This window comes from Hetaerina americana, unplaced genomic scaffold (genome assembly GCF_022747635.1).
Source record: "Hetaerina americana unplaced genomic scaffold, ioHetAmer1.1.p SCAF_6, whole genome shotgun sequence".
In the NCBI taxonomy this organism is placed as follows: Eukaryota; Metazoa; Arthropoda; class Insecta; order Odonata; family Calopterygidae; genus Hetaerina; species Hetaerina americana.
This window is the reverse complement of record NW_027287205.1, coordinates 92,759,008-92,831,096: the sequence shown is the minus strand read 5'-3', so window position 1 is coordinate 92,831,096 and position 72,089 is coordinate 92,759,008. Positions and strand designations below refer to the sequence as shown.

Here is a 72,089-nt window from a genome sequence, read left to right as displayed (position 1 = left end):
TAAAACAGAAGATTAGTGTTTTTCGCAATATTTTTAGAAATTTGGGCTCTTTTAGTAACATTAACACTTGGGCTGAAGCATCTTTTATTATCTTTTATTGTCTTTCAGGATTTATTCTAGGTTTTATTTTGTTTATTTGATGAAAATGAACAACAATACACACCTTGGATACATTTTTGTTTGATTTGTGTTGAGTAAGATTTTCACCTAGAACCCAAAAGGGGGGTATTGGCACTTTTCATGGAAAAATGACAAAATTAAAATTTCTAAACATGAAATAAATGCCTTCTATACACCTCAAACATTCACTCAAAAACAGAAGATTGTTGTTTTTCGCAATATTTTTAGAAATTTGGGCTCTTTTAGTAACATTAACACTTGCGCTGAAGAATCTTTTATGCTCATATGTTGTCTTTCAGGATTAATTCTGGGTTTTATTTTGTTAATTTGATGAAAATGAACAACAATACACACCTTGGATACATTTTTGTTTGATTTGTGTTGAGTAAGATTTTCACCTAGAACCCAAAGGGGGGGTATTGGCACTTTTCATGGAAAAATGACAAAATTAAAATTTCTAAACATGAAATAAATGCCTTCTATACACCTCAAACATTCACTCAAAAACAGAAGATTGTTGTTTTTTGCAATATTTTTAGAAATTTGGGCTCTTTTAGTAACATTAACACCTGGGCTGAAGCATCTTTTATGATCATTTATTGTCTTTCAGGATTCATTCTGGGTTTTATTTTGTTTATTTGATGAAAATGAACAACAGTACACACCATGGAAACATTTTTGTTTGATTTGTGTCGAGTGAGATTATCACCTAGAACCCTAAGGGGGGGGTATTGGCACTTTTCATGGAAAAATGTGAAAAATTAAATTTTCTAAAAATGAAATAAATGCCTTCTAAACACCTCAAACATTCACTCTAAAACAGAAGATTGTTGTTTTTCGCAGTATTTTTAGAAATTTGGGCTCTTTTAATGACATTAACACTGGCGCTGAAGCATCTTTTATGCTCATTTCTTGTCTTTCAGGATTATCTCTGGGTTTTATTTTGTTTATTTGATGAAAATGAACAACAGTACACACCATGGAAACATTTTTGTTTGATTTGTGTTGAGTGAGAATTTCACCTAGAACCCAAATGGAGGGGTATTGGCACTTTTCATGGAGAAATGTGAAAAATTAAATTTTCTAAACATGAAATAAATGCCTTCTATACACCTCAAACATTCACTCTAAAACAGAAGATTATTGTTTTTCGCAATATTTTTAGAAATTTGGGCTCTTTTAGTAACATTAACACCTGCGCTGAAGCATCTTTTATGCTTATTTCTTGTCTTTCAGGATTCATTCTGGGTTTTATTTTGTTTATTTGATGAAAATGAACAACAATACACACCATGGAAACATTTTTGTTTGATTTGTGTTGAGTGAGATTTTCACATAGAACCCAAAGGGCACTTTTCATGGAAAAATATGAAAAATTAAATTTTCTAAAAATGGAATAAATGCCTTCTATACACCTCAAACATTTACTCTAAAACAGAAGATTGTTGTTTTTCGCAATATTTTTAGAAATTTGGGCTCTTTTAGTAACATTAACACTTTCGCTGAAGCATCTTTTATGCTCATATGTTGTCTTTCAGGATTAATTCTGGGTTTTATTTTGTTAATTTGATGAAAATGAACAACAATACACACCTTGGATACATTTTTGTTTGATTTGTGTTGAGTAAGATTTTCACCTAGAACCCAAAGGGGGGGTATTGGCACTTTTCATGGAAAAATGACAAAATTAAAATTTCTAAACATGAAATAAATGCCTTCTATACACCTCAAACATTCACTCAAAAACAGAAGATTGTTGTTTTTCGCAATATTTTTAGAAATTTGGGCTCTTTTAGTAACATTAACACCTGGGCTGAAGCATCTTTTATGATCATTTATTGTCTTTCAGGATTCATTCTGGGTTTTATTTTGTTTATTTGATGAAAATGAACAACAATACACACCTTGGATACATTTTTGTTTGATTTGTGTTGAGTGAGAATTTCACCTAGAACCCAAATGGAGGGGTATTGGCACTTTTCATGGAGAAATGTGAAAAATTAAATTTTCTAAACATGAAATAAATGCCTTCTATACACCTCAAACATTCACTCTAAAACAGAAGATTAGTGTTTTTCGCAATATTTTTAGAAATTTGGGCTCTTTTAGTAACATTAACACTTGGGCTGAAGCATCTTTTATTATCTTTTATTGTCTTTCAGGATTTATTCTAGGTTTTATTTTGTTTATTTGATGAAAATGAACAACAATACACACCTTGGATACATTTTTGTTTGATTTGTGTTGAGTAAGATTTTCACCTAGAACCCGGAGGGGGGGTATTGCCACTTTTCATGGAAAAATGACAAAATTAAAATTTCTAAACATGAAATAAATGCCTTCTATACACCTCAAACATTCACTCTAAAACAGAAGATTGTTGTTTTTCGCAATATTTTTAGAAATTTGGGCTCTTTTAGTAACATTAACACCTGGGCTAAAGCATCTTTTCTGATCATTTTTTGTCTTTCAGGATACATTCTGGGTTTTATTTTGTTTATTTGATGAAAATGAACAACAATACACACCTTGGATACATTTTTGTTTGATTTGTGTCGAGTGAGATTTTCACCTAGAACCCAAAGGGGGGGGTATTGGCACTTTTCATGGAAAAATGTGAAAAATTAAATTTTCTAAAAATGAAATAAATGCCTTCTAAACACCTCAAACATTCACTCTAAAACAGAAGATTGTTGTTTTTCACAATATTTTTAGAAATTTGGGCTCTTTTAGTAACATTAACACCTGGGCTGAAGCATCTTTTCTGATCATTTATTGTCTTTCAGGATACATTCTGGGTTTTATTTTGTTTATTTGATGAAAATGAACAACAATACACACCTTGGATACATTTTTGTTTGATTAATGTTGAGTAAGATTTTCACCTAGAACCCGAAAGGGGGGTATTGGCACTTTTCATGGAAAAATGACAATATTAAAATTTCTAAACATGAAATAAATGCCTTCTATACACCTCAAACATTCACTCTAAAACAGAAGATTATTGTTTTTCGCAATATTTTTAGAAATTTGGGCTCTTTTAGTAACATTAACACTTGCGCTGAAGCATCTTTTATGCTCATTTCTTGTCTTTCAGGATTAATTCTGGGTTTTATTTTGTTTATTTGATGAAAATGAACAATAGTACACACCATGGAAACATTTTTGTTTGATTTGTGTTGAGTGAGAATTTCACCTAGAACCCAAATGGAGGGGTATTGGCACTTTTCATGGAGAAATGTGAAAAATTAAATTTTCTAAACATGAAAAAAATGCCTTCTATACACCTCAAACATTCACTCTAAAACAGAAGATTATTTTTTTTCGCAATATTTTTAGAAATTTGGGCTCTTTTAGTAACATTAACACCTGCGCTGAAGCATCTTTTATGCTTATTTCTTGTCTTTCAGGATTCATTCTGGGTTTTATTTTGTTTATTTGATAAAAATGAACAACAATACACACCATGGAAACATTTTTGTTTGATTTGTGTTGAGTGAGATTTTCACATAGAACCGAAAGGGCACTTTTCATGGAAAAATATGAAAAATTAAATTTTCTAAAAATGGAATAAATGCCTTCTATACACCTCAAACATTTACTCTAAAACAGAAGATTGGTGTTTTTCGCAATATTTTTAGAAATTTTGGCTCTTTTAGTAACATTAACACTTGCGCTGAAGCATCTTTTATGCTCATATGTTGTCTTTCAGGATTAATTCTGGGTTTTATTTTGTTAATTTGATGAAAATGAACAACAATACACACCATGGAAACATTTTTGTTTCATGTGTCGAGTGAGATTTTCACCTAGAACCCAAAGGGCTCTTTTCATGGAAAAATATGATAGTTAAAATTTCTAAACATGAAATATATGCCTTCTATACACGTCAAACATTCACTCTCAAAGAGAAGATTGTTGTTTTTCGCAATATTTTTAGAAATTTGGGCTCTTTTAGTAACATTAACACTTGCGCTGAAGCATCTTTTATGCTCATTTCTTGTCTTTCAGGATTAATTCTGGGTTTTATTTTGTTTATTTGATGAAAATGAACAACAGTACACACCATGGAAACATTTTTGTTTGATTTGTGTTGAGTGAGAATTTCACCTAGAACCCAAATGGAGGGGTATTGGCACTTTTCATGGAAAAATGTGAAAAATTAAATTTTCTAAAAATGAAATAAATGCCTTCTAAACACCTCAAACATTCACTCTAAAACAGAAGATTGTTGTTTTTCGCAATATTTTTAGAAATTTGGGCTCTTTTAGTAACATTAACACCTGGGCTGAAGCATCTTTTATGCTCATTTCTTGTCTTTCAGGATTTATTCTGGGTTTTATTTTGTTTATTTGATGAAAATGAACAACAGTACACACCATGGAAACATTTTTGTTTGATTTGTGTCGAGTGAGATTTTCACCTTTAACCCTAAGGGGGGGGTATTGGCACTTTTCATGGAAAAATGTGAAAAATTAAATTTTCTAAAAATGAAATAAATGCCTTCTAAACACCTCAAACATTCACTCTTAAACAGAAGATTGTTGTTTTTCGCAGTATTTTTAGAAATTTGGGCTCTTTTAATGACATTAACACTGGCGCTGAAGCATCTTTTATGCTCATTTCTTGTCTTTCAGGATTAATTCTGGGTTTTATTTTGTTTATTTGATGAAAATGAACAACAATAAACACCTTGGATACATTTTTGTTTGATTTGTGTTGAGTAAGATTTTCACCTAGAACCCAAAGGGGGGGTATTGGCACTTTTCATGGAAAAATTACAAAATTAAAATTTCTAAACATGAAATAAATGCCTTCTATACACCTCAAACATTCACTCTAAAACAGAAGATTATTGTTTTTAGCAATATTATTAGAAATTTGGGCTCTTTTAGTAACATTAACACTTGCGCTGAAGCATCTTTTATGCTCATTTCTTGTCTTTCAGGATTAATTCTGGGTTTTATTTTGTTTATTTGATGAAAATGAACAACAGTACACACCATGGAAACATTTTTGTTTGATGTGTTGAGTGAGAATTTCACCTAGAACCCAAATGGAGGGGTATTGGCACTTTTCATGGAGAAAGGTGAAAAATTAAATTTTCTAAACATGAAATAAATGCCTTCTATACACCTCAAACATTCACTCTAAAACAGAAGATTATTGTTTTTCGCAATATTTTTAGAAATTTGGGCTCTTTTAGTAACATTAACACCTGCGCTGAAGCATCTTTTATGCTTTATTCTTGTCTTTCAGGATTCATTCTGGGTTTTATTTTGTTTATTTGATGAAAATGAACAACAATACACACCATGGAAACATTTTTGTTTGATTTGTGTTGAGTGAGATTTTCACATTGAACCCAAAGGGCACTTTTCATGGAAAAATATGAAAAATTAAATTTTCTAAAAATGGAATAAATGCCTTCTATACACCTCAAACATTCACTCTAAAACAGAAGATTATTGTTTTTCGCAATATTATTAGAAATTTGGGCTCTTTTAGTAACATTAACACTTGCGCTGAAGCATCTTTTATGCTCATATGTTGTCTTTCAGGATTAATTCTGGGTTTTATTTTGTTAATTTGATGAAAATGAACAACAATACACACCTTGGATACATTTTTGTTTGATTTGTGTTGAGTAAGATTTTCACCTAGAACCCAAAGGGGGGGTATTGGCACTTTTCATGGTAAAATGACAAAATTAAAATTTCTAAACATGAAATAAATGCCTTCTATACACTTCAAACATTCACTTTAAAACAGAAGATTGTTGTTTTTCGCAATATTTTTAGAAATTTGGGCTCTTTTAGTAACATTTACACCTGGGCTGAAGCATCTTTTATGATCTTTTATTGTCTTTCAGGATTAATTCTGGGTTTTATTTTGTTTATTTGATGAAAATGAACAACAATACACACCTTGGATACATTTTTGTTTGATTTGTGTCGAGTGAGATTTTCACCTAGAACCCAAAGGGGGGGGTATTGGCACTTTTCATGGAAAAATATGAAATTTAAATTTTCTAAAAATGAAATAAATGCCTTCTAAACACCTCAAACATTCACTCTAAAACAGAAGATTGTTGTTTTTCGCAGTATTTTTAGAAATTTGGGCTCTTTTAATGACATTAACACTTGCGCTGAAGCATCTTTTATGCTCATTTCTTGCCTTTCAGGATTAATTCAGGGTTTTATTTTGTTTATTTGATGAAAATGAACAACAATACACACCTTGGATACATTTTTGTTTGATTTGTGTCGAGTGAGATTTTCACCTAGAACCCAAAGGGGGAAGTATTGGCACTTTTCATGGAAAAATGTAAAAAATTAAATTTTCTAAACATGAAATAAATGCCTTCTATACACCTCAAACATTCACTCTAAAACAGAAGATTGTTGTTTTTCGCAATATTTTTAGAAATTTGGGCTCTTTAGTAACATTAACACCTGGGCTGAAGAATCTTTTATGATCTTTTATTGTCTTTCAGGATTCATTCTGGGTTTTATTTTGTTTATTTGAGGAAAATGAACAACAATACACACCTTGGATACATTTTTGTTTGATTTGTGTCGAGTGAGATTTTCACCTAGAACCCAAAGGGGGGGTATTGGCACTTTTCATGGAAAAATGACAAAATTAAAATTTCTAAACATGAAATAAATGCCTTCTATACACCTCAAACATTCACTCTAAAACAGAAGATTATTGTTTTTTGCAATATTTTTAGAAATTTGGGCTCTTTTAGTAACATTAACACCTGCGCTGAAGCATTTTTTATGCTTATTTCTTGTCTTTCAGGATTCATTCTGGGTTTTATTTTGTTTATTTGATGAAAATGAACAACAATACACACCATGGAAACATTTTTGTTTGATTTGTGTTGAGTGAGAATTTCACCTAGAACCCAAATGGAGGGGTATTGGCACTTTTCATGGAAAAATATGAAATATTAAATTTTCTAAAAATGGAATAAATGCCTTCTATACACCTCAAACATTTACTCTAAAACAGAAGATTGTTGTTTTTCGCAATATTTTTAGAAATTTGGGCTCTTTTAGTAACATTAACACCTGGGCTGAAGCATCTTTTATGATCTTTTATTGTCTTTCAGGATTCATTCTGGGTTTTATTTTGTTTATTTGATGAAAATGAACAACAATACACACCTTGGATACATTTTTGTTTGATTTGTGTCTAGTGAGATTTTCACCTAGAACCCAAAGGGGGGGGTATTGGCACTTTTCATGGAAAAATGTGAAAAATTAAATTTTCTAAAAATGAAATAAATGCCTTCTAAACACCTCAAACATTCACTCTAAAACAGAAGATTGTTGTTTTTCGCAATATTTTTAGAAATTTAGGCTCTTTTAGTAACATTAACACCTGGGCTGAAGCATCTTTTATGATCATTTATTGTCTTTCAGGATTCATTCTGGGTTTTATTTTGTTTATTTGATGAAAATGAACAACAATACACACCTTGGATACATTTTTGTTTGATTTCTGTCGAGTGAGATTTTCACCTAGAACCCAAAGGGGGGGGTATTGGCACTTTTCATGGAAAAATGTGAAAAATTAAATTTTCTAAAAATGAAATAAATGCCTTCTAAACACCTCAAACATTCACTCTAAAACAGAAGATTGTTGTTTTTCACAATATTTTTAGAAATTTGGGCTCTTTTAGTAACATTAACACCTGAGCTGAAGCATCTTTTCTGATCATTTATTGTCTTTCAGGATACATTCTGGGTTTTATTTTGTTTATTTGATGAAAATGAACAACAATACACACCTTGGATACATTTTTGTTTGATTTGTGTCGAGTGAGATTTTCACCTAGAACCCAAAGGGGGGGGTATTGGCACTTTTCATGGAAAAATGTAAAAAATTAAATTTTTTTTTAAAATGAAATAAAAGCCTTCTAAACACCTCAAACATTCACTCTAAAACAGAAGATTGTTGTTTTTCGCAATATTTTTAGAAATTTGGGCTCTTTTAGTAACATTAACACTTGGGCTGAAGCATCTTTTATGATCTTTTATTGTCTTTCAGGATTTATTCTGGGTTTTATTTTGTTTATTTGATGAAAATGAACAACAATACACACCTTGGATACATTTTTGTTTGATTTGTGTCGAGTGAGATTTTCACCTAGAACCCAAATGGAGGGGTATTGGCACTTTTCATGGAGAAATGTGAAAAATTAAATTTTCTAAAAATGAAATAAATGCCTTCTAAACACCTCAAACATTCACTCTAAAACAGAAGATTGTTGTTTTTCGCAATATTTTTAGAAATTTGGGCTCTTTTAGTAACATTAACACCTGGGCTGAAGCATCTTTTATGATCTTTTATTGTCTTTCAAGATTCATTCTGGGTTTTATTTTGTTTATTTGATGAAAATGAACAACAATACACACCTTGGATACATTTTTGTTTGATTTGTGTCGAGTGAGATTTTAACCTAGAACCAAAAGGGGGAAGTATTGGCACTTTTCATGGAAAAAGGTAAAAAATTACATTTTCTAAAAATGAAATAAAAGCCTTCTAAACACCTCAAACATTCACTCTAAAACAGAAGATTGTTGTTTTTCGCAATATTTTTAGAAATTTGGGCTCTTTTAGTAACATTAACACTTGGGCTGAAGCATCTTTTATGATCTTTTATTGTCTTTCAGGATTCATTCTGGGTTTTATTTTGTTTATTTGATGAAAATGAACAACAATACACACCTTGGATACATTTTTGTTTGATTTGTGTCAAGTGAGATTTTCACCTAGAACCCAAAGGGGGGGGTATTGGCACTTTTCATGGAAAAATATGAAATTTAAATTTTCTAAAAATGAAATAAATGCCTTCTAAACACCTCAAACATTCACTCTAAAACAGAAGATTGTTGTTTTTCGCAGTATTTTTAGAAATTTGGGCTCTTTTAATGACATTAACACTTGCGCTGAAGCATCTTTTATGCTCATTTCTTGTCTTTCAGGATTAATTCTGGGTTTTATTTTGTTAATTTGATGAAAATGAACAACAATACACACCTTGGATACATTTTTGTTTGATTTGTGTTGAGTAAGATTTTCACCTAGAACCCAAATGGAGGGGTATTGGCACTTTTCATGGAAAAATGTAAAAAATTAAATTTTCTAAAAATGAAATAAAAGCCTTCTAAACACCTCAAACATTCACTCTAAAACAGAAGATTATTGTTTTTTGCAATATTTTTAGAAATTTGGGCTCTTTTAGTAACATTAACACTTGCGCTGAAGCATCTTTTATGCTCATTTCTTGTCTTTCAGGATTAATTCTGGGTTTCATTTTGTTTATTTGATAAAAATGAACAACAGTACACACCATGGAAACATTTTTGTTTGATTTGTGTTGAGTGAGAATTTCACCTAGAACCCAAATGGAGGGGTATTGGCACTTTTCATGGAGAAATGTGAAAAATTAAATTTTCTAAACATGAAATAAATGCCTTCTATACACCTCAAACATTCACTCTAAAACAGAAGATTATTGTTTTTCGCAATATTTTTAGGAATTTGGGCTCTTTTAGTAACATTAACACCTGCGCTGAAGCATCTTTTATGCTTATTTCTTGTCTTTCAGGATTCATTCTGGGTTTTATTTTGTTTATTTGATAAAAATGAACAACAATACACACCATGGAAACATTTTTGTTTGATTTGTGTTGAGTGAGATTTTCACATAGAACCCAAAGGGCACTTTTCATGGAAAAATATGAAAAATTTAATTTTCTAAAAATGGAATAAATGCCTTCTATACACCTCAAACATTCACTCTAAAACAGAAGATTATTGTTTTTCGCTATATTTTTAGAAATTTGGGCTCTTTTAGTAACATTAACACTTGCGCTGAAGCATCTTTTATGCTCATTTCTTGTCTTTCAGGATTAATTCTGGGTTTTATTTTGTTTATATGATGAAAATGAACAACAGTACACACCATGGAAACATTTTTGTTTGATTTGTGTTGAGTGAGAATTTCACCTAGAACCCAAATGGAGGGGTATTGGCACTTTTCATGGAGAAATGTGAAAAATTAAATTTTCTAAACATGAAATAAATGCCTTCTATACACCTGAAACATTTACTCTAAAACAGAAGATTATTGTTTTTAGCAATATTTTTAGAAATTTGGGCTCTTTTAGTAACATTAACACCTGCGCTGAAGCATCTTTTATGATTATTTCTTGTCTTTCAGGATTCATTCTGGGTTTTATTTTATTTATTTGATAAAAATGAACAACAATACACACCATGGAAACATTTTTGTTTGATTTGTGTTGAGTGAGATTTTCACATAGAACCCAAAGGGCACTTTTCATGGAAAAATATGAAAAATTAAATTTTCTAAAAATGGAATAAATGCCTTCTATACACCTCAAACATTTACTCTAAAACAGAAGATTATTGTTTTTCGCAATATTTTTAGAAATTTGGGCTCTTTTAGTAACATTAACACTTGGGCTGAAGCATCTTTTATGATCTTTTATTGTCTTTCAGGATTTATTCTGGGTTTTATTTTGTTTATTTGATGAAAATGAACAACAATACACACCTTGGATACATTTTTGTTTGATTAATGTTGAGTAAGATTTTCACCTAGAACCCGAAAGGGGGGTATTGGCACTTTTCATGGAAAAATGACAAAATTAAAATTTCTAAACATGAAATAAATGCCTTCTATACACCTCAAACATTCACTCTAAAACAGAAGATTATTGTTTTTCGCAATATTTTTAGAAATTTGGGCTCTTTTGGTAACATTAACACTTGCGCTGAAGCATCTTTTATGCTCATTTCTTGTTTTTCAGGATTAATTCTGGGTTTTATTTTGTTTATTTGATGAAAATGAACAACAGTACACACCATGGAAACATTTTTGTTTGATTTGTGTTGAGTGAGAATTTCACCTAGAACCCAAATGGAGGGGTATTGGCACTTTTCATGGAGAAATGTGAAAAATTAAATTTTCTAAACATGAAATAAATGCCTTCTATACACCTCAAACATTCACTCTAAAACAGAAGATTATTGTTTTTCGCAATATTTTTAGAAATTTGGGCTCTTTTAGTAACATTAACACCTGCGCTGAAGCATCTTTTATGCTTATTTCTTGTCTTTCAGGATTCATTCTGGGTTTTATTTTATTTATTTGATAAAAATGAACAACAATACACACCATGGAAACATTTTTGTTTGATTTTTGTTGAGTGAGATTTTCACATAGAACCCAAAGGGCACTTTTCATGGAAAAATATGAAAAATTAAATTTTCTAAAAATGGAATAAATGCCTTCTATACACCTCAAACATTTACTCTAAAACAGAAGATTATTGTTTTTCGCAATATTTTTAGAAATTTGGGCTCTTTTAGTAACATTAACACTTGCGCTGAAGCATCTTTTATGCTCATATGTTATCTTTCAGGATTAATTCTGGGTTTTATTTTGTTTATTTGATGAAAATGAACAGCAATACACACCTTGGATACATTTTTGTTTGATTTGTGTTGAGTAAGATTTTCACCTAGAACCCAAAGGGGGGGTATTGGCACTTTTCATGGAAAAATGACAAAATTAAAATTTCTAAACATGAAATAAATGCCTTCTAAACACCTCAAACATTCACTCTAAAACAGAAGATTGTTGTTTTTCGCAGTATTTTTAGAAATTTGGGCTCTTTTAATGACATTAACACTTGCGCTGAAGCATCTTTTATGCTCATTTCTTGTCTTTCAGGATTAATTCTGGGTTTTATTTTGTTTATTTGATGAAAATGAACAACAATACACACCTTGGATACATTTTTGTTTGATTTGTGTTGAGTGAGAATTTCACCTAGAACCCAAATGGAGGGGTATTGGCACTTTTCATGGAAAAAGGTAAAAAATTAAATTTTCAAAAAATGAAATAAAAGCCTTCTAAACACCTCAAACATTTACTCTAAAACAGAAGATTGTTGTTTTTCGCAATATTTTTAGAAATTTGGGCTTTTTTAGTAACATTAACACTTAGGCTGAAGCATCTTTTATTATCTTTTATTGTCTTTCAGGATTTATTCTGGGTTTTATTTTTTTTATTTGATGAAAATGAACAACAATACACACCTTGGATACATTTTTGTTTGATTTGTGTTGAGTAAGATTTTCACCTAGAACCCAAAGGGCACTTTTCATGGAAAAATATGAAAAATTAAATTTTCTAAAAATGGAATAAATGCCTTCTATACACCTCAAACATTTACTCTAAAACAGAAGATTGGTGTTTTTTCGCAATATTTTTAGAAATTTGGGCTCTTTTAGTAACATTAACACTTGCGCTGAAGCATCTTTTATGCTCATATGTTGCCTTTCAGGATAAATTCTGGGTTTTATTTTGTTAATTTGATGAAAATGAACAACAATACACACCTTGGATACATTTTTGTTTGATTTGTGTTGAGTAAGATTTTCACCTAGAACCCGGAGGGGGGGTATTGCTACTTTTCATGGAAAAATGACAAAATTAAAATTTCTAAACATGAAATAAATGCCTTCTATACACCTTAAACATTCACTCTAAAACAGAAGATTGTTGTTTTTCGCAATATTTTTAGAAATTTGGGCTCTTTAGTAACATAAACACCTGGGCTGAAGAATCTTTTATGATCTTTTATTGTCTTTCAGGATTAATTCTGGGTTTTATTTTGTTTATTTGAGGAAAATGAACAACAATACACACTTTGGATACATTTTTGTTTGATTTGTGTCGAGTGAGATTTTCACCTAGAACCCAAAACGGGGGTATTGGCACTTTTCATGGAAAAATGACAAAATTAAAATTTCTAAACATGAAATAAATGCCTTCTATACACCTCAAACATTCACTCTAAAACAGAAGATTATTGTTTTTCGCAATATTTTTAGAAATTTGGGCTCTTTTAGTAACATTAACACTTGCGCTGAAGCATCTTTTATGCTCATTTCTTGTCTTTCAGGATTAATTCTGGGTTTTATTTTGTTTATTTGATGAAAATGAACAACAGTACACACCATGGAAACATTTTTGTTTGATTTGTGTTGAGTGAGAATTTCACCTAGAACCCAAATGGAGGGGTATTGGCACTTTTCATGGAGAAATGTGAAAAATTAAATTTTCTAAACATGAAATAAATGCCTTCTATACACCTCAAACATTTACTCTAAAACAGAAGATTAGTGTTTTTCGCAATATTTTTAGAAATTTGGGCTCTTTTAGTAACATTAACACCTGCGCTGAAGCATTTTTTATGCTTATTTCTTGTCTTTCAGGATTCATTCTGGGTTTTATTTTGTTTATTTGATGAAAATGAACAACAATACACACCATGGAAACATTTTTGTTCGATTTGTGTTGAGTGAGATTTTCACATAGAACCCAAAGGGCACTTTTCATGGAAAAATATGAAAAATTAAATTTTCTAAAAATGGAATAAATGCCTTCTATACACCTCAAACATTTACTCTAAAACAGAAGATTGTTGTTTTTCGCAATATTTTTAGAAATTTGGGCTCTTTTAGTAACATTAACACCTGGGCTGAAGCATCTTTTATGATCTTTTATTGTCTTTCAGGATTCATTCTGGGTTTTATTTTTTTTATTTGATGAAAATGAATAACAATACACACCTTGGATACATTTTTGTTTGATTTGTGTCGAGTGAGATTTTCACCTAGAACCCAAAGGGGGGGGGTATTGGCACTTTTCATGGAAAAATGTGAAAAATTAAATTTTCTAAAAATGAAATAAATGCCTTCTAAACACCTCAAACATTCACTCTAAAACAGAAGATTGTTGTTTTTCGCAATATTTTTAGAAATTTGGGCTCTTTTAGTAACATTAACACCTGGGCTGAAGCATCTTTTATGATCATTTATTGTCTTTCAGGATTCATTCTGGGTTTTATTTTGTTTATTTGATGAAAATGAACAACAATACACACCTTGGATACATTTTTGTTTGATTTGTGTCGAGTGAGATTTTCACCTAGAACCCAAAGGGGGGGGTATTGGCACTTTTCATGGAAAAATGTAAAAAATTAAATTTTTTTTAAAATGAAATAAAAGCCTTCTAAACACCTCAAACATTCACTCTAAAACAGAAGATTGTTGTTTTCGCAATATTTTTAGAAATTTGGGCTCTTTTAGTAACATTAACACTTAGGCTGAAGCATCTTTTATGATCTTTTATTGTCTTTCAGGATTTATTCTGGGTTTTATTTTGTTTATTTGATGAAAATGAACAACAATACACACCTTGGATACATTTTTGTTTGATTTGTGTTGAGTAAGATTTTCACCTAGAACCCAAAGGGGGAAGTATTGGCACTTTTCATGGAAAAAGGTAAAAAATTACATTTTCTAAAAATGAAATAAAAGCCTTCTAAACACCTCAAACATTCACTCTAAAACAGAAGATTGTTGTTTTTCGCAATATTTTTAGAAATTTGGGCTCTTTTAGTAACATTAACACTTGGGCTGAAGCATCTTTTATGATCTTTTATTGTCTTTCAGGATTTATTCTGGGTTTTATTTTGTATATTTGATGAAAATGAACAACAATACACACCTTGGATACATTTTTGTTTGATTTGTGTTGAGTAAGATTTTCACCTAGAACCCAAAAGGGGGGTATTGGCACTTTTCATGGAAAAATGACAAAATTAAAATTTCTAAACATGAAATAAATGCCTTCTATACACCTCAAACATTCACTCTAAAACAGAAGATTATTGTTTTTCGCAATATTTTTAGAAATTTGGGCTCTTTTAGTAACATTAACACTTGCGCTGAAGCATCTTTTATGCTCATTTCTTGTCTTTCAGGATTAATTCTGGGTTTTATTTTGTTTATTTGATGAAAATGAACAACAGTACACACCATGGAAACATTTTTGTTTGATTTGTGTTGAGTGAGAATTTCACCTAGAAACCAAATGGAGGGGTATTGGCACTTTTCATGGAGAAATGTGAAAAATTAAATTTTCTAAACATGAAATAAATGCCTTCTATACACCTGAAACATTCACTCTAAAACAGAAGATTATTGTTTTTCGCAATATTTTTAGAAATTTGGGCTCTTTTAGTAACATTAACACCTGCGCTGAAGCATCTTTTATGCTTATTTCTTGTCTTTCAGGATTCATTCTGGGTTTTATTTTATTTATTTGATAAAAATGAACAACAATACACACCATGGAAACATTTTTGTTTGATTTTTGTTGAGTGAGATTTTCACATAGAACCCAAAGGGCACTTTTCATGGAAAAATATGAAAAATTAAATTTTCTAAAAATGGAATAAATGCCTTCTATACACCTCAAACATTCACTTTAAAACAGAAGATTGTTGTTTTTCGCAATATTTTTAGAAATTTGGGCTCTTTTAGTAACATTAACACCTGGGCTGAAGCATTTTTTATGCTCATTTCTTGCCTTTCAGGATTTATTCTGGGTTTTATTTTGTTTATTTGATGAAAATGAACAACAGTACACACCATGGAAACATTTTTGTTTGATTTGTGTCGAGTGAGATTTTCACCTAGAACCCTAAGGGGGGGGTATTGGCACTTTTCATGGAAAAATGTGAAAAATTAAATTTTCTAAAAATGAAATAAATGCCTTCTAAACACCTCAAACATTCACTCTAAAACAGAAGATTGTTGTTTTTCGCAATATTTTTAGAAATTTGGGCTCTTTTAGTAACATTAACACCAGGGCTGAAGCATCTTTTATGATCATTTATTGTCTTTCAGGATACATTCTGGGTTTTATTTTGTTTATTTGATGAAAATGAACAACAATACACACCTTGGATACATTTTTGTTTGATTTGTGTTGAGTAAGATTTTCACCTAGAACCCAAAGGGGGGGTATTGGCACTTTTCATGGAAAAATGACAAAATTAAAATTTCTAAACATGAAATAAATGCCTTCTATACACCTCAAACATTCACTCTAAAACAGAAGATTATTGTTTTTCGCAATATTATTAGAAATTTGGGCTCTTTTAGTAACATTAACACTTGTGCTGAAGCATCTTTTATGCTCATTTCTTGTCTTTCAGGATTAATTCTGGGTTTTATTTTGTTTATTTGATGAAAATGAACAACAGTACACACCATGGAAACATTTTTGTTTGATTTGTGTTGAGTGAGAATTTCACCTAGAACCCAAATGGAGGGGTATTGGCACTTTTCATGGAAAAATGTGAAAAATTAAATTTTCTAAAAATGAAATAAATGCCTTCTAAACACCTCAAACATTCACTCTAAAACAGAAGATTGTTGTTTTTCGCAATATTTTTAGAAATTTGGGCTCTTTTAGTAACATTAACACCTGGGCTGAAGCATCTTTTATGCTCATTTCTTGTCTTTCAGGAATTATTCTGGGTTTTATTTTGTTTATTTGATGAAAATGAACAACAGTACACACCATGGAAACATTTTTGTTTGATTTGTGTCGAGTGAGATTTTCACCTTTAACCCTAAGGGGGGGGTATTGGCACTTTTCATGGAAAAATGTGAAAAATTAAATTTTCTAAAAATGAAATAAATGCCTTCTAAACACCTCAAACATTCACTCTTAAACAGAAGATTGTTGTTTTTCGCAGTATTTTTAGAAATTTGGGCTCTTTTAATGACATTAACACTGGCGCTGAAGCATCTTTTATGCTCATTTCTTGTCTTTCAGGATTAATTCTGGGTTTTATTTTGTTTATTTGATGAAAATGAACAACAATAAACACCTTGGATACATTTTTGTTTGATTTGTGTTGAGTAAGATTTTCACCTAGAACCCAAAGGGGGGGTATTGGCACTTTTCATGGAAAAATGACAAAATTAAATTTTCTAAACATGAAATAAATGCCTTCTATACACCTCAAACATTCACTCTAAAACAGAAGATTATTGTTTTTCGCAATATTTTTAGAAATTTGGGCTCTTTTAGTACCATTAACACCTGCGCTGAAGCATCTTTTATGCTTTATTCTTGTCTTTCAGGATTCATTCTGGGTTTTATTTTGTTTATTTGATGAAAATGAACAACAATACACACCATGGAAACATTTTTGTTTGATTTGTGTTGAGTGAGATTTTCACATTGAACCCAAAGGGCACTTTTCATGGAAAAATATGAAAAATTAAATTTTCTAAAAATGGAATAAATGCCTTCTATACACCTCAAACATTCACTCTAAAACAGAAGATTATTGTTTTTCGCAATATTATTAGAAATTTGGGCTCTTTTAGTAACATTAACACTTGCGCTGAAGCATCTTTTATGCTCATATGTTGTCTTTCAGGATTAATTCTGGGTTTTATTTTGTTAATTTGATGAAAATGAACAACAATACACACCTTGGATACATTTTTGTTTGATTTGTGTTGAGTAAGATTTTCACCTAGAACCCAAAGGGGGGGTATTGGCACTTTTCATGGTAAAATGACAAAATTAAAATTTCTAAACATGAAATAAATGCCTTCTATACACTTCAAACATTCACTTTAAAACAGAAGATTGTTGTTTTTCGCAATATTTTTAGAAATTTGGGCTCTTTTAGTAACATTTACACCTGGGCTGAAGCATCTTTTATGATCTTTTATTGTCTTTCAGGATTAATTCTGGGTTTTATTTTGTTTATTTGATGAAAATGAACAACAATACACACCTTGGATACATTTTTGTTTGATTTGTGTCGAGTGAGATTTTCACCTAGAACCCAAAGGGGGGGGTATTGGCACTTTTCATGGAAAAATATGAAATTTAAATTTTCTAAAAATGAAATAAATGCCTTCTAAACACCTCAAACATTCACTCTAAAACAGAAGATTGTTGTTTTTCGCAGTATTTTTAGAAATTTGGGCTCTTTTAATGACATTAACACTTGCGCTGAAGCATCTTTTATGCTCATTTCTTGCCTTTCAGGATTAATTCAGGGTTTTATTTTGTTTATTTGATGAAAATGAACAACAATACACACCTTGGATACATTTTTGTTTGATTTGTGTCGAGTGAGATTTTCACCTAGAACCCAAAGGGGGAAGTATTGGCACTTTTCATGGAAAAATGTAAAAAATTAAATTTTCTAAAAATGAAATAAAAGCCTTCTAAACACCTCAAACATTCACTCTAAAACAGAAGATTGTTGTTTTTCGCAATATTTTTAGAAATTTGGGCTTTTTTAGTAACATTAACACCTGTGCTGAAGCATCTTTTATGCTTTATTCTTGTCTTTCAGGATTCATTCTGGGTTTTATTTTGTTTATTTGATGAAAATGAACAACAATACACACCTGGGATACATTTTTGTTTGATTTGAGTTGAGTAAGATTTTCACCTAGAACCCAAAGGGCACTTTTCATGGAAAAATATGAAAAATTAAATTTTCTAAAAATGGAATAAATGCCTTCTATACACCTCAAACATTTACTCTAAAACAGAAGATTGGTGTTTTTTCGCAATATTTTTAGAAATTTCGGCTCTTTTAGTAACATTAACACTTGCGCTGAAGCATCTTTTATGCTGATATGTTGCCTTTCAGGATTAATTCTGGGTTTTATTTTGTTAATTTGATGAAAATGAACAACAATACACACCTTGGATACATTTTTGTTTGATTTGTGTTGAGTAAGATTTTCACCTAGAACCCGGAGGGGGGGTATTGCCACTTTTCATGGAAAAATGACAAAATTAAAATTTCTAAACATGAAATAAATGCCTTCTATACACCTCAAACATTCACTCTAAAACAGAAGATTGTTGTTTTTCGCAATATTCTTAGAAATTTGGGCTCTTTAGTAACATTAACACCTGGGCTGAAGAATCTTTTATGATCTTTTATTGTCTTTCAGGATTAATTCTGGGTTTTATTTTGTTTATTTGAGGAAAATGAACAACAATACACACCTTGGATACATTTTTGTTTGATTTGTGTCGAGTGAGATTTTCACCTAGAACCCAAAGGGGGGGTATTGGCACTTTTCATGGAAAAATGACAAAATTAAAATTTCTAAACATGAAATAAATGCCTTCTATACACCTCAAACATTCACTCTAAAACAGAAGATTATTGTTTTTTGAAATATTTTTAGAAATTTGGGCTCTTTTAGTAACATTAACACCTGCGCTGAAGCATTTTTTATGCTTATTTCTTGTCTTTCAGGATTCATTCTGGGTTTTATTTTGTTTATTTGATGAAAATGAACAACAATACACACCATGGAAACATTTTTGTTCGATTTGTGTTGAGTGAGATTTTCACATAGAACCCAAAGGGCACTTTTCATGGAAAAATATGAAAAATTAAATTTTCTAAAAATGGAATAAATGCCTTCTATACACCTCAAACATTTACTCTAAAACAGAAGATTGTTGTTTTTCGCAATATTTTTAGAAATTTGGGCTCTTTTAGTAACATTAACACCTGGGCTGAAGCATCTTTTATGATCTTTTATTGTCTTTCAGGATTCATTCTGGGTTTTATTTTGTTTATTTGATGAAAATGAACAACAGTACACACCATGGAAACATTTTTGTTTGATTTGTGTCGAGTGAGATTTTCACCTAGAACCCTAAGGGGGGGGTATTGGCACTTTTCATGGAAAAATGTGAAAAATTAAATTTTCTAAAAATGAAATAAATGCCTTCTAAACACCTCAAACATTCACTCTAAAACAGAAGATTGTTGTTTTTCGCAATATTTTTAGAAATTTGGGCTCTTTTAGTAACATTAACACCAGGGCTGAAGCATCTTTTATGATCATTTATTGTCTTTCAGGATACATTCTGGGTTTTATTTTGTTTATTTGATGAAAATGAACAACAATACACACCTTGGATACATTTTTGTTTGATTTGTGTTGAGTAAGATTTTCACCTAGAACCCAAAGGGGGGGTATTGGCACTTTTCATGGAAAAATGACAAAATTAAAATTTCTAAACATGAAATAAATGCCTTCTATACACCTCAAACATTCACTCTAAAACAGAAGATTATTGTTTTTCGCAATATTATTAGAAATTTGGGCTCTTTTAGTAACATTAACACTTGTGCTGAAGCATCTTTTATGCTCATTTCTTGTCTTTCAGGATTAATTCTGGGTTTTATTTTGTTTATTTGATGAAAATGAACAACAGTACACACCATGGAAACATTTTTGTTTGATTTGTGTTGAGTGAGAATTTCACCTAGAACCCAAATGGAGGGGTATTGGCACTTTTCATGGAAAAATGTGAAAAATTAAATTTTCTAAAAATGAAATAAATGCCTTCTAAACACCTCAAACATTCACTCTAAAACAGAAGATTGTTGTTTTTCGCAATATTTTTAGAAATTTGGGCTCTTTTAGTAACATTAACACCTGGGCTGAAGCATCTTTTATGCTCATTTCTTGTCTTTCAGGAATTATTCTGGGTTTTATTTTGTTTATTTGATGAAAATGAACAACAGTACACACCATGGAAACATTTTTGTTTGATTTGTGTCGAGTGAGATTTTCACCTTTAACCCTAAGGGGGGGGTATTGGCACTTTTCATGGAAAAATGTGAAAAATTAAATTTTCTAAAAATGAAATAAATGCCTTCTAAACACCTCAAACATTCACTCTTAAACAGAAGATTGTTGTTTTTCGCAGTATTTTTAGAAATTTGGGCTCTTTTAATGACATTAACACTGGCGCTGAAGCATCTTTTATGCTCATTTCTTGTCTTTCAGGATTAATTCTGGGTTTTATTTTGTTTATTTGATGAAAATGAACAACAATAAACACCTTGGATACATTTTTGTTTGATTTGTGTTGAGTAAGATTTTCACCTAGAACCCAAAGGGGGGGTATTGGCACTTTTCATGGAAAAATGACAAAATTAAATTTTCTAAACATGAAATAAATGCCTTCTATACACCTCAAACATTCACTCTAAAACAGAAGATTATTGTTTTTCGCAATATTTTTAGAAATTTGGGCTCTTTTAGTACCATTAACACCTGCGCTGAAGCATCTTTTATGCTTTATTCTTGTCTTTCAGGATTCATTCTGGGTTTTATTTTGTTTATTTGATGAAAATGAACAACAATACACACCATGGAAACATTTTTGTTTGATTTGTGTTGAGTGAGATTTTCACATTGAACCCAAAGGGCACTTTTCATGGAAAAATATGAAAAATTAAATTTTCTAAAAATGGAATAAATGCCTTCTATACACCTCAAACATTCACTCTAAAACAGAAGATTATTGTTTTTCGCAATATTATTAGAAATTTGGGCTCTTTTAGTAACATTAACACTTGCGCTGAAGCATCTTTTATGCTCATATGTTGTCTTTCAGGATTAATTCTGGGTTTTATTTTGTTAATTTGATGAAAATGAACAACAATACACACCTTGGATACATTTTTGTTTGATTTGTGTTGAGTAAGATTTTCACCTAGAACCCAAAGGGGGGGTATTGGCACTTTTCATGGTAAAATGACAAAATTAAAATTTCTAAACATGAAATAAATGCCTTCTATACACTTCAAACATTCACTTTAAAACAGAAGATTGTTGTTTTTCGCAATATTTTTAGAAATTTGGGCTCTTTTAGTAACATTTACACCTGGGCTGAAGCATCTTTTATGATCTTTTATTGTCTTTCAGGATTAATTCTGGGTTTTATTTTGTTTATTTGATGAAAATGAACAACAATACACACCTTGGATACATTTTTGTTTGATTTGTGTCGAGTGAGATTTTCACCTAGAACCCAAAGGGGGGGGTATTGGCACTTTTCATGGAAAAATATGAAATTTAAATTTTCTAAAAATGAAATAAATGCCTTCTAAACACCTCAAACATTCACTCTAAAACAGAAGATTGTTGTTTTTCGCAGTATTTTTAGAAATTTGGGCTCTTTTAATGACATTAACACTTGCGCTGAAGCATCTTTTATGCTCATTTCTTGCCTTTCAGGATTAATTCAGGGTTTTATTTTGTTTATTTGATGAAAATGAACAACAATACACACCTTGGATACATTTTTGTTTGATTTGTGTCGAGTGAGATTTTCACCTAGAACCCAAAGGGGGAAGTATTGGCACTTTTCATGGAAAAATGTAAAAAATTAAATTTTCTAAAAATGAAATAAAAGCCTTCTAAACACCTCAAACATTCACTCTAAAACAGAAGATTGTTGTTTTTCGCAATATTTTTAGAAATTTGGGCTTTTTTAGTAACATTAACACCTGCGCTGAAGCATCTTTTATGCTTTATTCTTGTCTTTCAGGATTCATTCTGGGTTTTATTTTGTTTATTTGATGAAAATGAACAACAATACACACCTGGGATACATTTTTGTTTGATTTGAGTTGAGTAAGATTTTCACCTAGAACCCAAAGGGCACTTTTCATGGAAAAATATGAAAAATTAAATTTTCTAAAAATGGAATAAATGCCTTCTATACACCTCAAACATTTACTCTAAAACAGAAGATTGGTGTTTTTTCGCAATATTTTTAGAAATTTCGGCTCTTTTAGTAACATTAACACTTGCGCTGAAGCATCTTTTATGCTGATATGTTGCCTTTCAGGATTAATTCTGGGTTTTATTTTGTTAATTTGATGAAAATGAACAACAATACACACCTTGGATACATTTTTGTTTGATTTGTGTTGAGTAAGATTTTCACCTAGAACCCGGAGGGGGGGTATTGCCACTTTTCATGGAAAAATGACAAAATTAAAATTTCTAAACATGAAATAAATGCCTTCTATACACCTCAAACATTCACTCTAAAACAGAAGATTGTTGTTTTTCGCAATATTCTTAGAAATTTGGGCTCTTTAGTAACATTAACACCTGGGCTGAAGAATCTTTTATGATCTTTTATTGTCTTTCAGGATTAATTCTGGGTTTTATTTTGTTTATTTGAGGAAAATGAACAACAATACACACCTTGGATACATTTTTGTTTGATTTGTGTCGAGTGAGATTTTCACCTAGAACCCAAAGGGGGGGTATTGGCACTTTTCATGGAAAAATGACAAAATTAAAATTTCTAAACATGAAATAAATGCCTTCTATACACCTCAAACATTCACTCTAAAACAGAAGATTATTGTTTTTTGAAATATTTTTAGAAATTTGGGCTCTTTTAGTAACATTAACACCTGCGCTGAAGCATTTTTTATGCTTATTTCTTGTCTTTCAGGATTCATTCTGGGTTTTATTTTGTTTATTTGATGAAAATGAACAACAATACACACCATGGAAACATTTTTGTTCGATTTGTGTTGAGTGAGATTTTCACATAGAACCCAAAGGGCACTTTTCATGGAAAAATATGAAAAATTAAATTTTCTAAAAATGGAATAAATGCCTTCTATACACCTCAAACATTTACTCTAAAACAGAAGATTGTTGTTTTTCGCAATATTTTTAGAAATTTGGGCTCTTTTAGTAACATTAACACCTGGGCTGAAGCATCTTTTATGATCTTTTATTGTCTTTCAGGATTCATTCTGGGTTTTATTTTGTTTATTTGATGAAAATGAACAACAATACACACCTTGGATACATTTTTGTTTGATTTGTGTCTAGTGAGATTTTCACCTAGAACCCAAAGGGGGGGGTATTGGCACTTTTCATGGAAAAATGTGAAAAATTAAATTTTCTAAAAATGAAATAAATGCCTTCTAAACACCTCAAACATTCACTCTAAAACAGAAGATTGTTGTTTTTCGCAATATTTTTAGAAATTTGGGCTCTTTTAGTAACATTAACACCTGGGCTGAAGCATCTTTTCTGATCATTTATTGTCTTTCAGGATACATTCTGGGTTTTATTTTGTTTATTTGATGAAAATGAACAACAATACACACCTTGGATACATTTTTGTTTGATTTGTGTCGAGTGAGATTTTCACCTAGAACCCAAAGGGGGGGGTATTGGCACTTTTCATGGAAAAATGTAAAAAATTAAATTTTTTTTTAAAATGAAATAAAAGCCTTCTAAACACCTCAAACATTCACTCTAAAACAGAAGATTGTTGTTTTTCGCAATATTTTTAGAAATTTGGGCTCTTTTAGTAGCATTAACACCTGGGCTGAAGCATCTTTTATGATCATTTATTGTCTTTCAGGATTCATTCTGGGTTTTATTTTGTTTATTTGATGAAAATGAACAACAATACACACCTTGGATACATTTTTGTTTGATTTGTGTTCGAGTGAGATTTTCACCTAGAACCCAAAGGGAGGGGTTTTGGCACTTTTCATGGAAAAATGTGAAAAATTAAATTTTCTAAAAATGAAATAAATGCCTTCTAAACACCTCAAACATTCACTCTAAAACAGAAGATTGTTGTTTTTCGCAATATTTTTAGAAATTTGGGCTCTTTTAGTAACATTAACACCTGGGCTGAAGCATCTTTTATGATCTTTTATTGTCTTTCAAGATTCATTCTGGGTTTTATTTTGTTAATTTGATGAAAATGAACAACAATACACACCTTGGATACATTTTTGTTTGATTTGTGTCGAGTGAGATTTTAACCTAGAACCCAAAGGGGGAAGTATTGGCACTTTTCATGGAAAAAGGTAAAAAATTACATTTTTTAAAAATGAAATAAAAGCCTTCTAAACACCTCAAACATTCACTCTAAAACAGAAGATTGTTGTTTTTCGCAATATTTTTAGAAATTTGGGCTCTTTAAGTAACATTAACACTTGGGCTGAAGCATCTTTTATGATCTTTTATTGTCTTTCAGGATTCATTCTGGGTTTTATTTTGTTTATTTGATGAAAATGAACAACAATACACACCTTGGATACATTTTTGTTTGATTTGTGTCGAGTGAGATTTTCACCTAGAACCCAAAGGGGGGGGTATTGGCACTTTTCATGGAAAAATATGAAATTTAAATTTTCTAAAAATGAAATAAATGCCTTCTAAACACCTCAAACATTCACCCTAAAACAGAAGATTGTTGTTTTTCGCAGTATTTTTAGAAATTTGGGCTCTTTTAATGACATTAACACCTGGGCTGAAGCATCTTTTATGATCTTTTATTGTCTTTCAGGATTCATTCTGGGTTTTATTTTGTTTATTTGATGAAAATGAACAACAATACACACCTTGGATACATTTTTGTTTGATTTGTGTCTAGTGAGATTTTCACCTAGAACCCAAAGGGGGGGGTATTGGCACTTTTCATGGAAAAATGTGAAAAATTAAATTTTCTAAAAATGAAATAAATGCCTTCTAAACACCTCAAACATTCACTCTAAAACAGAAGATTGTTGTTTTTCGCAATATTTTTAGAAATTTGGGCTCTTTTAGTAACATTAACACCTGGGCTGAAGCATCTTTTATGATCATTTATTGTCTTTCAGGATTCATTCTGGGTTTTATTTTGTTTATTTGATGAAAATGAACAACAATACACACCTTGGATACATTTTTGTTTGATTTGTGTCGAGTGAGATTTTCACCTAGAACCCAAAGGGGGGGGTATTGGCACTTTTCATGGAAAAATGTGAAAAATTAAATTTTCTAAAAATGGAATAAATGCCTTCTAAACACCTCAAACATTCACTCTAAAACAGAAGATTGTTGTTTTTCACAATATTTTTAGAAATTTGGGCTCTTTTAGTAACATTAACACCTGGGCTGAAGCATCTTTTCTGATCATTTATTGTCTTTCAGGATACATTCTGGGTTTTATTTTGTTTATTTGATGAAAATGAACAACAATACACACCTTGGATACATTTTTGTTTGATTTGTGTCGAGTGAGATTTTCACCTAGAACCCAAAGGGGGGGGTATTGGCACTTTTCATGGAAAAATGTAAAAAATTAAATTTTTTTTTAAAATGAAATAAAAGCCTTCTAAACACCTCAAACATTCACTCTAAAACAGAAGATTGTTGTTTTTCGCAATATTTTTAGAAATTTGGGCTCTTTTAGTAGCATTAACACCTGGGCTGAAGCATCTTTTATGATCATTTATTGTCTTTCAGGATTCATTCTGGGTTTTATTTTGTTTATTTGATGAAAATGAACAACAATACACACCTTGGATACATTTTTGTTTGATTTGTGTTCGAGTGAGATTTTCACCTAGAACCCAAAGGGGGGGGTTTTGGCACTTTTCATGGAAAAATGTGAAAAATTAAATTTTCTAAAAATGAAATAAATGCCTTCTAAACACCTCAAACATTCACTCTAAAACAGAAGATTGTTGTTTTTCGCAATATTTTTAGAAATTTGGGCTCTTTTAGTAACATTAACACCTGGGCTGAAGCATCTTTTATGATCTTTTATTGTCTTTCAAGATTCATTCTGGGTTTTATTTTGTTAATTTGATGAAAATGAACAACAATACACACCTTGGATACATTTTTGTTTGATTTGTGTCGAGTGAGATTTTAACCTAGAACCCAAAGGGGGAAGTATTGGCACTTTTCATGGAAAAAGGTAAAAAATTACATTTTTTAAAAATGAAATAAAAGCCTTCTAAACACCTCAAACATTCACTCTAAAACAGAAGATTGTTGTTTTTCGCAATATTTTTAGAAATTTGGGCTCTTTAAGTAACATTAACACTTGGGCTGAAGCATCTTTTATGATCTTTTATTGTCTTTCAGGATTCATTCTGGGTTTTATTTTGTTTATTTGATGAAAATGAACAACAATACACACCTTGGATACATTTTTGTTTGATTTGTGTCGAGTGAGATTTTCACCTAGAACCCAAAGGGGGGGGTATTGGCACTTTTCATGGAAAAATATGAAATTTAAATTTTCTAAAAATGAAATAAATGCCTTCTAAACACCTCAAACATTCACCCTAAAACAGAAGATTGTTGTTTTTCGCAGTATTTTTAGAAATTTGGGCTCTTTTAATGACATTAACACTTGCGCTGAAGCATCTTTTATGCTCATTTCTTGTCTTTCAGGATTAATTCTGGGTTTTATTTTGTTAATTTGATGAAAATGAACAACAATACACACCTTGGATACATTTTTGTTTGATTTGTGTTGAGTAAGATTTTCACCTAGAACCCAAATGGAGGGGTATTGGCACTTTTCATGGAAAAATGTAAAAAATTAAATTTTCTAAACATGAAATAAAAGCCTTCTAAACACCTCAAACATTCACTCTAAAACAGAAGATTATTGTTTTTTGCAATATTTTTAGAAATTTGGGCTCTTTTAGTAACATTAACACTTGCGCTGAAGCATCTTTTATGCTCATTTCTTGTCTTTCAGGATTAATTCTGGGTTTCATTTTGTTTATTTGATGAAAATGAACAACAGTACACACCATGGAAACATTTTTGTTTGATTTGTGTTGAGTGAGAATTTCACCTAGAACCCAAATGGAGGGGTATTGGCACTTTTCATGGAGAAATGTGAAAAATTAAATTTTCTAAACATGAAATAAATGCCTTCTATACACCTCAAACATTCACTCTAAAACAGAAGATTATTGTTTTTCGCAATATTTTTAGGAATTTGGGCTCTTTTAGTAACATTAACACCTGCGCTGAAGCATCTTTTATGCTTATTTCTTGTCTTTCAGGATTCATTCTGGGTTTTATTTTGTTTATTTGATAAAAATGAACAACAATACACACCATGGAAACATTTTTGTTTGATTTGTGTTGAGTGAGATTTTCACATAGAACCCAAAGGGCACTTTTCATGGAAAAAAATGAAAAATTTAATTTTCTAAAAATGGAATAAATGCCTTCTATACACCTCAAACATTCACTCTAAAACAGAAGATTATTGTTTTTCGCAATATTTTTAGAAATTTGGGCTCTTTTAGTAACATTAACACTTGCGCTGAAGCATCTTTTATGCTCATTTCTTGTTTTTCAGGATTAATTCTGGGTTTTATTTTGTTTATTTGATGAAAATGAACAACAGTACACACCATGGAAACATTTTTGTTTGATTTGTGTTGAGTGAGAATTTCACCTAGAACCCAAATGGAGGGGTATTGGCACTTTTCATGGAGAAATGTGAAAAATTAAATTTTCTAAACATGAAATAAATGCCTTCTATACACCTGAAACATTCACTCTAAAACAGAAGATTATTGTTTTTCGCAATATTTTTAGAAATTTGGGCTCTTTTAGTAACATTAACACCTGCGCTGAAGCATCTTTTATGCTTATTTCTTGTCTTTCAGGATTCATTCTGGGTTTTATTTTATTTATTTGATAAAAATGAACAACAATACACACCATGGAAACATTTTTGTTTGATTTTTGTTGAGTGAGATTTTCACATAGAACCCAAGGGGCACTTTTCATGGAAAAATATGAAAAATTAAATTTTCTAAAAATGGAATAAATGCCTTCTATACACCTCAAACATTCACTCTAAAACAGAAGATTATTGTTTTTCGCAATATTTTTAGAAATTTGGGCTCTTTTAGTAACATTAACACTTGCGCTGAAGCATCTTTTATGCTCATATGTTGTCTTTCAGGATTAATTCTGGGTTTTATTTTGTTAATTGGATGAAAATGAACAGCAATACACACCTTGGATACATTTTTGTTTGATTTGTGTTGAGTAAGATTTTCACCTAGAACCCAAAGGGGGGGTATTGGCACTTTTCATGGAAAAATGACAAAATTAAAATTTCTAAACATGAAATAAATGCCTTCTAAACACCTCAAACATTCACTCTAAAACAGAAGATTGTTGTTTTTCGCTGTATTTTTAGAAATTTGGGCTCTTTTAATGACATTAACACTTGCGCTGAAGCATCTTTTATGCTCATTTCTTGTCTTTCAGGATTAATTCTGGGTTTTATTTTTTTTATTTGATGAAAATGAACAACAGTACACACCTTGGATACATTTTTGTTTGATTTGTGTTGAGTGAGAATTTCACCTAGAACCCAAATGGAGGGGTATTGGCACTTTTCATGGAAAAAGGTAAAAAATTAAATTTTCAAAAAATGAAATAAAAGCCTTCTAAACACCTCAAACATTCACTCTAAAACAGAAGATTGTTGTTTTTCGCAATATTTTTAGAAATTTGGGCTTTTTTAGTAACATTAACACTTAGGCTGAAGCATCTTTTATTATCTTTTATTGTCTTTCAGGATTTATTCTGGGTTTTATTTTGTTTATTTGATGAAAATGAACAACAATACACACCTTGGATACATTTTTGTTTGATTTGTGTTGAGTAAGATTTTCACCTAGAACCCGGAGGGGGGGTATTGCTACTTTTCATGGAAAAATGACAAAATTAAAATTTCTAAACATGAAATAAATGCCTTCTATACACCTCAAACATTCACTCTAAAACAGAAGATTATTGTTTTTCGCAATATTTTTAGAAATTTGGGCTCTTTAGTAACATTAACACCTGGGCTGGAGAATCTTTTATGATCTTTTATTGTCTTTCAGGATTAATTCTGGGTTTTATTTTGTTTATTTGAGGAAAATGAACAACAATACACACTTTGGATACATTTTTGTTTGATTTGTGTCGAGTGAGATTTTCACCTAGAACCCAAAACGGGGGTATTGGCACTTTTCATGGAAAAATGACAAAATTAAAATTTCTAAACATGAAATAAATGCCTTCTATACACCTCAAACATTCACTCTAAAACAGAAGATTATTGTTTTTCGCAATATTTTTAGAAATTTGGGCTCTTTTAGTAACATTAACACTTGCGCTGAAGCATCTTTTATATTCATTTCTTGTCTTTCAGGATTAATTCTGGGTTTTATTTTGTTTATTTGATGAAAATGAACAACAGTACACACCATGGAAACATTTTTGTTTGATTTGTGTTGAGTGAGAATTTCACCTAGAACCCAAATGGAGGGGTATTGGCACTTTTCATGGAGAAATGTGAAAAATTAAATTTTCTAAACATGAAATAAATGCCTTCTATACACCTCAAATATTTACTCTAAAACAGAAGATTTGTGTTTTTCGCAATATTTTTAGAAATTTGGGCTCTTTTAGTAACATTAACACCTGCGCTGAAGCATTTTTTATGCTTATTTCTTGTCTTTCAGGATTCATTCTGGGTTTTATTTTGTTTATAAAATGAAAATGAACAACAATACACACCATGGAAACATTTTTGTTCGATTTGTGTTGAGTGAGATTTTCACATAGAACCCAAAGGGCACTTTTCATGGAAAAATATGAAAAATTAAATTTTCTAAAAATGGAATAAATGCCTTCTAAACACCTCAAACATTCACTCTAAAACAGAAGATTGTTGTTTTCGCAATATTTTTAGAAATTTGGGCTCTTTTAGTAACATTAACACTTGGGCTGAAGCATCTTTTATGATCTTTTATTGTCTTTCAGGATTTATTCTGGGTTTTATTTTGTTTATTTGATGAAAATGAACAACAATACACACCTTGGATACATTTTTGTTTGATTTGTGTTGAGGAAGATTTTCACCTAGAACCCAAAAGGGGGGTATTGGCACTTTTCATGGAAAAATGTGAAAAATTAAATTTTCTAAAAATGAAATAAATGCCTTCTAAACACCTCAAACATTCACTCTAAAACAGAAGATTGTTGTTTTTCGCTATATTTTTAGAAATTTGGGCTCTTTTAGTAACATTAACACCTGGGCTGAAGCATCTTTTATGATCATTTATTGTCTTTCAGGATTCATTCTGGGTTTTATTTTGTTTATTTGATGAAAATGAACAACAATACACACCTTGGATACATTTTTGTTTGATTTGTGTTGAGTGAGATTTTCACCTAGAACCCAAAGGGGGGGGTATTGGCACTTTTCATGGAAAAATGTGAAAAATTAAATTTTCTAAAAATGAAATAAATGCCTTCTAAACACCTCAAACATTCACTCTAAAACAGAAGATTGTTGTTTTTCGCAATATTTTTAGAAATTTGGGCTCTTTTAGTAACATTAACACCTGGGCTGAAGCATCTTTTATGATCTTTTATTGTCTTTCAAGATTCATTCTGGGTTTTATTTTGTTAATTTGATGAAAATGAACAACAATACACACCTTGGATACATTTTTGTTTGATTTGTGTCGAGTGAGATTTTCACCTAGAACCCAAAGGGGGAAGTATTGGCACTTTTCATGGAAAAAGGTAAAAAATTACATTTTCTAAAAATGAAATAAAAGCCTTCTAAACACCTCAAACATTCACTCTAAAACAGAAGATTGTTGTTTTTCGCAATATTTTTAGAAATTTGGGCTCTTTTAGTAACATTAACACTTGGGCTGAAGCATCTTTTATGATCTTTTATTGTCTTTCAGGATTTATTCTGGGTTTTATTTTGTATATTTGATGAAAATGAACAACAATACACACCTTGGATACATTTTTGTTTGATTTGTGTTGAGTAAGATTTTCACCTAGAACCCAAAGGGGGGGTTTTGGCACTTTTCATGGAAAAATGACAAAATTAAAATTTCTAAACATGAAATAAATGCCTTCTATACACCTCAAACATTCACTCAAAAACAGAAGATTGTTGTTTTTCGCAATATTTTTAGAAATTTGGGCTCTTTTAGTAACATTAACACCTGGGCTGAAGCATCTTTTATGATCTTTTATTGTCTTTCAGGATTAATTCTGGGTTTTATTTTGTTTATTTGATGAAAATGAACAACAATACACACCTTGGATACATTTTTGTTTGATTTGTGTTGAGTGAGAATTTCACCTAGAACCCAAATGGAGGGGTATTGGCACTTTTTATGGAGAAATGTGAAAAATTAAATTTTCTAAACATGAAATAAATGCCTTCTATACACCTGAAACATTCACTCTAAAACAGAAGATTATTGTTTTTCGCAATATTTTTAGAAATTTGGGCTCTTTTAGTAACATTAACACCTGCGCTGAAGCATCTTTTATGCTTATTTCTTGTCTTTCAGGATTCATTCTGGGTTTTATTTTATTTATTTGATAAAAATGAACAACAATACACACCATGGAAACATTTTTGTTTGATTTTTGTTGAGTGAGATTTTCACATAGAACCCAAAGGGCACTTTTCATGGAAAAATATGAAAAATTAAATTTTCTAAAAATGGAAAAAATGCCTTCTATACACCTCAAACATTTACTCTAAAACAGAAGATTATTGTTTTTCGCAATATTTTTAGAAATTTGGGCTCTTTTAGTAACATTAACACTTGGGCTGAAGCATCTTTTATGATCTTTTATTGTCTTTCAGGATTTATTCTGGGTTTTATTTTGTTTATTTGATGAAAATGAACAACAATACACACCTTGGATACATTTTTGTTTGATTAATGTTGAGTAAGATTTTCACCTAGAACCCGAAAGGGGGGTATTGGCACTTTTCATGGAAAAATGACAAAATTAAAATTTCTAAACATGAAATAAATGCCTTCTATACACCTCAAACATTCACTCTAAAACAGAAGATTATTGTTTTTCGCAATATTTTTAGAAATTTGGGCTCTTTTAGTAACATTAACACTTGCGCTGAAGCATCTTTTATGCTCATTTCTTGTCTTTCAGGATTAATTCTGGGTTTTATTTTGTTTATTTGATGAAAATGAACAATAGTACACACCATGGAAACATTTTTGTTTGATTTGTGTTGAGTGAGAATTTCACCTAGAACCCAAATGGAGGGGTATTGGCACTTTTCATGGAGAAATGTGAAAAATTAAATTTTCTAAACATGAAATAAATGCCTTCTATACACCTCAAACATTCACTCTAAAACAGAAGATTATTGTTTTTCGCAATATTTTTAGAAATTTGGGCTCTTTTAGTAACATTAACACCTGCGCTGAAGCATCTTTTATGCTTATTTCTTGTCTTTCAGGATTCATTCTGGGTTTTATTTTGTTTATTTGATAAAAATGAACAACAATACACACCATGGAAACATTTTTGTTTGATTTGTGTTGAGTGAGATTTTCACATAGAACCGAAAGGGCACTTTTCATGGAAAAATATGAAAAATTAAATTTTCTAAAAATGGAATAAATGCCTTCTATACACCTCAAACATTTACTCTAAAACAGAAGATTGTTGTTTTTCGCAATATTTTTAGAAATTTGGGCTCTTTTAGTAACATTAACACTTGCGCTGAAGCATCTTTTATGCTCATATGTTGTCTTTCAGGATTAATTCTGGGTTTTATTTTGTTAATTTGATGAAAATGAACAACAATACACACCATGGAAACATTTTTGTTTGATGTGTCGAGTGAGATTTTCACCTAGAACCCAAAGGGCTCTTTTCATGGAAAAATATGATAATTAAAATTTCTAAACATGAAATATATGCCTTCTATACACGTCAAACATTCACTCTCAAAGAGAAGATTGTTGTTTTTCGCAATATTTTTAGAAATTTGGGCTCTTTTAGTAACATTAACACCTGGGCTGAAGCATCTTTTATGCTCATTTCTTGTCTTTCAGGATTTATTCTGGGTTTTATTTTGTTTATTTGATGAAAATGAACAACAATACACACCTTGGATACATTTTTGTTTGATTTGTGTTGAGTAAGATTTTCACCTAGAACCCAAAGGGGGGGTATTGGCACTTTTCATGGAAAAATGTGAAAAATTAAATTTTCTAAAAATGAAATAAATGCCTTCTAAACACCTCAAACATTCACTCTAAAACAGAAGATTGTTGTTTTTCGCAATATTTTTAGAAATTTGGGCTCTTTTAGTAACATTAACACCTGGGCTGAAGCATCTTTTATGATCATTTATTGTCTTTCAGGATACATTCTGGGTTTTATTTTGTTTATTTGATGAAAATGAACAACAATACACACCTTGGATACATTTTTGTTTGATTTGTGTCGAGTGAGATTTTCACCTAGAACCCAAAGGGGGAAGTATTGGCACTTTTCATGGAAAAAGGTAAAAAATTAAATTTTTTTTTTAAATGAAATAAAAGCCTTCTAAACACCTCAAACATTCACTCTAAAACAGAAGATTGTTGTTTTTCGCAATATTTTTAGAAATTTGGGCTCTTTTAGTAACATTAACACTTGGGCTGAAGCATCTTTTATGATCTTTTATTGTCTTTCAAGATTCATTCTGGGTTTTATTTTGTTAATTTGATGAAAATGAACAACAATACACACCTTGGATACATTTTTGTTTGATTTGTGTCGAGTGAGATTTTCACCTAGAACCCAAAGGGGGAAGTATTGGCACTTTTCATGGAAAAAGGTAAAAAATTACATTTTCTAAAAATGAAATAAAAGCCTTCTAAACACCTCAAACATTCACTCTAAAACAGAAGATTGTTGTTTTTCGCAATATTTTTAGAAATTTGGGCTCTTTTAGTAACATTAACACTTGGGCTGAAGCATCTTTTATGATCTTTTATTGTCTTTCAGGATTTATTCTGGGTTTTATTTTGTATATTTGATGAAAATGAACAACAATACACACCTTGGATACATTTTTGTTTGATTTGTGTTGAGTAAGATTTTCACCTAGAACCCAAAAGGGGGGTATTGGCACTTTTCATGGAAAAATGACAAAATTAAAATTTCTAAACATGAAATAAATGCCTTCTATACACCTCAAACATTCACTCTAAAACAGAAGATTATTGTTTTTCGCAATATTTTTAGAAATTTGGGCTCTTTTAGTAACATTAACACTTGCGCTGAAGCATCTTTTATGCTCATTTCTTGTCTTTCAGGATTAATTCTGGGTTTTATTTTGTTTATTTGATGAAAATGAACAACAGTACACACCATGGAAACATTTTTGTTTGATTTGTGTTGAGTGAGAATTTCACCTAGAACCCAAATGGAGGGGTATTGGCACTTTTCATGGAGAAATGTGAAAAATTAAATTTTCTAAACATGAAATAAATGCCTTCTATACACCTGAAACATTCACTCTAAAACAGAAGATTATTGTTTTTCGCAATATTTTTAGAAATTTGGGCTCTTTTAGTAACATTAACACCTGCGCTGAAGCATCTTTTATGCTTATTTCTTGTCTTTCAGGATTCATTCTGGGTTTTATTTTGTTTATTTGATGAAAATGAACAACAATACACACCATGGAAACATTTTTGTTTGATGTGTCGAGTGAGATTTTCACCTAGAACCCAAAGGGCTCTTTTCATGGAAAAATATGATAATTAAAATTTCTAAACATGAAATATATGCCTTCTATACACGTCAAACATTCACTCTCAAAGAGAAGATTGTTGTTTTTCGCAATATTTTTAGAAATTTGGGCTCTTTTAGTAACATTAACACCTGGGCTGAAGCATCTTTTATGCTCATTTCTTGTCTTTCAGGATTTATTCTGGGTTTTATTTTGTTTATTTGATGAAAATGAACAACAATACACACCTTGGATACATTTTTGTTTGATTTGTGTTGAGTAAGATTTTCACCTAGAACCCAAAGGGGGGGTATTGGCACTTTTCATGGAAAAATGTGAAAAATTAAATTTTCTAAAAATGAAATAAATGCCTTCTAAACACCTCAAACATTCACTCTAAAACAGAAGATTGTTGTTTTTCGCAATATTTTTAGAAATTTGGGCTCTTTTAGTAACATTAACACCTGGGCTGAAGCATCTTTTATGATCATTTATTGTCTTTCAGGATACATTCTGGGTTTTATTTTGTTTATTTGATGAAAATGAACAACAATACACACCTTGGATACATTTTTGTTTGATTTGTGTCGAGTGAGATTTTCACCTAGAACCCAAAGGGGGAAGTATTGGCACTTTTCATGGAAAAAGGTAAAAAATTAAATTTTTTTTTAAAATGAAATAAAAGCCTTCTAAACACCTCAAACATTCACTCTAAAACAGAAGATTGTTGTTTTTCGCAATATTTTTAGAAATTTGGGCTCTTTTAGTAACATTAACACTTGGGCTGAAGCATCTTTTATGATCTTTTATTGTCTTTCAAGATTCATTCTGGGTTTTATTTTGTTAATTTGATGAAAATGAACAACAATACACACCTTGGATACATTTTTGTTTGATTTGTGTCGAGTGAGATTTTCACCTAGAACCCAAAGGGGGAAGTATTGGCACTTTTCATGGAAAAAGGTAAAAAATTACATTTTCTAAAAATGAAATAAAAGCCTTCTAAACACCTCAAACATTCACTCTAAAACAGAAGATTGTTGTTTTTCGCAATATTTTTAGAAATTTGGGCTCTTTTAGTAACATTAACACTTGGGCTGAAGCATCTTTTATGATCTTTTATTGTCTTTCAGGATTTATTCTGGGTTTTATTTTGTATATTTGATGAAAATGAACAACAATACACACCTTGGATACATTTTTGTTTGATTTGTGTTGAGTAAGATTTTCACCTAGAACCCAAAAGGGGGGTATTGGCACTTTTCATGGAAAAATGACAAAATTAAAATTTCTAAACATGAAATAAATGCCTTCTATACACCTCAAACATTCACTCTAAAACAGAAGATTATTGTTTTTCGCAATATTTTTAGAAATTTGGGCTCTTTTAGTAACATTAACACTTGCGCTGAAGCATCTTTTATACTCATTTCTTGTCTTTCAGGATTAATTCTGGGTTTTATTTTGTTTATTTGATGAAAATGAACAACAGTACACACCATGGAAACATTTTTGTTTGATTTGTGTTGAGTGAGAATTTCACCTAGAACCCAAATGGAGGGGTATTGGCACTTTTCATGGAGAAATGTGAAAAATTAAATTTTCTAAACATGAAATAAATGCCTTCTATACACCTGAAACATTCACTCTAAAACAGAAGATTATTGTTTTTCGCAATATTTTTAGAAATTTGGGCTCTTTTAGTAACATTAACACCTGCGCTGAAGCATCTTTTATGCTTATTTCTTGTCTTTCAGGATTCATTCTGGGTTTTATTTTATTTATTTGATAAAAATGAACAACAATACACACCATGGAAACATTTTTGTTTGATTTTTGTTGAGTGAGATTTTCACATAGAACCCAAAGGGCACTTTTCATGGAAAAATATGAAAAATTAAATTTTCTAAAAATGGAAAAAATGCCTTCTATACACCTCAAACATTTACTCTAAAACAGAAGATTATTGTTTTTCGCAATATTTTTAGAAATTTGGGCTCTTTTAGTAACATTAACACTTGGGCTGAAGCATCTTTTATGATCTTTTATTGTCTTTCAGGATTTATTCTGGGTTTTATTTTGTTTATTTGATGAAAATGAACAACAATACACACCTTGGATACATTTTTGTTTGATTAATGTTGAGTAAGATTTTCACCTAGAACCCGAAAGGGGGGTATTGGCACTTTTCATGGAAAAATGACAAAATTAAAATTTCTAAACATGAAATAAATGCCTTCTATACACCTCAAACATTCACTCTAAAACAGAAGATTATTGTTTTTCGCAATATTTTTAGAAATTTGGGCTCTTTTAGTAACATTAACACTTGCGCTGAAGCATCTTTTATGCTCATTTCTTGTCTTTCAGGATTAATTCTGGGTTTTATTTTGTTTATTTGATGAAAATGAACAATAGTACACACCATGGAAACATTTTTGTTTGATTTGTGTTGAGTGAGAATTTCACATAGAACCGAAAGGGCACTTTTCATGGAAAAATATGAAAAATTAAATTTTCTAAAAATGGAATAAATGCCTTCTATACACCTCAAACATTTACTCTAAAACAGAAGATTGTTGTTTTTCGCAATATTTTTAGAAATTTGGGCTCTTTTAGTAACATTAACACTTGCGCTGAAGCATCTTTTATGCTCATATGTTGTCTTTCAGGATTAATTCTGGGTTTTATTTTGTTAATTTGATGAAAATGAACAACAATACACACCATGGAAACATTTTTGTTTGATGTGTCGAGTGAGATTTTCACCAAGAACCCAAAGGGCTCTTTTCATGGAAAAATATGATAATTAAAATTTCTAAACATGAAATATATGCCTTCTATACACGTCAAACATTCACTCTCAAAGAGAAGATTGTTGTTTTTCGCAATATTTTTAGAAATTTGGGCTCTTTTAGTAACATTAACACCTGGGCTGAAGCATCTTTTATGCTCATTTCTTGTCTTTCAGGATTTATTCTGGGTTTTATTTTGTTTATTTGATGAAAATGAACAACAGTACACACCATGGAAACATTTTTGTTTGATTTGTGTCGAGTGAGATTTTCACCTAGAACCCAAAGGGGGGGTATTGGCACTTTTCATGGAAAAATGACAAAATTAAAATTTCTAAACATGAAATAAATGCCTTCTATACACATCAAACATTCACTCTAAAACAGAAGATTATTGTTTTTCGCAATATTATTAGAAATTTGGGCTCTTTTAGTAACATTAACACTTGCGCTGAAGCATCTTTTATGCTCATTTCTTGTCTTTCAGGATTAATTCTGGGTTTTATTTTGTTTATTTGATGAAAATGAACAACAGTACACACCATGGAAACATTTTTGTTTGATTTGTGTTGAGTGAGAATTTCACCTAGAACCCAAATGGGTTTTATTTTGTTTATTTGATGAAAATGAACAACAGTACACACCATGGAAACATTTTTGTTTGATTTGTGTTGAGTGAGAATTTCACCTAGAACCCAAATGGAGGGGTATTGGCACTTTTCATGGAAAAATGTGAAAAATTACATTTTCTAAAAATGAAATAAATGCCTTCTAAACACCTCAAACATTCACTCTAAAACAGAAGATTGTTGTTTTTCGCAATATTTTTAGAAATTTGGGCTCTTTTAGTAACATTAACACCTGGGCTGAAGCATCTTTTATGATCATTTATTGTCTTTCAGGATTAATTCTGGGTTTTATTTTGTTTATTTGATGAAAATGAACAACAATAAACACCTTGGATACATTTTTGTTTGATTTGTGTCGAGTGAGATTTTCACCTAGAACCCAAAGGGGGAAGTATTGGCACTTTTCATGGAAAAAGGTAAAAAATTAAATTTTCTAAAAATGAAATAAATGCCTTCTAAACACCTCAAACATTCACTCTAAAACAGAAGATTATTGTTTTTCGCAATATTTTTAGAAATTTGGGCTCTTTTAGTAACATTAACACTTGCGCTGAAGCATCTTTTATGCTCATTTCTTGTCTTTCAGGATTATTTCTGGGTTTTATTTTGTTTATTTGATGAAAATGAACAACAGTACACACCATGGAAACATTTTTGTTTGATTTGTGTTGAGTGAGAATTTCACCTAGAACCCAAATGGAGGGGTATTGGCACTTTTCATGGAGAAATGTGAAAAATTAAATTTTCTAAACATGAAATAAATGCCTTCTATACACCTCAAACATTCACTCTAAAACAGAAGATTATTGTTTTTCGCAATATTTTTAGAAATTTGGGCTCTTTAGTAACATTAACACCTGGGCTGAAGAATCTTTTATGCTCATTTCTTGTCTTTCAGGATTAATTCTGGGTTTTATTTTGTTTATTTGATGAAAATGAACAACAATACACACTTAGGATACATTTTTGTTTGATTTGTGTCGAGTGAGATTTTCACCTAGAACCCAAAACGGGGGTATTGGCACTTTTCATGGAAAAATGACAAAATTAAAATTTCTAAACATGAAATAAATGCCTTCTATACACCTCAAACATTCACTTTAAAACAGAAGATTGTTGTTTTTCGCAATATTTTTAGAAATTTGGGCTCTTTTAGTAACATTAACACTTGCGCTGAAGCATCTTTTATGCTCATTTCTTGTCTTTCAGGATTAATTCTGGGTTTTATTTTGTTTATTTGATGAAAATGAACAACAGTACACACCATGGAAACATTTTTGTTTGATGTGTCGAGTGAGATTTTCACCTAGAACCCAAAGGGCTCTTTTCATGGAAAAATATGATAATTAAAATTTCTAAACATGAAATATATGCCTTCTATACACGTCAAACATTCACTCTCAAAGAGAAGATTGTTGTTTTTCGCAGTATTTTTAGAAATTTGGGCTCTTTTAGTAACATTAACACCTGCGCTGAAGCATCTTTTATGCTTATTTCTTGTCTTTCAGGATTCATTCTTGGTTTTATTTTGTTTATTTGATGAAAATGAACAACAATACACACCATGGAAACATTTTTGTTTGATTTGTGTTGAGTGAGATTTTCACATAGAACCCAAAGGGCACTTTTCATGGAAAAATATGAAAAATTAAATTTTCTAAAAATGGAATAAATGCCTTCTATACACCTCAAACATTTACTCTAAAACAGAAGATTGTTGTTTTTCGCAATATTTTTAGAAATTTGGGCTCTTTTAGTAACATTAACACTTGCGCTGAAGCATCTTTTATGCTCATATGTTGTCTTTCAGGATTAATTCTGGGTTTTATTTTGTTAATTTGATGAAAATGAACAACAATACACACCTTGGATACATTTTTGTTTGATTTGTGTTGAGTAAGATTTTCACCTAGAACCCAAAGGGGGGGTATTGGCACTTTTCATGGAAAAATGACAAAATTAAAATTTCTAAACATGAAATAAATGCCTTCTATACACCTCAAACATTCACTCAAAAACAGAAGATTGTTGTTTTTCGCAATATTTTTAGAAATTTGGGCTCTTTTAGTAACATTAACACCTGGGCTGAAGCATCTTTTATGATCTTTTATTGTCTTTCAGGATTAATTCTGGGTTTTATTTTGTTTATTTGATGAAAATGAACAACAATACACACCTTGGATACATTTTTGTTTGATTTGTGTCGAGTGAGATTTTCACCTAGAACCCAAAGGGGGGGGTATTGGCACTTTTCATGGAAAAATGTGAAAAATTAAATTTTCTAAAAATGAAATAAATGCCTTCTAAACACCTCAAACATTCACTCTAAAACAGAAGATTGTTGTTTTTAGCAATATTTTTAGAAATTTGGGCTCTTTTAGTAACATTAAAACCTGGGCTGAAGCATCTTTTATGATCATTTATTGTCTTTCAGGATACATTCTGGGTTTTATTTTGTTTATTTGATGAAAATGAACAACAATACACACCTTGGATACATTTTTGTTTGATTTGTGTCGAGTGAGATTTTCACCTAGAACCCAAAGGGGGAAGTATTGGCACTTTTCATGGAAAAAGGTAAAAAATTAAATTTTTTTTTAAAATGAAATAAAAGCCTTCTAAACACCTCAAACATTCACTCTAAAACAGAAGATTGTTGTTTTTCGCAATATTTTTAGAAATTTGGGCTCTTTTAGTAACATTAACACTTGGGCTGAAGCATCTTTTATGATCTTTTATTGTCTTTCAGGATTTATTCTGGGTTTTATTTTGTTTATTTGATGAAAATGAACAACAATACACACCTTGGATACATTTTTGTTTGATTAATGTTGAGTAAGATTTTCACCTAGAACCCGAAAGGGGGGTATTGGCACTTTTCATGGAAAAATGACCAAATTAAAATTTCTAAACATGAAATAAATGCCTTCTATACACCTCAAACATTCACTCTAAAACAGAAGATTATTGTTTTTCGCAATATTTTTAGAAATTTGGGCTCTTTTAGTAACATTAACACTTGCGCTGAAGCATCTTTTATGCTCATTTCTTGTCTTTCAGGATTAATTCTGGGTTTTATTTTGTTTATTTGATGAAAATGAACAACAGTACACACCATGGAAACATTTTTGTTTGATTTGTGTTGAGTGAGAATTTCACCTAGAACCCAAATGGAGGGGTATTGGCACTTTTCATGGAGAAATGTGAAAAATTAAATTTTCTAAACATGAAATAAATGCCTTCTATACACCTCAAACATTCACTCTAAAACAGAAGATTATTGTTTTTCGCAATATTTTTAGAAATTTGGGCTCTTTTAGTAACATTAACACCTGCGCTGAAGCATCTTTTATGCTTATTTCTTGTCTTTCAGGATTAATTCTGGGTTTTATTTTGTTTATTTGATAAAAATGAACAACAATACACACCATGGAAACATTTTTGTTTGATTTGTGTTGAGTGAGATTTTCACATAGAACCCAAAGGGCACTTTTCATGGAAAAATGTGAAAAATTAAATTTTCTAAAAATGGAATAAATGCCTTCTATACACCTTAAACATTCACTCTAAAACAGAAGATTATTGTTTTTCGCAATATTTTTAGAAATTTGGGCTCTTTTAGTAACATTAACACTTGCGCTGAAGCATCTTTTATGCTCATTTCTTGTCTTTCAGGATTAATTCTGGGTTTTATTTTGTTTATTTGATGAAAATGAACAACAGTACACACCATGGAAACATTTTTGTTTGATTTGTGTTGAGTGAGAATTTCACCTAGAACCCAAATGGAGGGGTATTGGCACTTTTCATGGAGAAATGTGAACAATTAAATTTTCTAAAAATGAAATAAATGCCTTCTAAACACCTCAAACATTCACTCTAAAACAGAAGATTGTTGTTTTTCACAATATTTTTAGAAATTTGGGCTCTTTTAGTAACATTAACACCTGCGCTGAAGCATCTTTTATGCTTATTTCTTGTCTTTCAGGATTCATTCTGGGTTTTATTTTGTTTATTTGATGAAAATGAACAACAATACACACCATGGAAACATTTTTGTTTGATTTGTGTTGAGTGAGAATTTCACCTAGAACCCAAATGGAGGGGTATTGGCACTTTTCATGGAGAAATGTGAAAAATTAAATTTTCTAAACATGAAATAAATGCCTTCTATACACCTCAAACATTCACTCTAAAACAGAAGATTATTGTTTTTCGCAATATTTTTAGAAATTTGGGCTCTTTTAGTAACATTAACACCTGCGCTGAAGCATCTTTTATGCTTATTTCTTGTCTTTCAGGATTCATTCTGGGTTTTATTTTGTTTATTTGATAAAAATGAACAACAATACACACCATGGAAACATTTTTGTTTGATTTGTGTTGAGTGAGATTTTCACATAGAACCGAAAGGGCACTTTTCATGGAAAAATGTGAAAAATTAAATTTTCTAAAAATGAAATAAATGCCTTCTATACACCTCAAACAATCACTCTAAAACATAAGATTTTTGTTTTTCGCCATATTTTTGAAAATTTTGGCTCTTTTAGTAACATTAATACTTGCGCTGAAGCATTTTTTATGCTCATTTCTTGCCTTTCAGGATTTATTCTGGGTTTTATTTTGTTTATTTGATGAAAATGAACAACAATACACACCATGGAAACATTTTTGTTTGATTTGTGTCAAGTGAGATTTTCACCTAGAACCCAAAGGGGGGGGTATTGGCACTTTTCATGGAAAAATGTGAAAAATTAAATTTTCTAAAAATGAAATAAATGCCTTCTAAACACCTTAAACATTCACTCTAAAACAGAAGATTGTTGTTTTTCGCAATATTTTTAGAAATTTGGGCTCTTTTAGTAACATTAACACTTGGGCTGAAGCATCTTTTACGATCTTTTATTGTCTTTCAGGATTTATTCTGGGTTTTATTTTGTTTATTTGATGAAAATGAACAACAGTACACACCATGGAAACATTTTTGTTTGATTTGTGTTGAGTGAGAATTTCACCTAGAACCCAAATGGAGGGGTATTGGCACTTTTCATGGAGAAATGTGAAAAATTAAATTTTCTAAAAATGAAATAAATGCCTTCTAAACACCTCAAACATTCACTCTAAAACAGAAGATTGTTGTTTTTCACAATATTTTTAGAAATTTGGGCTCTTTTAGTAACATTAACACCTGCGCTGAAGCATCTTTTATGCTTATTTCTTGTCTTTCAGGATTCATTCTGGGTTTTATTTTGTTTATTTGATGAAAATGAACAACAATACACACCATGGAAACATTTTTGTTTGATTTGTGTTGAGTGAGATTTTCACATAGAACCCAAAGGGCACTTTTCATGGAAAAAAATGAAAAATTAAATTTTCTAAAAATGGAATAAATGCCTTCTATACACCTCAAACATTTACTCTAAAACAGAAGATTGTTGTTTTTCGCAATATTTTTAGAAATTTGGGCTCTTTTAGTAACATTAACACTTGCGCTGAAGCATCTTTTATGCTCATATGTTGTCTTTCAGGATTAATTCTGGGTTTTATTTTGTTAATTTGATGAAAATGAACAACAATACACACCATGGAAACATTTTTGTTTGATGTGTAGAGTGAGATTTTCACCTAGAACCCAAAGGGGGGGGTATAGGCACTTTTCATGGAAAAATGTGAAAAATTAAATTTTCTAAAAATGAAATAAATGCCTTCTATACACCTCAAACATTCACTCAAAAACAGAAGATTGTTGTTTTTCGCAATATTTTTAGAAATTTGGGCTCTTTTAGTAACATTTACACTTGCACTGAAGCATCTTTTATGCTCATTTCTTGTCTTTCAGGGTTAATTCTGGGTTTTATTTTGTTTATTTGATGAAAATGAACAACAGTACACACCATGGAAACTATTTTGTTTGATTTTTGTCGAGTGAGATTTTCACCTAGAACCCAAAGGGGGGGGTATAGGCACTTTTCATGGAAAAATGTGAAAAATTAAATTTTCTAAAAATGAAATAAATGCCTTCTATACACCTCAAACAATCACTCTAAAACAGAAGATTTTTGTTTTTCGCCATATTTTTGAAAATTTTGGCTCTTTTAGTAACATTAATACTTGCGCTGAAGCATTTTTTATGCTCATTTCTTGCCTTTCAGGATTTATTCTGGGTTTTATTTTGTTTATTTGATGAAAATGAACAACAATACACACCATGGAAACATTTTTGTTCGATTTGTGTCGAGTGAGATTTTCACCTAGAACCCAAAAGGGGGGGTATTGGCACTTTTGATGGAAAAATGTGAAAAATTAAATTTTCTAAAAATGAAATAAATGCCTTCTATACACCTCAAACATTCACTCTAAAACAGAAGATTGTTGTTTTTCGCAATATTTTTAGAAATTTGGGCTCTCTTAGTAACATTAACACTTGCGCTGAAGCATCTTTTATGCTCATTTCTTGTCTTTCGGGATTAAAACTGGCTTTTATTTTGTTTATTTGATGAAAATGAACAACAATACACACCATGGAAACATTTTTGTTCGATTTGTGTTGAGTGAGATTTTCACCTAGAACCCAAAGGGACCGTCCTTTGACTTTATTGCGAAATATACGATCATAAAAATAGAACCAAAATCATTCGAAGCTGTTTATTGTTGTCCCAATAAACATACAAACCCAGAAATAATACGAAACAGGAAAATAAAGCCGTAAGGTGTCCATTGGTGGACATTGTCCATTATTACCAAATAAAACAAGAAATAATTCAAAACGAGAAAATAAAGGCTTTGAAAGTCATTGAATATTTACAAGGATTGTAATTGTACCATTTTACCCAAAAATAAGCATTAAACGACTTTCTTTTCTTTAGAGTGAATGTTTGAGACGATTTAAAGGCATTTGATCCATTTTTAGAACTTTAAATTATTCTCATTTCACCATGAAAACTGGCAAAACCTCTCTTTGGCTTCATTGCGAAATATTCCATCCTGAAAAATAGAACCAAAATCATTCAAGGCCGTTTATAACTGTCCAGTGTTACCATATAAACCCAATAAACCCAGAAATATTACAAAACCATAAAATAAAACCGTAATGGAAGTTCCATGAAATTTTCAATAATTAAAATGCAGAGTTATTTTCAAATATTAAGCAAAAACGACTTTCTTTTGTTTTTGAGGGAATGTTTAGACGATCTTAGGCATTTAATCAATTGTTAGAATTTTTTATTTTTCTCATTTCACCATGAAAACTTCCAATACCTTTGGCTTCATTGGAGATATACGATCGTGAAAAATAGAACCAAAATCAATCAAAGCTGTTTATTATTGAACAGTTACCAGATAAACCCAATTTACCAAGAAATAATACAAAACGACGAAATAAAGCCGTAAAATAAGGTCAATGAAAAATGTCAATAATTGTAAATTCATAGTTATTTCTAAAAATTAAGCATAAAAAGACACTTTTGTTTTAGAATGAATGTTTGAGAAGATTAAAAGGCATTTAATCGATTTTTAGAATTTTTAATTTTTCTCATTTCACCATGAAAACTGCCACTTCTCACCACCTCTGGCTTCATTGCGATATATATTTGATCCTGAAAAATTGAAATAAAATCATTCCAAAGGTGTTAATTATGATTGATTGTTACTAAATAAACCAATGAAACCCTCAAATAATTGAAAACGCTAAAATAAAGCGGTAAAATAGGTTCAATGAAAATTTGCAAGGATTGAAAGGGTACCATTATTTCCTAAAATTAAGCATAAAACGACTTTCTTTGGTTTTAGATTGAATGTTTGAGACGATTAAAAGGCATTTAATCGATTTTTAGAATTTTTAATTTTTCTCATTTCACCATGTCACCGTCCGTTTGCTTCATTGCGAAATATTCGATCATGAAAAATAGATCCGAAATCATTCAATGCTTTTTAATATTGTCCACTGTTGGCAGATAAACCCATTCAAACCAGAAATAATGCAAAACGAGACAATAAAGCCGTAGAAGGTCAATGTAAATTTTCAAAGATTGTTATTGTAATATTATTTCCAAAAATTAAGTATTAAAGGACTTTCCTTTGTGTTTGAGTGAATGTTTGAACGATTATAAGGCGTTTAATCAATTTTTAGAATTTTTAATTTTTTCTAATTTCACCATAAAAACTTCGATACACCGTCCTTTGGCTTCATTGCAAAATATTCGACAATGAAAAATAGAACCTAAATCATTCAATGTTGTTTATCATTGTCCCGATAAACCCAAAAACCAAGAAAAATACAAAACGAGAAAATAAAGCCGTAACGTGTTTATTATTTTCCATCTTAACCAAATAAACCCATGAAACCCAGGAATATTTCAAAACGAGGAAATAGAGCCGTAATAGAAGGTCAATGAAAATTTTCAAGGATTTTAATTGTACCATTATACCCAAAAATTAAGTATAAAACGTTTCTCTTTTTTTTAAAGTGAAGGTTTCTGACGATTAAAAGGCATTTAATACCATTTTTGAATTTTTAATTTTTCTCATTTCACCATGTAAATTGGCAAAACCCTCCCTTCTGCTTCATTGCGAAATTATCGATCCTGAAAATAGAACCAAAATCATTCATAGCTGTTTAGTATTGAACACTGTTACCAGATAAACCCAATTTACCCAGAAATAAGACAAAACGAGAAAATAAATCCGTAATAGAAGGTCAATGAAAAATGTCAATAAATGTAAAATCAAAGTTATTTCCAAAAATTAAGCAAAAAACGACTTTCTTTGGTTTTAGATTGTATGTTTGAGACGATTATAAGGCATTTAATTGATTTTTAGAATTTTTAATTTTTCTCATTTCACCATGAAAACTGCCAATTCCCACCCCCTATGGCTTCATTGCGAAATACTGAATCCTGAAAAATAGACCCCATATCATTCTATGGTGTTTATCGTTGTCCATTGCTACCAAATAATACCATGAAACCCAGAAATAATTGAAAACGCTAAATTAAAGCCGTAATAGAAGGTCAATGAAAATTTTCAAGGATTTTAATTGTACCATTATACCCAAAAATTAAGTATAAAACGTCTCTCTTTTTTTTTAAAGTGAAGGTTTCTGACGATTAAAAGGCATTTAATACCATTTTTGAATTTTTAATTTTTCTCATTTCGCCATTAAAACTGCCAATTCCCACCCCCTTTGGCTTCATTGCGAAATATTGAATCCGGAAAAATAAAACCAAAATCATTCCATGGTGTTTACTATTGTCTATTGCTACCAAATAATACCATGAAACCCAGAAATAATTAAAAACGAGAAAATGAAGCTGTAAAAGAAGGTCAATGAAAATTTTCAAGGATTTTAATTGTATCAATATTTCCAAAATCTAAGTATAAAACGACTTTATATTGTTTTTGAGTGAATGTTTTGAACGATTAAAACGCATTTAATCCATTTTTAGAATTTTTAATTTATCTCATTTCACCATGAAAACTGCCAATACCCCCCTTTTGGCTTCATTGTGAAATATTCGATCGACCTGTTGTCTGGTGCCAGGATTATATAAAATGGCCTAACCTAAAGGATTTATTGCCCTGATGCTCTTATTTTGAATTGTTGACCCTCTGCCATTAGTAAATTTAAAATGTGTATGCAGTGTATTAGTTCCCCAGTGAGATCAAGATAGAGAATGATGATGACACAATCCCGAGTCACACTGTTGACAGTAGTGCTTTGGATGTCCGAGATGACATGATCATTATCAAAGAGGAGGTTGATGCTTCAATTAGCTCTGCTTCCCCCTTAAAGGATATGGGTTCATCAATGGTCCCATCAATGCAGGATGGTTGTATTCTTTCTTCAGATAATAAAGAACCAGTGAATTTGGTTAGTGTACATATTCTTTTCATGAGTGTTAGTTGCCACCTGTAGTTTTAATCCACTCTCATTCCAAGTCAAACATTGTTAAATGCCACTCTATTTGAGATATGCTATAGTCAGAAATGAGAGCACATTCTCATGTCTGTAAACAGTGCGTGAGCATAAAGCTCGGAGCATAAATACTATGAATCAGCACATATAGCCTCTTTCTCCCACATTTTCCTAAACATTTCAATAGTTCCATGGGAATGTTATCCACTGCCATGGCCTTATTTAGTTTTATCTCCCTTAATGCCCTTTCTATCTCATTGTCTAGTATGCTTGGATCTAAGCTATCAGATCTTATTCTGGCTATGAGGGTTAATATGTTTCATTGGCTCCATTCCAAGGTAATATGGCAAAACCTTTCATTTGCATGTGAATTAACATGTTTTCATTGCTCTGTCTGTTGTTTATCTCCGAGATATAATATTAGACCCAAGTTTCACCTATGGTCACTGTAAAATGGAGACATTTTTGTTGGTTAGTCTTAAAACTGCCTCCACAGCTTATTATATGTATGGTATTTAGCCACAAAATGTTGTTTCTTTCAAGCCGTTAAAAATTCAGAGTTTAAAAGAATGCCTCCACGGCTTAAATGACTTAAGCGCTAGGCTGGGCATTTGAGGGATCCGAGTTAGAACCCGGGTCAAGGCAACCAATTTTTAGACTCTTAGAAATTGTTGCATAATCATATGCACTGTGAAAATGTGATTTTAAAGTAAGAGCATAGGAGGTATAGGTTTGAGGCTAAGGAATGTGGGTGTGAAGTGGATGTAATGGACAGAAAGGATAACAAATGAGGAAGTGATGGGTATGGCAAGGGAGAAAGGGGATTGTTTGGTAGAAATCATCAGTGGGTAATGGAAATGGATGAAAAGCTTATTGATTTTGAGATAAGAGCACTTTAGCCAACCATAATATGGATCATCATATAAGCTCTCATGGTCATACTTACACACATTTTCCTCATTGTAAAAGTTGAATATGTACAGGGTCGCATCCAAAAGTGGTAGGACAGATTTTCTCTGGCGTGAATGGAGCGGTGGAGGGGGGTCTGCCTGGGAGGATAAGGTGGAGGGGGCTCTTAGCAACAGACTGACTGAAACCTCAGTTGCCTGCTGGCTGTTGTTAAGTGAGGACACCATTTTTAGTAAAAAAAGTTTTTTGTCTGCATCAAAAAACAAAATGAATCTGAATTTAGAGCAACATTATTCCATGAGGTTTTGTGGAAAACTCAGGAAGATGGCAACTGAGACCCTTGATATGATCAAGCAGGCTTATGGGGACACTGCCTTAAGCCGATCCACAGTATTTGAGTGGCACAAGTTGTTTAAAGAGGGTAGGGAGCTTGTTGAAGACAACCATCGCTCAGGACGGCCATCAAAGGCAAGAACCAACATAAATGTGGACAGAGTGAGGACACTGCTAAACACAGACCGGCGCTTAACCAGTGAAGAAATTGCAGACCAGTTGGGTCTGTCTGCATCCAATGTCCAATACATTATTTCACAGGATTTGTCCATGTGCAAGATGTGCGCCAATATGGTACCAAAAATTCTGCCATGGCAGAATCTTTGGTTCTTGTCGTCAGACAGCTCCTGGCCAAATACGGCATTGCCACGTTGCCGTACCTCCCCTATTCTCCCGATCTGGCACCACTGGACTTCTTCTTCTTCTCTCTGATGAAAAGACAGCTCAAGGGATGACGTTTTGACTCGATAAAAGCCATTCAAGAGGCTTCGATGAGGGTCATCAATGCATCCCCAAAGAAAATTTCCAGCGGGCATATGGGGAATGGGAGCAATGTTATACTAAGTGTGTAGCAGCTCAAGGAGCATACTTTGTAGATTATTAAGTCAATGTAAGTATATTGTCAATAAAATTCTTGTAAAAAAATCAGTCCTACCACTTTTGGGTGCCATCCTGTACATGCAGTGTCCCTTAGGATTGTTCTGAAAGCTGACATGAATTGCATTTGCTTTCATATGTTTTTACGAAGTATTGATTAAATACTAAAACCTGATTTTCTTTTGAATTCATTAATCATAACTTGTAGATACATCATATGATTACTCATAAGGAATTACCTGTTTTCATATGAAAAATTCATTCCATTCCAAGGAATTGGTAATTTAGCCATGCATTGTCTTGATGAATACAAACATGAAGTTGCCTTTATTGCTGATATTAGAGGATTCTTTCCAAAAGTATTGAATTTCCTAAGTGGTTGCTATTGATCTGAGTGAGACAAACCACTTGAAGTAGGAGTGGGTGATGCTAGGTTTTGCTGCAAAACCAGTCTCAGTGCTCTCCTAACTAAAAGCAGCAGGACATCAGTTATTGTAAACCTCTGCATGCCTACAATTTCATGGAAAAAATGGAATTAACCATCAAGCAATGCTATTCAATTACTGTCTTCAGGAGAATAAAAATGATTCCTGAGGCGTACAGGGACTCTGCTCTGTCCTACTCACAAGTTTTGATATAGTAAAAGGCCTTAAAGTGGGACAGGGAAAAAGTTCACCATGAACAATGCTCTACAATGGTATTAAATGAAGTGAAATGAAAGAAACTGCGCAATATACTGCAGAAAAATGGAATAGATTTGAGGGATAGAAGATTAAACCATAACCTGTTAATTTTTTTAAGTAATGTCAGTTAGAGATGTAAAGTCTAGGTTGATAATGCTAGGAAGAGTTGTAGGGCATGGTTTGTCTATTATAACTGGTGCTCTTCAATATAAATGTAAGGTTAATGATTAGAGAAGGATTTGATGAACTGATAATGGAAATGTAAGTTGGTTCGGAATCCATACAATCAGTAACGTTTCCTGATGGCCAAGCTTTAATTTGTTGGTTTGTCAAGGGGTGTTACCAGTACTGGGTGAGTCAGAAAATCAGTGTCATAGATATGGGATGAGAATCAATATTAGCAAAAAATAATGGTTGAGTCTTTTTCCAAAAAAGAAAGGCAAAGCTTAACATTATAATAAGAGCACAAAACCTAGAGCAGGTGAAACTATTTCTAAATCTAGTAGTGTTTTGGACAATTATGGTCAAAGTGGTGGGGACAAAAGTTGAAGAAATCCACCAGGCAAAAGACTTACCAAAAGAAGAAAGATTTGATGATAGTGAAGCTGAGAAAACTTGAATGTGAAACTTTGATATGGAGCATGGTTATATCCAGCATGAATACTTTGTTTTTGCATGAGGATGATAGGACATTTAGATTTGAGGCTTTAAAATGTTGATGTGAAGAAGAATACAAAATGACAAATGGACCAAAATGAAAATAAATAAATTTCTTTGTATGGTGGGAAAAGGTAAATATTGTTTGTAAGAAACATTAAGATGCATGAAAACAGAATGAAATCATATTGGGAGATTTTAAAGACTGCAATAAAAAGGAGAATGTAGGTTGAATGAATAAATAGGTACAGGAATAGGATAGATTGAGACTTTGATTGGAATGAAGAGAGGAAAGAAGCATACAGAGGTGAAGAGAGGCCTGTTTTAGATGACAATGTTAAGTTGTATTTTAATAAGAGAAATATATTATTTATGTGGCAGTTGTTTCCATCTAAAATCAACCTTAATCAGGATATTACTTATTTGTAAATATTATAAATACCTGAATATAATAAAAAGGAATTAACATTGAGGAACAAGAGTACGTATTTAACAAAAAAATCATACAAATCAAGGCAGGAAAAAATGAAGGTTAGTGTACCTCTAACTTTTAATCAAATGCCTAGATAAATAAGATATTACAGTCAGTAAATGCTGTGAAAGAGAGATAAGGAGAGTCTGGCTGTTTTGAGAGGTGGATCAGGGCTAAGTATAAATCATGATACATTACACATAAGTGGCTTATAATTGCAACACTTTAAGCTATCAATTTTGTTTACATGTTGCCAGCTGTCAAGCCAGAACTGATTGGCTTAACAGGATGGGGATGAATAATGCATTTATAAATTTTTTATGTATATCATTATTCTATATTATGAAGTTCAACCCTTATCAAATATCACTATGATATTTGATAAGGTTTGCCTGTTTATCTACATTGCATTGATTGTCTTAATTCTTTGGATATCATATATGATGAAAAGTTATACTATTAGAGATGAAAATAAAATGATGAAATTAATAAATGGGTACGCAAATGAATTTAATATTAATATATAAGTTCATGTATGTGCTATTTAGAAGAGCATACAGCTTTTCATTACAGGACTATAGCACTATATAATCCAACTCTTTCAGATGGGGGCCAAGGATGAGATGGTGCAGATGAGGATGGTGTAGGAAATCTTCTGCACACATGTCAAATTTGCAACCAGGTTTTGGAGGAATTAGAACTTCTCAAAGCCCACAGGATGTGTGAGCACTCTAAGGAGGAGAAGCATCTGAAATTTGATGTTTATTCCATGACATTTGGACACCAAAATGCACTAAATAAGCATGTGAAATCAGTGCATGCTGTGAAAAAGAAGCACCAATGCCAAGAATGCTCAAAATACTTCAAAAATTAGTGAACTCAAAACTCAAATGATGGGTCATACTGGGAAGAATCCTAACAAATGTAAGATTTGTTCAAAAGGTTTTGCCAAAAATGGTGACCTCAAAGTGCACATGGTAACACACAGTGATGAGAAGCCATGCAAGTATGAGATTTGTTTGAAAGGTTTCAAGGTCAGTAGTAACCTGAAGAAGAACCATTTAGTACATTCTGGCAAAAGGCCTTTCAAGTGTGAGATTTGTTTGAAGAGTTTTTCTCATAAGGTTTCTTTTAGAGGACACATGTAGACATACCAATGAGCAAGCATCATCATAAGGTACAAATTAATCTAAACTGGTAAATTCTTGAAACAATTTTGGACATCAAATGACACTAGGATATGGGCCTAGACTATGGACCTTTCTTGGACAGCTGTACACAGAAATCACTGGAATTTTTCACTCCTAACTTAGATTGGAAACTCTCTGAAGAGGGAGTTCAAAAGGGAGGCTAGTTTTCTTGTGGAGGCAAATACAGTTCAGGAACTGTGACTTCAAGCAATGACACTTCACCAAGAATCTATGGGAGGAAAATCATGGGAGTGATTTCAACCTGGAACTCTTACACCAGATGGAAAAAGGAATTAGGATGGACAAGTGGGAAGAGCTTGAAATCAAGAAGAATTTAAAATGGTTGATTTTGTTAACGATTTATTGTTCGAATACCTCTCCCTAATCCTTAAAGTATCCCTTTCCTTCACAGAGAGACCAACAACATCCCTCACCTTACTGTAAACTAACCAATCACCTTTCCTGATGCTTAACACCCTTTTTCTCTTCCATGCTGATTGCAACCCCATTTTCTTTCTTCTTTCTCTCCTCACTTACTCACCAACGCCCCCTCTCCCTCATGAATGGTATATATAAATACACTGCAACTTGATTAGCTTGTTCCTGATGATGATGCTTGAGTATTGAAAACTAGTAGTATGTGAATAAAGGAAAGTGGAAAGATACATTGTATTCTTAGCATGAATTTCCACCAAGTTGAGCCAGGAAAAATTGAATATTTAAAAAATGTAAGTATAGCAAAAAAGGCCAAACTCTACCAGACACTGACCATCAAGCAGAGGGTGGCATCTTTGAATAGCTACTTCAATAGCAGATGCATTAATCTTGGACTCATCCTGAACAGTCAACTTAACACCAACAGCGATTCCTTAGAGGCAAGGCATGCTGTCTGAGCAGCACAAAGAATATGGGTGAAAAAAGACGACAGAGTTTAGAGATGGCCATGGAAGCCTAATAGTTGATTCATTCATAGAAACTTTTTAATATGTCACATTACTAGTAATCATTGCCAGATTTGATGAATGGAATTGGAAGATAGGAATTCCAAGATTGTCATGTTTATATTAATTAAATTTGAATTCTTCAGGAATGAAATGGTTTTATTCAAGATAATACCATTATGATACAGACAACTATACAGGAATTTAACAAATACAATTTTATATTGAGAATGTTGCATAAAATGGTAGAATAAAGTCACATTAAGTGGTCTGAAATGTTTTTTGTGGCATTTTGGCAGTGTGAAAGAATTTATTGTAAGAGCTTGAGTACAAATGATTCCTCTGCATTCTAATGCATATTAATCATCTGTTCCTTAGGCACTCTTTGGGAGACAGGTGTGAAAGTGGAATTAGGGCACCTCAGTTGGCATCTACTTGTTTGTGAACCTTCTCATGTTTAATGAGGGGAGCTTTACTTTTAAACGCTTTAAAACATATGGCACACTTATGTGGCCTTTCATCAGTATGAGTCAAAGAATGAACCTCCAGGTGATGTTTGTGAGCAAATTCTTTAGAACACACCTGACATGTATGTTTCCTTTCATCAGTGTGTGTCAATATGTGCCTATTTAGATCACCTTTCTGAGTGAATGCTTTTGAACATGTCATGCATTTATGAATCCTTTCTCCAGTGTGTATCTTCATGTGTTGTCTTAGGTTTCCTTTCAATGAGAATGCTTTTGAACAAATCTCACACTTGTGAACCTTCTCAAGAGTATGCGTCACCATATGCATCTTTAAATTACAACTTAAAGTGAATGCTTTTGAGCATATCTCACATGTATGTGGTCTCTCGTCAGTGTGTGTCAACATGTGTGCCCTTAGATTAGTTATCTGAGTGAATCCTTTTGAACATATCTTACATGTGTGTGGTCTCTCACCAGTGTGTGCCACCATGTGTGCTTTCAGATTACTACATAGAGCAAATGCTTTTGAGCATATGCTACACTTGTGCCTCCTTTCAGCAGTGTGTGTCAACGTGTGCCTCTGTAGGTATGCCTTTAAAGAATAGCCTTTTGAACATAATGCACATTTAAATAGACTTTCTCCAGCATGTTTTGACATATGAATTTGCAGTTTGCCCAATTCTTGGAAGTTTCTGGAGCAGCATTCACATTGGTACTTCTTCAGAGCATGCACCAATTTGATATGTTTGACAATGTCCTTTTTAAATTCAAATACATCTGAGCAAATATCACATATGAATTGCATTCCTTTTTCAAGGTGCACTTGCATCATGTGATCTTTGACAAAGTCCCTTTGCGCAAATACCTGGTGGCAAACTTGACAAATATGCATGACAGTGCATGCAGCATCATTTTCTGCACCATCTTGTTTGTGACCATTTTCTGAAAGTTTTGGAGAATCAGATAAAAAAGAAGATAATGAATGGACAGTTAATTCCTGCGATCAAAATAATTTTAATCACCGGTTTGTAGATACAAATTTATGCAAATATATAAATATATAGGTGTACTGCCCAAATACAATCACATGTCTGCATATATGTATGCAATCATGTGCATCTTTTTACAAATGCATTCAGCTGCCTGCTTGTATCTTGACAGTTATTTCAAAATCATAGGAACAAAGCATCTGTCATCACCTGGCGCTGACCCCATTGATTACTTTAATTTGTTTTTCCCAGATATTCTGCCAAATATATCTGCACTCAAAAAGAGGCATGCTGAACCTAATAAAGCTTCCAGGAACATGTTATTAACAATATTAATGTTCAGAAAATATCATGCAATTAGTAATTCAGATGGAATTGCTCTTTGAAATTTTATGAGAAAAGAACAAATTTAAAATGCCAAAGATTTTACATAAATCAGCTGATATTTTTTGCTACTTTGCTTTTGCAGTTTCTTAGCAGATACTTTTTCCTAAATTCAATGGTGTTATAAGATGATATCACAGAATTTTTTTAATACTTAATAAATTATTTTATATACTTACAATAAATTACTTTTATCAACAGAAATTAAAAGTATTACCATTGTGCAAACTTAAACTCTATTGTGGACTTTGCTGATCCTATATTTCAACAAACATATGCTTTATGAGCAGCATATTGTTGCCTTTTAAGCAAGTACTAAATAAGTACTAAAAGTCAATCAGCAGCTTTTACTGGCTTAAAATAAATACCAAAAGTCACCAACAGCTGTTTCAATATCCACCCAACAAATGAGGAATAAATATTTTGATTCAATTTTGGTAGTGAATAAATGTTTAAATTTTAACTGCTATTATTGAGCAAAGAATATTTAATATATATTGAAGAAATTAGTGGTAAAATGAACTAAATTTTGAGGTTGTACATGAACTCATAAATAAAGGACATGTAATAAAGATGTTACATGTTGTTCTTAACTTTTCTACAACAATTCACTTAGATTTTCAACTTTTAAAAACAAATTTATCTTTGACAAGGACTTTGAGAAGGAAAAAGAAGGGTATTTCATAATTGTTTACAAAAATATGGCACATTGCTAAAGAAATGTATCATTTGAGAAGGAAGCTCTTTTTTTCCATAAAATGTGTAAAATCTAATTAATTTCATGATGCTACCTTCCACCAAAACAAGATAAATCAATAATAATTGATGTGGTAAAACTACAAATAAGGTAAATGAAAAGGGTACAAAAATCACAGTATGCAGCAGGAACTTATATCCATGCAATTCATTGGTATTGGTTTCAATAGTTTCTCTAGATCTTTCAGTTGATTTTAATTATTAATAATTGTATTTTGTTCGTAATTCTCACAAAACTTATATAACTTTCTTGATTAAGACATAATTTACTTTGTTGCATACCCTTTTCTTAATTTATTTTGAATCAATTATGAAGTATGTATGTATTGACTATTTGAAATATAAGAATTCATTGCAATTCAGTAAAATATAAGCATGAACAATTCTGATCATAATTTAATCATGAGATATTAATTCTAACTAAATAACAAGGTTGAGTAAAATGATTCCAAGGAATCATTTTCACTTTATTTTAAATTCTTTCATTTACCTGATATTTAAGTTTTGCCATCTGAAAATGAGAATTTTACCTTTTGGCAAAATTTCAACCCTTAATGCAACATACTAATTGCCTATTATCTATCCCAATACAGCCCATGAAGATTATAGTCAATACAATATAAGTAGGTACTAAACTAACTCAAAGCTACATTAGTAACTATTGCACAAACATCACAATAAAGAAGGCATAAAATATACGATGTTTATAGATTAATGGCAATACATTATCATTTGGCTTTCTGCTGCTATTGTGAGTTAAAGAATAACAAAGATTGGAAAGATCTGTACTAAATGTTGTGCATACTAATAACTCTTGAATAGATGAAATGAAATAAAAGAAATACTATTGTTGACTTAGTTAAGTTTTCAAAAAGGCATATATTTCTAAAAAAAAGGACTTTGATAGGGAATTCAAGGTTTATTCCTAAAGAAAGTGATATAATTAAAATAAGATAAAACTAATATTAGGAATGAAAGCATTTTCTTGGGACAATGAAACAAAAATCACACAGATCCTATTTTGTTGCTTTACACAAAAGCAGCAAACAATAATAAGAAACAAAATTCATGGAAAAAAAATATAATAAAGTAACAAATAATGCAGACCTGTACAATAAAGAAATGGACGGCATTAACATATCTGATATGATAGTTAGCTCATACGGAAAGGAAAGGCAAAAGATATTGTTTGGGAGATAAGATCTTGTTTTTTTCTGATTGCACTCAGTTTTCTTTATTTATATGATCTTTAATGAGAATAATCCAGCAAAACATATTAACACACTTCAATAAATAAATAAGATTAGCAAAGGCCCTGGAGTCTAATTGGCTAATATTAAAAGATAGTGTTGTAACTAAACCAACATTTTAATTAATCGATGCAATGGAATTGACTAAAGAATCTTCCGGGCAAGAAAAAAATCTGTTTTTAGTGATAAACTTGGTCAGAAAGCTATTGATTCTGAACTGTAAGCATTTAACATGAAAAAAGCATTCATGGAATTTACCTGGTTCAACATTTATATCAGATGAGCAGTCAAATAGTAGCAGTTTCAATGAAAAGGGGAGTAAGAAAATGAAAGTATTTTTTAAGGTAATCTACCCGTTAAGGTAGGTTTTTCGATGGACACAACTACCAAACAAATATTTTATTACTCCTAACACAACACAAAATCCATCATCCTACTCTATATCAGGTCCCTCTTCATCTCTGAGTACTTTTTCCTCCCTTCATCCCGTCCAACATCCCTATCCTGTTCCTTCCCTTTCCTCTTTTGCCCAACATTCTACCCTCTATCACAGTCTTCAACATCCCACTGCCGGTCAATACCCTCTTCATCCACTTTTACTGCCTCCACAGAATTTCTCCCAACAAACCCCTCTCTTCGCCCTCCATACCAAGTACTTCCTCATTTGTTTTCTTCTCTGTCCATTTCACCTTCTCCATTCTTCTCCACACCCACATTGAAAAGCCTCCAATCTACGTCTATCCTCCTGCTTCAATGACCACGTTTCCGCGCCGTACATAGCTACGCTCCATATCAAAGTTTTTACGAGTCTTTTCTTAACATCCTCACTCAAAGTGCCTGTCATCAACTCCCTCCTCCTCGTGAAAGCCTCTTTGCCTAGCGCAATTCTTCTCCTTACGTCCCTACTACTTTGACCGTGTTGGTCCAAAACACTACCGAGATACGTAAACTGCTCTACCTGCTCTAGTTTTTGCCCTCCTATTTTAAAAATGAAAGTATGCGGCAGTGAAATTAAAGTTTTGCAATTCAATACATTTTGGTTAAAACTTAATAATTATTTCCTTACAAGTATATTAATTTATTAAGTAAATGTGTTCTGATTATTTTTTAAGTTAATTCCATTCAAATGCAGGTTTATTATGTATCAAAACTACAATATTATTTTATTTTTTCAAATCTACATTTTTTTTAAACAAAATACTTTTTAATGTCATGTTTTCGAAATATTTTGAGGTCTTTTTTTATAAATTATCATTATATTTTCAATGACATTGTACTCATTTTTAAAAGGGTCAAAACATTGACCCAGTTATAGCCACCAAACTTCAGTGGCACTAAGAGGCTTAATCACAAATATTTCTATTAAACCACAAAGTAGCAAAAGTAAAGACAATCCTGAGCTCTCCTTACCTGGTACCTGCACCTCACCCCTTCTGAGACCTACTTCCTCCTGAGGAATATAAGCATAACACTCTCCTTTATTTCCCCCTACCTCATCAGAGGACAAATTTAATGCTACATCTTCTGAATAGTCTTGCAAAATCAAAGACAAACATTATAGCCAATGAGCCTGTCCATGCACGATATTAACTATATGCACTGTAAATTATGAAAATTTAAATAAAAAATGGTAAACTAGTATATTCCATACTTCAATTTAAAATATTATTTTAGCAGATAATTAAATTGATTTTTTCCTTCAAACATTTCACCCACAGTAATTAACACTTATAACATCAATTCACATTACCTACATTTAAATAAAGGTTAAAAGGAGGTTAATTATGATAAAATGCAATGAAAAATGATATATACGCTTCTCTTAAATCATCAAGTCTTTGGTGCCAAATGAAGAAACTTGAACTGGCAACAATCATGAGGTTAGCATTTCAGAACAATCCATCTGCAGAAGATTTCTATTAACAGTTGTTGACTATAAGTAAGGGCCTGTCAACAAATCGAGCTACATGATTTCATTTCCTCAGATATGTCTCAATTTTGTTTCATTGAAAGATGAGCTCATCTACAAAGTGTTCTCTAACAACATTAATAACCACAAAAATCCCAAAAGGTAGAGAGCGAGCAATTTTGGCATCTAGGAACAATGTGGAAGACTAATACTTTGCAATTCAGAATCAAATCAATAAAACTCTGCATTCATTGAATTATATGGACTGAGTAATAAATGAAGACGGAGTCACCAACTATCCACCTGAATTTTTAAACTTCTTGGATGTGCATGGCATAGCACCACACACCATTTACAGCTGAAGTTTAGCTCAATGGTCATGATGCTTTAAAATTAATAATCACCAAATTTGTAACTGAACACATTTGGTGATAAAAAACTGTTGATCAATGTGATTCTTGTGACTGTAATTAGGAAAATTTCAAAGATGAGGAGGTTCTCACTTGAAGGATTCTCATGATTGTAACTGATATGCTCTTTCAGTTTAAATGAATTAAATTTCAAATTAATGTATCTTTGGGGATGACTATAAACAAATTAAAAGGTTGCTCAATGAGTGTTTTTGATAAGAATCTAGAAAACCCATATTTATTCATGGTCAATGATATGTGGCATATTCAGGTTTTGGTACAACATTGACTTTCTTTGTTCTTATGACTGATAACAAAAGGAATACTGTTATATATCAGGAGGTGCTTGACTCATGAGAATATATAATATTTTTTGTATTCGGTAATCTACCGGTTAAGGTAGGTTTTTGGATGGATGTAATTATTAATTAAATAATTTATGGCCGCTAGCAAAATAAACACATCCTACTCTACATCAGGTCCCTCTTCAGCTCTGAGTACTTTCTTCCTTCCTTCATCCCATCAAACATCCTTATCCTGTTCTTGCCCTTCCCTTGTTTGCCCAGCATTCTCCACTCTATCAGTCTTCAAAATCCCGCTGCCAGTCAATGCCCCCTTCAGCCACATTTCCTGCCTCCATAGGATTGCTCCTAACAAACCTATCCCTTCGCCCACCATACCAAGTACTTCCTCGTTTGTTTTTTTCTCTGTCCATTTCACCTTCTCCATTCTTCTCCACACCCACATTTCAAAAGCCTCCAATCTACGTCTATCCTCCTGCTTCAATGACCACGTTTCCGTGTCCATTTCACCTTCTCCATTCTTCTCCACACCCACATTTCAAAAGCCTCCAATCTACGTCTATCCTCCTGCTTCAATGACCACGTTTCCGTGCCGTACATAACTACGCTCTATATCAAAGTTTTTATGAGTCTTTTCTTAACATCCTTACTCAATGTCCCTGTCATCAACTCCCTCCTCCTTGTGAAAGCCTCTTTGCCTAGCGCAATTCTTCTCCTTACGTCCCTAATACTATGACCGTGTTGGTCCAAAACACTACCGAGATACTTAAATTACTCTACCTGCTCTAGATTTTGCCCTCCTATTTTAATGTTAAGCTTGGCCTTTTTCTTCCAAGAAAATTGCATAACCTTTGTTTTCTTAATATTGATTCTCATCCCATACCTGTCACACTGAATTTCCAAATCACTCAGCAATGCTAGCAAGCCCCTTGGCTGACTGACAAATTAAAGCTTGGTCATCAGCAAACCTAACGGATTTTACGAATTCTCCGCCCACTTTCATTCTTACCTCGAGTTCTTCCCATGCCTCTTTAATCATTTCCTCTGCATACAGGTTGAACAGCAACGGTGATAATGGGCAACCCTGCCTCACACCCCTTCCTAACCCTGCCCAACCTGACTCCCCGTTTCCCACCCGCACCTGAGCAGTCGGAGACATGTACAGGTTGCGGATTAGCCTCCTTTCCCTCCAACCTATTCCTATTTTCTGCAATATACTCATTAGTTTTTCCCAATTCACCCTATCAAACGCTTTTTCGAAATCTACGAAACAGGCAAATACCTACTGGTTGTGTTCTATATTCCTCTTGATTAAAAATCTCATTACTGCAATGGCATCACGCATACCTCTTCCCTTCCTAAACCCAAACTGATCATCCCCTAAGTGATCATTTGCCCTACTCTCTAACCTTGTGTTTATGATCCTGAGAACAATTTTAGCTGTGTGCGATATCAAACTAATTGTCCTGTAGTCCTCACATGACGTGGGCCTTAACTTTTTCGGAATAGGAACTAAAACTGATCTCACAAAGTCTTGCGGCCAGATTCCCTTCTCATAAATACTACGGATCAGCCCATATAGCCTCTTCCTCCCATATTTTCCTAAGCATTTTAAAAGTTCCACGGGAATGTTATCCACCCCCTCGGCCTTATTTAGTTTCATCTCCCTTAATGCCCTTTCTATCTCATTGTCTAGTATGCCTGGACCTAAGCTGTCTTCCTCTACGTCATTTTCTTTTTCAATGTCTAACTGTGTTGGTCTGAGTTCTTTACTATACAGTTCTTCTATATACTCCTTCCATCTCTCTTGAATCTTTCCTGCGTCAACTATTACCTTACCCGCCTTATCTCTAACTATTAGCATAGCTCTTCCTTTCTTACTTCCCGATAACGATTTAACTTTGCTGTACAGCGTACCGATTTCGCCCTTCCTCTGGAGACTTTCCATATCCTTGCACTGCGTCTTCCACCATGCGTCTTTTGCCTTATTTGTTGCCCGCATCAATTTATTGTTCAACTCTTTCTACTTCATTTTGCCTAATTCTGTATTTTTATTCTTCCATTTTCGCCGCTCATCCATCTTTGTAATCATCTCATCCGTGATCCATGGTTTCCTAGTCCTTTTAGCGTTAACGGTTCCAATAGTGTCTTTTGCGGCTTTAGACAACCCTTTTTTGATCATTTCCCATTTTTCTTCGATAGTAATAAGCCCTTTACCATCCTCCATTATTTTCTCTACCACCTGTGTATATTCCTTCCTTTTCAACCCATTTAATGCTTCTACATTCCATTTTCTAACTCGCCGCCCCTGCCTTATCCTTTTGAAACGTACCCTACATTTCATAACAACTAAATTGTGGTCTGAGTCCGCATCCGCTCCCGGAAAGCTGTGGGAATTTATCACACTATTCCTAAACCTGTGTCTAACCAGGATATAATCTAGCTGATATCTTCCTGAGTCACCTGGCATTTCCATGTATACCTGTGTCTTTTGTGGTGTCTAAACCAAGTGTTGGTGATGACTAACCCCTGTCTCCTGCAGAACTCAACTGTTTTCTCCCCGCGGTCATTCCTCGTGCCTAAACCGTAGTCGCCCACCTCATCACCATCTCTTCCTTCGCCTACCGTCGCATTCCAATCCCCCATCACTATCAAATGTTTCCCTGCAGGAACACACACGATCATGTCCTCTAACTAATCGTATATCTTATCGACCTCTTCTTCCTTATGGTTGCTCGGTGGCAAGTATACCTGAATAATAACTAAGTTCGTCGGTTCTGCTTTTATCTCCACTAGTAGTATTCTATCCGTTACCTGCTCTATGTTGACTACGCTTCTTCCTACCTCTTCATTTAATACTATGGCAACCCCTCGTTGGCTCTCGTCCCCACCGCTGTATATTATTCTATACTTATCACTCCAGTAATCCCCGCTATCTTTCCATCTCACCTTGCATAGACCTAAAATATCTATATTTCCCCTTTCCATCTCTCGCTTAACATTCTCCAATTTCCCTGTCCTCATCATTGTCCTAACATTCCACGTTCCTATTCTAACTAATTTGGTCTTCTTCTCCTGCGTCTTCTGTCCTGCTGTTGCTGGTTTTCCCTTGCAAGGGTTTCGTGGGATGACGACCGCGGAAGCCTTGCCTCCCCCGCTGCCGGGCACGACACATGGCCGATTGGGCCGAGCCCCGTGGTTGCCAGGACTCAAAATATCTCTATTGTCCATCATATTTTTCTAGGGAATGATAATTGAGTTGGTTTCCCGTTGCCTTCCTCAATAGTGTTTTTCACGTGACACCATCACTTACTGGCCGCCCCACTGGGGTCAGACGCCATTGCAGCCGCCTCACTGAGGAACAGACGCTGCGTGGACTACCTTTCGTCTAGCTCCTAACCTTCGACCTATCTGGCATGGGTGACCCTACCAGGAGCAATAATTATTACTCCCGCCAGCACAGCTCTAGGGGTCATCGGAACACACAAGCCCTTCCACCACGTCAAGGTTGTAGTCCGGGGAGGACGAGAGCCAACGAGGGGTTGCCATTGTATTAAATGAAGAGGTAGGGAGAAGCGTAGTCAACATAGAGCAGGTAACGGATAGATTACTACTAGTGGAGATAAAAGCAGAACCGACGAACCTAGTTTTTATTCAGGTATACATACCACCGAGCAACCATAAGGAAGAAGAGGTCGATAGGATATACGATCAGTTAGAGGACATGATCGCGTGTGTTCCTGCAGGGAAACATTTGATAGTGATGGGGGATTGGAATGCGACGGTAGGCGAAGGAAGAGATGGTGATGAGGTGGGCGACTACGGTTTAGGCACGAGGAATGACCGCGGGGAGAAAACAGTTGAGTTCTGCAGGAGACAGGGGTTAGTCATCACCAACACTTGGTTTAGACACCACAAAAGACACAGGTATACATGGAAAATGCCAGGTGACTCAGGAAGATATCAGCTAGATTATATCCTGGTTAGACACAGGTTTAGGAATAGTGTGATAAATTCCCACAGCTTTCCGGGAGCGGATGCGGACTCAGACCACAATTTAGTTGTTATGAAATGTAGGGTACGTTTCAAAAGGATAAGGCAGGGGCGGGCGAGTTAGAAAATGGAATGTAGAAGCATTAAATGGGTTGAAAAGGAAGGAATACAAACAGGCGGTAGAGAAAATAATGGAGGATGGTAAAGGGCTTATTACTATCGAAGAAAAATGGGAAATGATCAAAAAAGGGTTGTCTAACGCCGCAAAAGACACTATTGGAACCGTTAACGCTAAAAGGACTAGGAAACCATGGATCACGGATGAAATGATTACAAAGATGGATGAGCGGCGAAAATGGAAGAATAAAAATACAGAATTAGGCAAAATGAAGTAGAAAGAGTTGAACAATAAATTGATGCGGGCAACAAATAAGGCAAAAGACGCATGGTGGAAGACGCAGTGCGAGGATATGGAAAGTCTCCAGAGGAAGGGCGAAATCGGTACGCTGTACAGCAAAGTTAAATCGTTATCGGGAAGTAAGAAAGGAAGAGCTATGCTAATAGTTAGAGATAAGGCGGGTAAGGTAACAGTTGACGCAGGAAAGATCCAAGAGAGATGGAAGGAGTATATAGAAGAACTGTATAGTAAAGAACTCAGACCAACACAGTTAGACATTGAAAAAGAAAATGACGTAGAGGAAGACAGCTTAGGTCCAGGCATACTAGACAATGAGATAGAAAGGGCATTAAGGGAGATGAAACTAAATAAGGCCGTGGGGGTGGATAACATTCCCGTGGAACTTTTAAAATGCTTAGGAAAATATGGCAGGAAGAGGCTATATGGGCTGATCCGTAGTATTTATGAGGAGGGAATCTGGCCGCAAGACTTTGTGAGATCAGTTTTAGTTCCTATTCCGAAAAAGTTAAGGCCCATGTCATGTGAGGACTACAGGACAATTAGTTTGATATCGCACACAGCTAAAATTGTTCTCAGGATCATAAACACAAGGTTAGAGAGTAGGGCAAATGATCACTTAGGGGATGATCAGTTTGGGTGTAGGAAGGGGAGAGGTACGCGTGATGCCTTTGCAGTAATGAGATTATTAATCGAGAGGAATATAGAACACAACCAGGAGGTATTGTCCTGTTTCATAGATTTCGAAAAAGCATTTGATAGGGTGATTTGGGAAAAACTAATGAGTATATTGCAGAAAATAGGAATAGATTGGAGGGAAAGGAGGCTAATCTGCAACCTGTACATGTCTCAGACTGCTCAGGCGCGGGTGGGAAACGGGGAGTCAGGATGGGCAGTGTTAGGAAGGGGTGTAAGGCAGGGTTGCCCATTATCACCGTTGCTGTTCAAGCTGTATGCAGAGGAAATGATCAAAGAGGCATGGGAAGAACTCGAGGTAGGAATGAAAGTGGGCGGGGGATTCGTAAAATCAGTTAGGTTTGCTGATGACCAAGCTTTAGTTTGTCAGTCAGCCAAGGGGCTGCAAGCATTGCTGAGTGAATTGGAAATTCAATGCGACAGGTATGAGATGAGAATGAATATTAATAAGACAAAGGTTATGCGATTTTCTAGAAAGAAAAAGGCTAATCTTAACATTAAAGTAAGAGGGCAAAAACTAGAGCAGGTAGAACAGTTTACGTATCTCGGTAATGTTTTGGACCAACACGGTCAAAGTAGTAGGGACGTAAGGAGAAGAATTGCGCTAGGCAAAGAGGCTTTCACAAGGAGGAGGGAGTTGATGACATGGACTTTGAGTAAGGATGTTAAGAAAAGACTCGTAAAAACTTTGATATGGAGCGTAGCTATGTACGGAGCGGAAACGTGGTCATTGAAGCAGGAGGATAGACGTAGACTGGAGGCTTTTGAAATGTGGGTGTGGAGAAGAATGGAAAAGGTGAAATGGACAGAGAAGAAAATAAATGAGGAAGTACTTGGTATGGTGGGCGAAGAGAGGGGTTTGTTGGGAGCAATCCTATGGAGGCAGGAAAAGTGGATGAAGGGGGTGTTGACCGGCAGTGGGATGTTGAAGACTGTGATAGAGGGTAGAATGTTGGGCAAAAGAGGAAAGGGAAGGAACAGGATAGGGATGTTGGACGGGATGAAGGGAGGAAGAAAGTACTCAGAGATGAAGAGGGACATGGTGTAGAGTAGAATTTAGGGTTGTGTTTTGTTAGTAGTCACAAAATATTTGTTTGGTAGTTGTGTCCATCGAAAAACCTACCTTAACCGGTAGATTACCTTAAAAATATATATATATATATATATATATATATATATATATATATATATATATATATATATATATATATATATATACACAACATACATATTTCATCAACTGTTTATGTATAATATTATTAAAATAAAAGTCCCGTCACATGTTCTCCCCAGAACAGAAAATATGTGAAAATAAAAGGCTGCCATATTTATAGCCAAATACTCATAAATCATATTCATTGTAATTTAGTGAGTTATTTTATTAATTAATCTACCATTGTAACTCTATTCAGGGTCAACTCTCTGTTTGAAACCTTCACTCATCAAGCATATTTGGAATTATGGGTCACATTCATAATGTATTTACAAGAATCCACCATCAAAATGCATTTGGCCAAAGAAAATGCTCTGATTGCAAGCCACATGATATGTGAAATTAAGAGTGACTTTTGAACAGCAATGTTCTACTTTGAATGGTGCTAAATTGCATGTACTGGCTAATTATGCTCATAACATGAACATGCAAACTCACCAAATTCCTCACTCCATCAGTGTTGCGCCAAAAACTGACCCCTTCCTGCATCGTTGCGACCATTGGCAAATCTAAATCCTTTTCTGGCACAACAGAGTAATCAATGGTAGTGTCAATCTCTTCTTTGACAACAATAATGTCATCTCTGACATCCACAGCATTTCTTTCAAAAGTGTCACTGGTGATTATGTCTTTATGAATCTCTTTCTTTATCTCGCTGGAAAACTAATTGAAAGCATACACACGTTACAATTTAATAATTGTAGTTGAAAGACATTTCAAAATAAGATTATTATGGCACCAAAGCTAAACAAAAACTAGGGCACAGTAAAAAACATATTCCCTTTCAGAAACCATAATAATAAACTTTAGGAAATAGTAATCCATACTTGCTTCATCATTTCAACTTAATCTGCGCATGGTTCTAATTATAAGTGGCAATCCAATTCATCCTCCTAAGTGCTGCATCCTTCTATAACTCACCCAACTCAACTGTGACTGTCCAAACCAAATATTTAATAGATTCCAATCCACTTGTCATCTCCCACACTTTGCACAGAGAGTTTGGCACAGGATGAATCATTTATAAACACAGCATTATGTAGAACTACGTAGAAAAACTCAATCAATAAACTGAGGCAAATTAAATAGGGATAAAAAGAACCATTGTGAAGACCCAGAGTGAGGATATAGAGAGTCTGACCAGTAAAGGTAAAATTAGTGCACAATAATGGATGGCAGACATTGTTATTTGTCCAATATCATTGGCTAACTACTGTTCTTACACTAAATCGATATAGAAATAGCTAAAACCCTATCAGAAAGTAAGAGAGGAAAAGAGTTTATTTATAATTCATTTTTTCATCCTAAAAGCCAACTTTTTTCAGTGTCTAAGTGATTTTTGTTGTTCGTTCTGGCAAGTGAAAAAATCTGTTATTCCAAAATTTCATGAAACTAACAAAATATCGTGAGAAATAATCCCAAAATGTTAAATATGAATGTTTTTCTCCCATTCTTGAGGAGTGAGTATTTTCGCGGACCTATATAACGACCGCAATTGATCACAATGACCGTAGTGACAAGAAAATGTTTTTTTTTCTAAAATTGGGTCAAAATATCAACGAACTAATCTTTTGGCCCAAATTTGTCCTCGCTCAAACATGGTTGATTTATTGGATACCACTGAACTCATCTCGATTTGTTATCCAGTCTTTCGTTGTAGGATTGCACCCCTTTTGGATGCGATTGTAGAAAACAGACAAACACTCGACACATCGACGCTTAAACAGCCGGTATTCCGTAAGCTTTTCCATGCACGTAGAACACACAAGCCAGGGATAATTTGCATCCTCCACAACCTAATAAAATATTTCAATAAGAGATATAACTAACAGAATGCACGAAGCGCCTTTTTCCAAAATATAAATGCACATTTTGACAATAGTGTACGGAATATATGAACCAGCTCATAAATCATTAACTAAGGATTGCTAACATAATTTAAATAAACACATACACTTTACACATATACCTCATAACTTACTTTTACATCTATTAACTCCTCTATGGTTTTTTCCAACATGAATTGTAACTTACAATTCTCGCCAAAAACATTCATCAACAGTCCACGACTACTTAAACACAATCTGCAGACTTCGAATTCGACTTTATCGCACATTCTAGTCGTTTTAAAGTACACAAAATAATTTACTGGGCAACCTAACGTTAAAAGTACAATGAAATGTTTCACAATTTACTTGGCGTTTTATTAAACGTTTTCTGAGCATAATATAACCCGTTGGACAACAAAGCGCTTGCATTTCATTCTTCATCTGTTATTTTCTTCTGAGAAGGTCCGTCGTAATTCAATCGATCGATACGAAAAGAGAGGATCCTATCCCGAGTGAACGCATGTGAACACAAATGTATGGAATTATTACACTTAATCACGTAAATATGTAAATGGAATATACCGTCAGCCTTTTCTGAGTTGTTAATCTGATGATTATCACAGGTGTATATGATTTCTGTGTAATATTTTTTCTGTTAAATCTTATATATATATATGTAAAAATATATATGTATATATATTTTTTAAGGTAATCTACCGGGTGAAGGTAGGTTTTTGGATGGACACAGCTACCAAACAAATATTTTGTGACTACTAACAAAACACAACCCTAAATTCTACTCTACACCAGGTCCCTCTTCATCTCTGAGTACTTTCTTCCTCCCTTCATCCCGTCCAACATCCCTATCCTGTTCCTTCCCTTTCCTCTTTTGCCCAACATTCTACCCTCTATCACAGTCTTCAACATCCCACTGCCGGTCAACACCCCCTTCATCCACTTTTCCTGCCTCCATAGGATTGCTCCCAACAAACCCCTCTCTTCGCCCACCATACCAAGTACTTCCTCATTTATTTTCTTCTCTGTCCATTTCACCTTTTCCATTCTTCTCCACACCCACATTTCAAAAGCCTCCAGTCTACGTCTATCCTCCTGCTTCAATGACCACGTTTCCGCTCCGTACATAGCTACGCTCCATATCAAAGTTTTTACGAGTCTTTTCTTAACATCCTTACTCAAAGTCCATGTCATCAACTCCCTCCTCCTTGTGAAAGCCTCTTTGCCTAGCGCAATTCTTCTCCTTACGTCCCTACTACTTTGACCGTGTTGGTCCAAAACATTACCGAGATACGTAAACTGTTCTACCTGCTCTAGTTTTTGCCCTCTTACTTTAATGTTAAGCTTGGCCTTTTTCTTTCTAGAAAATCGCATAACCTTTGTTTTATTAATATTGATTCTCATCCCATACCTGTCGCACTGAATTTCCAATTCACTAAGCAATGCTTGCAGCCCCTTGGCTGACTGACAAACTAAAGCTTGGTCATCAGCAAACCTAACTGATTTTACGAATTCCCCGCCCACTTTCATTCCTACCTCGAGTTCTTCCCATGCCTTTTTGATCATTTCTTCTGCGTACAGGTTGAACAGCAACGGTGATAATGGGCAACCCTGCCTTACACCCCTTCCTAACACTGCCCATCCTGACTCCCCCGTTTCCCACCCTCACCTGAGCAGTCTGAGACATGTACAGGTTGCGGATTAGCCTCCTTTCCCTCCAATCTATTCCTATTTTCTGCAATATACTCATTAGTTTTTCCCAATTTACTCTATCAAACGCTTTTTCGAAATCTACGAAACAGGCAAATACCTCCTGGTTGTGTTCTATATTCCTCTCGATTAATAATCTCATTACTGCAATGGCATCACGCGTACCTCTCCCCTTCCTAAACCCAAACTGATCATCCCCTAAGTAATCATTTGCCCTACTCTCTATCCTTTTGTTTATGATCCTGAGAACAACCTTAGCTGCGTGGGATATCAAACTAATTGTCCTATAGTCCTCACATGACGTGGCCTTTACCTTTTTCGGAATAGGAACTAAAACTGATCTCACAAAGTCTTCCGGCCAGATTCCCTCCTCATAAATACTACGGATCAGCCCATATAGCCTCTTCATCCCACCTTTTCCTAAGCATTTTAAAAGTTCCACGGGAATGTTATCTACCCCCACGGCCTTATTTAGTTTCATCTCCCTTAATTCCCTTTCTATCTCATTGTCTAGTATGCCTGGGCCTAAGCTATCTTCCTCTACGTCATGTTCCTTTTCAATGTCTAACTTTGTTGGTCTAAGCTCTTTACTATACAGTTCTTCTACATATTCCTTCCATCTCTCTTGGATCTTTTCTGCATCAACTATTACCTTACCGGCCTTATCTCTAACTGCTATCGTTGATCTCCCTTTCTTACTTCCCGATAAAGATTTAACTATGCTGTAAAGCGCACAGATTTCCCCCTTCCTCTGCAGACTTTCCATATTCTCGCACTGCGTCTTCCACCATGCTTCCTTTGCTTTATTTGTTGCCCGCCTCAATTTATTGTTCAATTCTTTGTACTTCATTTTGCCTAATTCTGTATTTATATTCTTCCATTTTTGCCGCTCATCCATTTTTGTAATCATCTCATCCGTGATCCATGGTTTACGAGTCCTTTTAGCGTTAACGGTTCCAATAGTGTCTTTTGCCGCTTTAGACAACCCTTGTTTGATACATTCCCATTTTTCTTCAATAGTACTTAGCTCTTTACCGTCCTCCATGATTTTCTCTACCGCCTGTTTGTATTCCTTTCTTTTCAACCCATTTAATGCTTCTACATTCCATTTTCTAACTCGCCGCCCCTGCCTTATCCTTTTGAAACGTACGCTACATTTCATAACAACTAAATTGTGGTCTGAGTCCGCATCCGCTCCCGGGAAGCTGTGGGAATTTATCACACTGTTCCTAAACCTGTGTCTAACCAGGATATAATCTAGCTGATATCTTCCCGAGTCACCTGGCATTTTCCATGTATACCTGCGTCTTTTGTGGTGTCTGAACCAAGTGTTGGTGATAACTAACCCCTGTCT

General features: G+C 32.9%; 1 protein-coding gene across 1 annotated transcript; it reads right to left on the bottom strand.

Annotated features, from left to right (window-relative positions):
- Positions 1 to 54,592: 54,592 nt before the first annotated feature.
- LOC139695202 (gastrula zinc finger protein XlCGF57.1-like) lies at positions 54,593 to 60,533 on the bottom strand. The gene is made up of 3 exons (XM_071593888.1): positions 60,509 to 60,533; positions 59,654 to 59,776; positions 54,593 to 55,806 (listed from the first exon to the last, which is right to left on the bottom strand). The coding sequence occupies exons 1-3, from the start codon at positions 60,531 to 60,533 to the stop codon at positions 54,818 to 54,820; spliced, it is 1,137 nt and encodes a 378-aa protein (XP_071449989.1). The 3' UTR covers positions 54,593 to 54,817.
- Between the last annotated feature and the right edge of the window lie 11,556 nt (positions 60,534 to 72,089).

Coding starts and splice junctions, on each gene's coding strand:
- LOC139695202 (XM_071593888.1), bottom strand. CDS start 60,533: ATGACCATTGAGCTAAACTTCAGCT. Junction 59,777..60,508: donor CATTGAGCTAAACTTCAGCT/GTAAATGGTGTG, acceptor TGATTTTGCAAG/ACTATTCAGAAGATGTAGCA. Junction 55,807..59,653: donor GGGTGAGGTGCAGGTACCAG/GTAAGGAGAGCT, acceptor CAAAACTTTCAG/AAAATGGTCACAAACAAGAT.